Below are 55,072 nucleotides of genomic sequence, written 5' to 3' on the forward strand. Positions count from 1 at the left end.
TGCCTGGCAGGGCTTGACAGGGGACCTCAGGTCATGCCCCCCACCCAGTGGGGCTTGACGGGGGACCTCAAGGTGCACCCCCAGTGCTGGGTCAGGGGAACTTAGGCCATGCCCCTGTCCAGAGGGGCTTGACAGGGGACCTCAGGCCACACCCCCCACCCCAGCACCAGGCCAAGGGACCTGAGCCTGCGACCCCCCTGCCTGGCAGGGCTTTACAGGGACCTCAGGCCATGTCCCCCACCCAGCGGGGCTTGACAGGGGATCTCAGGCCGTGTTCCCCACCTGGTGGGGCTTGATGGAGGACCTCAAGGCACGCCCCCCACCCCCGTCTGGGCTGGGGGACCTCAGGCCATGCCCCCTGCCCGGCAGGGCTTGACAAGGGTGGGACTGGCCGGGTCTGGATCTAGCCCAATTGGGGGAGGGGGGCCTGGCCGGGTCTGGGTCTCACATGATTTTGAGGTGCATGTGGGTGGATGGGGACTTGACTCTGGGTCCCGTGGTGAACCCCAGACTCTGACAGGAGGAAGGTTTTCATATACATTTCACTAATTTTCTTTCATCTCTGACACTTCTATTATAAAGGGCAAATAGCAATATTAAATTATTTCCTCTAATTAATCCCCTTTTAATGTGCACGAATTTCAGGCACCGGGTCACTAGTGTCTCTATAAAATGCGTAATGATTCCAGCCCCGTTCCTTTTAGTCCCGGGGCTCGGCTTCCCTGACCATGCAGGAGGCCTTTGCACTCTGCTGGGAAGGGACAGGTGGACGGAGAGGTCAGGGTCTGGGCCTCAAGGAAGCGTTTTCTAAGCAGCCGGTCCCCACCAGGAGTCTGGGGAGAGCAGAGAGCATAGAGCACCCTTCTCCCTAGTTCAGCCCCCACTGCCTGGAGCCCCGGGGATGAAGCCCAGAGGGAAGGGGCCCAGGGAAGGGCACGCTTTCTTCTCTGCCATCCCGGGTGCTCCGTGCGCTCGCCCCGCAATCTTGGCGTCGCCCAGGCGGAGGAAGCGGTTCCCTCCGTGCCTCCCCCGCTTCGGACGCCCCTTCTCCGCCCCGAGGTCCAGTCCCAGCCGAGGTGCCCAGAGCTCCTGCTCCGCCCAGATCTTCCCAGCGGGGCTCGGAGATCTCGGCGGAGTCGCCGCCCTTCCCCTGGGGGTGGGGACGGCCTCCCTGGGCCTCTGCTGCCCTTGTAAGGAGGCGAGGCCCGGGGACACCCGAGCCGCCAGTTATAATTAACCCGGACACGTGGCGACCCCCCCACCACCTGCCCTGCGCCCCCCCCCCCTCCCCCGCCCCAGCGCCCCGAGGCGAGGCTGGGCCTTCGCGGAGGAGGCAGCGAAACGCGCTCTAAAAATAAATCCCCGTCGGGGCGGGCGAGTCCTTCCCGTCCCCTCCACAGCGGAAATCTCCCGCGTCACGGTCACCGGGCGGGCAGCGCGGGTGACCGCGGCCTCCACCCTGGCCTTGAGTTTGAATCTCAGCTCAGCCCAGCCTCAGTTTCCCCCGCCCACACCCCCGGGAGGAAAGGAACTGGCAGCGGCTGCCCAGTCCCGGCTCCAATTGGGCGGCTCCCTGCCCCGGGCCACAGTCACACAGCTGGCGGGCCTGGCTCCTCCTGTGAAACACTGGGTACCTGGCGCCCTGTGGCCGTGGCGAGGTTTCCCCAGGGCAGGGCTCAGGTCAAGGCCACTGGGGACTGAGGAGCGGCCTGCGCAGGGAGGGGGCCAGGGAGGGGGCCTCTACGTGCCTGGGACAGTTCCTGTGTCCCTGGCGGGGAGCCAGCTGCTCGCGCCAGCCCGACTCAGCACTTGGTCAGGGGATCAGCTGGATGCGCTGCCCCGGGAGGCCCATAGAAGGCCTGGGGCTGGGCGCAAGGCCTGCCTGGGTCCAGGGTGGGCACCGTGCCCGGGCAGCGAGGTGAGAGGCTCAGCTGCCCTCCAGCCCCTCCCAGCCAATGGCACAGCCCAGGCCCCACCTATATAAGGCCCCGGCTGCAGGCGCCTCCTCCGGGTCAGCGTTGCGTCCCGGACACAGACAGCCCTTTCAGCACAGCCCAGACAGGTACCGCCCGCGGTGGGAGCCGGGGTGGGTCCGGGGCGGCCCCGCTGTGGAGGGGCCTTGCACGGGCCTGTGCCCCTCACCCTCCTGCAAGTGGCCAGGCAGCGTGGGGGAAGGTCGACCTTGTGTCTGTGAGCCCCCAACCCCTCCTGGGACTTGTGGCCTCTGTGGCACAGGGTGCTGGGGAGGGACCCTGGAGAGGAAAGCAGACTTGACAGCTGCCAGCTGCCCCCCTGCGAGGGGCTGTGGGCCGCTCTGTGCTCCGATGGTTTGTCACCAGCACTGGGCTGGGCGCCACACGCTGTGGAGGGTCTGTGCATCACCTGTCAGGGTCTTTGCATGTGTGACCATGTGGGTCCCTGCTGTACCTCACAGCAGTGCAACATGTCTGCCTTTCTGTGGCTCCTGCTCGGTGCCTGTGTCCTGGGTGTGTCCCTGCGCTGGGAGGTGTGTGCGAGGGACTGTTTATGGTGATGTGTGTGTGTGTGTGTGGCTCTGGGGCTATTTTTGTTCGTGTCTCTCGGGCTCACCCGCCTTGCCTCAGCGCCTTCCTCTGGCACTTCCCTAGCAGGGATGGGGGTGGGTGCACCCTCTGAAGGGGGGGTTTCTGGGCTGGAAGCCCTTGAGCCCTGAGGCCTGGATGCGTGTCCTCCCGGCCACCCTGGCCCACCTGTCTCCAGCCTGCTGACTTGGTGCAAGCCGAGCCCCTGGAATGTGGGGAGTGTAGGGGGAGGAGGTGGCAGCTGGGGGCGGGGGGGGGGGGGAGAAGGAGTCTGCCAGACTCTAAAAATAATTTCCAACCCTGGACAGCAGCTCCTAAGGTCTTTCATGGGTCTCCCCACCCCCCGCCCTCAGCCTGATGCCTCAGCCTTCGGCTTACCCTGGTCCCAGTCTTCCCACCATCCTGTCTGCTTCCCATCCCTGGAATGGGGATGAGCATCCCGCACCTGCCACCACTGCTGAAGGGTCCTTCTTCTCTGGGTCTTGTGAACAAAAGTAATAATAACAATAATAGCAACCATCCCCGTAGGTACAACTGGACGCCAGGGCCTGTGCTCAGCTGGCCCATGCCTGAGCTCAAAGAATCCTCCCGGAAACCCCCTGGGGAAGGCTCCGTGTACAGGCGACAGAGGCTCAGAGAGGCTGAGCAACTGGCCTGGGGTCACACAGCAGGGAAATGGCATAGGTGGGATGTGAACCCAGTTCTGTGGGCCCCAGAGGCTGAGCTTTTCTTCCCAACTGAGCCCTGCAGGAGACTTGTCAGCAAGAGAGGTGGGGGCAGCCACTCAACCCTCCTGTCCTCCCTGCCCTCACCCCTTGACTGAACACCCAAGAAACTTCAGGGAGTGTCCGTTCTCTGCTCACACGCATTCCCAGCAGCACCCTCCACCTTTTCGCCAGCTCCTCACATAGACCTTTAAAAGAACAGCAGCAGCAGCTGCACAAAATAAAGGCTGACTGTGTGGCAGGCACTGTTCCGAGTGCTTTACATACATTAACTCCTTTAATCCTCCCAACTTCCCCAGAGTGAGTGCTATTCTGACCCCTATTTTACAGATGAGTAATTTGAGGCCCAGAGAGGTTAAGCAACTTGCCCAAGGCCACACAGCTTGCAAGTGGCAGAGCTGGGATTGAAACCCAGGCTACCTGATTCTAGGACCTACATTCTTAGCCATGCCACAATGACCACTCCAGCCCTAGGATTCCCCCTCCTGGAGAAACTGAGTCTCTTGCAAGGTTATTAGTCCAGCGTCACCTGCCGAAGTGTGGCAGAGCTGGGATTCTAACCCAAGACTCTCCATGTATCCTGTCAAAACGCAGCGGCTCAGAGGGGGGACCCCGCTTGCTGCAAGTCACACCGCACAGGAGTGAGGACGGGCTCTGCGGCAGGCGGTAACCTTCCCCTCCTCCTCTTCCCACCAGGCCCCCACGCCGCCGCCATGCCGTTCGGTAACACCCACAACAAGTACAAGCTGAACTACAAGCCGGAGGAGGAGTACCCGGACCTCAGCAAGCACAACAACCACATGGCCAAGGTGCTGACCCCTGACCTCTACAAGAAGCTGCGAGACAAGGAGACTCCATCAGGCTTCACTCTGGACGACGTCATCCAGACGGGTGTGGACAACCCCGGTGAGCCTCCTGGCGGCGCAGCAGGGGCGGGGCCAGAGGGGGCGGGGCCAGAGGGGCGGGGCCTGGGAGGCTGCCTGCCAGGCCTCCATCCTACCTTCTGGCCTCAGTTTTCCCATCTGTAAAGTGGGGACCGTATACTCCTGGGGCTGTTGTGGGAAACAAACGAGTCTGTGCGTGGGAAGGGCTGGGGACAGGACCTGGCCCCTAGCAAGCCACTCGCTAAATGCACAGGAGTTTCCTGTGAGACTCCCCGAAAGCCCTTGACCCTCCCTGGGCCCAGACATGCTAGAGCGGCGGGCACAGTGAGCGCCAGCATCTGGCGGGCGGTGCTGCTGCTGTGGTCCTTCTCCAAGGACACCCGCCAGGTGGGACCGGGTGGCGGGAGCGCAGGCCCCAGCCTTGGCCCCCAGCGCGTCCTGGGGTGCAGGAGAGAGGCCTGTTTCCCCCTCCGGGAAGTCAGAGGGCCTTGCAAGTGTCTCATGTGTGGAAGCTGAGGGCCTGGGTTCTGAAACATTCCAGGGGGAGGTCCCTGGCCTGGGACTCGGGAGCGGTGATATTTGCAGCACCTGTGCCTGGGCCCTGGGGCTCCTCCTTGTCCTTTGCCCTGTCCCAGCCTCCTCACCCACACGCCTCCTGACCTCTCCCAGCTTCCCTCAGATGTGACCTCTTCTCTCTCTCACACACACACACACACACACGTGCACATATATGCAGTCTACACCACACCCAGAAGCCCAGGCTGCTGGGGACGAGCACCCCTCACCTCATCCAACCCCCAGGTCACCCCTTCATCATGACCGTGGGCTGTGTGGCCGGCGATGAGGAGTCCTACGTGGTGTTCAAGGACCTCTTCGACCCCATCATCCAGGACCGGCACGGGGGCTACAAACCCACCGACAAGCACAAGACCGACCTCAACCATGAGAACCTCAAGGTGGGCTGCCCTGGGCGGGGGGGGGGGGGGAGGGAGGACAGAGTGCAGAGAGAGAGGGGGGAGGAGAGCCAGAGCCAGAGAAGATGCAGGCGGGAGGGCACTCAGAGAGACAGAGACACAGAGATTGACAGACAGAGAGACACAGGGAGAGGGACAGAGGAAGATAGACAAGGAGACAGAGGGACAGAAGGGAGTGGAGCAGGGGAGGGGGGAGAGAGAGAGAGGAGCCAGGCTCAACACAGGTCTGTAGAAAGGGAGAAACGGAGAGGATGGACAGAGTCAGAGACGAGGGAGAGAGATGAAGAGAAACAGAAGCAAGGGAAGAGCGGTATGGAGAACAAACAGGGACAGACAGATGGGAGAGACAGAGATGGACAGACAGAGATGGACAGACAGAGATGGAGAGACAGAGATGGAGAGACAGAGAGACAGAGGCAGGAGAGACAGAGATGGACAGACAGAGATGGACAGACAGAGATGGAGAGACAGAGATGGACAGACAGAGATGGACAGACAGAGATGGAGAGACAGAGATGGAGAGACAGAGAGACAGAGGCAGGAGAGACAGAGATGGACAGACAGAGATGGACAGACAGAGATGGAGAGACAGAGATGGACAGACAGACAGAGATTGAGAGACAGAGATGGAGAGACAGAGAGACAGAGGCAGGAGAGACAGAGCCAGGGCGAGAGGGGGGGAGAGAGGCTGGGGAAGGAGGAGTCACAGGAAGCAGTAGAGAGCCAGAGGGAACTGGGAGGACTTGGGGGCACTGCCAGGCCCTGACACCCCACCTGCCCTCCAGGGTGGAGACGACCTGGACCCCAACTACGTGCTCAGCAGCCGCGTGCGCACAGGCCGCAGCATCAAGGGCTACACGCTGCCCCCCCACTGCTCCCGCGGCGAGCGCCGGGCTGTGGAGAAACTCTCCGTGGAAGGTGAGCCCCCACACCGCACACTGCCGGGTCGCTCAGCTCTGGCCCTGCTCCTCCACGGGCAGATCTCTGGGCCCCCTGGGGTCCCCATTTCCTAAACGTGCAAGCTGCTGGGTAAACCCTGGGTGCCTGGTGAGTGCCAGGCCAGCAGACCTCCTGGCGGGAGTGTTGAGGGACCCTGAGCAGATCCATGTGGACACCCAGCTGCGCCAGGTCCTGAAATGCACCCAGTCACCCAGCAAATGTCTGTGGCGGGCCTGGTCCTGTGTGTGGAGCTGAGACTCCCAAGATGAATAAGACAAAGTCACTGTTGTCAGAGCTGCCAGCCTGGTGGGGAGATGAGAGGAACACAGAACCCAAGGAAAATGCAGCCAGGAAGCCAGGGGCGTGGCAGAGAGTGACCGGTGTACTGGGCGGGGGGGGGGGGGGGCCTCCCTTGTGAAGAAGCCGTGGGGACCTGATCGGTCAGGAGGAGCCCACCTGGGGAGGAGTTCCAGCAGGTAGGACAGCAAGTGCAAAGGCCCTGAGGTGGGGGAAGAGCAAGGAGGCCACCTTGGCTGGAGCGCGAGGGTGAGGAGATGAGGCAGAGCGGCCGGTGGTCAGGTCGGGCAGAGCGTGTGGGCTGTCAGGCGGGCTTTGGCGTTGACGCTGAGGGAGGCGGAAGCCGTGGGAGGGCGGTGAGCAGAGGAAGGACAGGTTCAGATTTATGGGGAGCCCTCTGGCTGCTCAGTGGGGGACAGACTGTGGGCAAAAGGAGGAGCAGAGAGACCCTGAGGGGCACCACAGTGGCCCAGGGGGAGGGTGCGGGGTGACTATGGAATGGGAAGAAAGCGTACGTTTTGGAGGCTGAACCATCAGAACGCATGTTGTTCTGATAAACGTTTAACAACTGGCTCTCAAAAAAAAAAAAAAAAAAAAGCTCTGATTTGCAGCAACTGACAATTTCTGTGGTGTAAATTCTGCTACGATGGCCAATTTTAAGTGATGGTGTCATACAGAGATGGGAAGAGATGAACGGCAGCACATCATCCTATAGTATTTCCACCACACAGCCATGGTAGACGAAGATAACTTCAAGAACATAGATAATAGTAAATATAGTAAAATAGTTAGGAAGTTATAGTGCTGAGTATTTATTACCTTTGTTTTATTTTAATTTTTTAAATATATTTTTATTGACTTCAGAGAGGAAGGGAGAAAGAGATAGAAACATCAATGATGAGAGAGAATCATTGATTGGCTGCCTCCTGCACGCCCCCCACCAGGAATCGAGCCCACAACCTGGGCATGTGCCCTGACTGGGAATCAAACCGTGACCTCCCGGTTCATAGGTCGACGCTCAACCACCAAGCTATGCCAGTCAGGCGACCTTTGTTTTAAATATAATTTATTTAGTTGTAAGATTTTTTTAAAAAAATATATTTTATTGATTTTTTACAGAAAGGAAGGGAGAGGGATAGAGAGTTAGAAACATCGATGAGAGAGAAACATCGATCAGCTGCCTCCTGCACACCTCCCACTGGGGACATGCCCGCAACCAAGGTACATGCCCTTGACCGGAATCGAACCTGGGACCTTTCAGTCCGCAGGCCGATGCTCTACCACTGAGCCAAACCGGTTTCGGCTGTAAGATTATTTTTAATTATATAGTATATGTTATATGATATATAACATATAGTGTAAGATACAAATAATGTATATTATGTATATAACTAATTATGAGTTATATAAATATGCATATGTTCAAATACACTTATATACATAATACATATTTATCATACATATTATAATAATTTTTACTGATGGCTCCCCAAATCCTGAGGCTGTCTGGCCAGCCAGGAGGAGTAGCACCCCCACACTAATGCCTGCAGGTGGATTGGACGTGAGGGTCCAGGGAAAGGGAGAATCATGGTTTCTGGCTTGAGCACATGATGTGGCCTGGCAGGCTGGGGAGAAGCATGTTTGGGGGGTCATGAATATGGGATTAGATGCGGTACTGAGGCACCTTTAGGACATACATGGGGTCAAGGCCCAAGCCCATTAGGGGCAGCAGTGTGGGGTCCCCGGGGCCTTCACACCCCACTTCAGGAGGGACAGGCTGCTGACCACTCCTCCGTGTGCCTCTCAGCCCTCAACAGCCTGACAGGCGAGTTCAAGGGGAAATACTACCCCCTGAAGAGCATGACAGAGCAGGAGCAGCAGCAGCTCATCGACGACCACTTCCTGTTTGACAAGCCTGTGTCCCCACTGCTGCTGGCTTCAGGCATGGCCCGCGACTGGCCCGACGCCCGTGGCATCTGGTGAGACCCCCTGTCTCAAGCCCTGCCCTCCCTCCAGCCTCCTCCAGTCCCCCCATGATCCTTCTCATTCCTCCACCAAAGTCAAGACCATAAGTAATTGTGTTTTCAAGAACCAGAAAATGACCTCACCCCCCACCCTTGCCAACCCTGTGCTCTGTGTCACATTTTGGGAAACGTGGGCCAGAGAAGGGGCAGTTAGGACCTTAGACTTGAATGAGACTCTGGGTTCAAATCCCAGCGCTGCCACTGACCGGCTGGGTGACCGTGGGCACATCACCGAACGTTTCTCTCCCCAGGCTCCCATCTATAGACTAGAGATCACAATACTTCATAGCTGTTGGTTCTTGTGAGGGTTAATGAGTTCATGTATGTAAAGTATAGAAAACAGTGCCTGCCACATAGTAAGTGCTCAGTACACCTTGGCTATTAGTATGATCTTTTTGTGTGTGTGTGTGTGAATCCTCACCGGAGGATAGTTTTCCATTGATTTTTAAAAAATATATATTTTTTATTGATTTTACAGAGAGGAAGGGAGAGGGATAGAGTTAGAAACAATGATCAGCTGCCTCCTGCATGCCCCCTACTGGGGATGTGCCCGCAACCAAGGTACATGCCCTTGACCAGAATCGAACCTGGGACCCTTCAGTCCACAGGCTGATGCTCTATCCACTGAGCCAAACCAGTTAGGGCTCCATTGATTTTTTAGGGAGAGTGGAAGAGAGAGGGAAAGACAGAGAGAAACATCGATGTGAGAGGAACGCATCAATTGGTTGCCTCCTGCACGAGCCCTAACCTGGGCTTGGCCGGGGAGGAGCCTGCAACCAAGGTACATGCCCTTGATGGGAATCGAACCTGGGACCTTTGGTCCCTGGGCCGACGTTATATCCACTGAGCCAAACCGGCCAGGGCTAGTATGATCTTTATTACTAACTGCTGTTGAGAGTAAGGCTTTTTATAAACCTCTGAATCCCTGATTCTGATAGTCAAAGGTTTAAAAAGGTTTTGAGAACCTAGGTTTCAAGTGAAAGGAGAGCGGAGAGCGGAGGGCCAAGATTTACATATAGGATGGTTCTAAGATTTCAAGATTTTCAAGATTTTTAGGTTCTAAGATTCCACTCATTTCAGATTCTGGGATTCCATGGTTTCAAACATTTTCAGACCCGGAAGTGTTATGGTTCCAACGGAGACTGTTGCCAGGATGTCATAATGTGATAGATTCTTTGGTCCCGAGACCAGATGTAGGATTTCCAATATTTATCAATCTTGACTCCGGGCTTCTGATGCTGAGATTCTAAGAGTCTGTACTTTAATGCTGTTCAAAGACTGAAAATCTTAAGAGTCCTTGTTCCCAGGATTTGAGCGTTCACAGGTCATGTGACGCTAGTCTGCAGGTGTAGGCTCTGATTCTGCCAAGCACATGCCAATCCTCCTGCCCCGCAGCCCGCTGCCCTCTAGCGGTGGGTATGTGTTTGGAGAGGGGGAAAACGGGGTCCCCGCGGAGCTGATTCCTTGGCCTCTCGCTGCACCCCACCCTAGGCACAATGACAACAAGAGCTTCCTGGTGTGGGTGAACGAGGAGGATCACCTCCGAGTCATCTCCATGGAGAAGGGGGGCAACATGAAGGAGGTTTTCCGCCGCTTCTGCGTGGGGCTGCAGAAGGTGGGTTCCTGCCCTGGCGACTAACTCTGACTCCACCCGGAACGCCCCACCCTCTTTGCGAGGCCCCGCCCCTCGGAACCCGCCCCACCCCAAACACCAGCCCCCAGCCCACACACTCGCAACCGCTTTCCAAGGTCACGCCCACTGGCAGCCGGCTCCTCCCTATACTGCCCAAACTCCGCCCCCTCAGACGCGTCCAATCCCATTTCGAAGGCCTCGCCTCCTGGAGAACCCCCAGGCCCTACCCCCCCCACTCAAGCTCCGCCCCCAAGAACCCAAAGCTCCGCCCTTCAGAATCCCGCTGTCATCTGTGCCGTCGGTCCTTTCCTCCCAGAGTTCCCCAGCTGCACCCCCTCAGAACCTGGCCCCCACGCACATCCTCAAATCCTGTCCCTTCCCATTCCGTCCGGGTTTGGGGGTATTTGGGGGCGCCCGCTGGCGCTGATCCCTGGTCCTCTCACCTGTCTCAGATTGAGGAGATCTTCAAGAAAGCCGGCCACCCCTTCATGTGGAACGAACACCTGGGCTACGTGCTCACCTGCCCCTCCAACCTGGGCACCGGGCTGCGCGGAGGCGTGCACGTGAAGCTGGCACACCTGAGCAAGCACCCCAAGTTCGAGGAGATCCTAAGCCGTCTGCGCCTGCAGAAGCGGGGCACAGGTCCGGCCCCGCCTCCCCGCGCCGCGCCGTCGGGGGCGGGCCTTTTTCGAGGGCGGATGGGGAGTTGGGTGTCCCCGCGAGTTCTGAGGGTCGGCAAGGGCTGCCCCTCTGAGCCTCAGTTTCTTCCCCTGTAAATGAGCATCAAAACAGCTTACCTCATAGGCGTCGGCATGCTATCACCATGGTTACATAGTACACACTGTGTATGTCCCCGCCCCCCAGGGGCTTCAGTTTCCCAACTAAAGGGGCAGACGGTGGGGTTGGATCCCAGTCGGCCCAGCTCCAGAGCGCACCCTTGCCTACCATGCTACATTTTCTTGCTGGATAGTTAGGGGGACGATGTAACTAAAGCCGGAGGTGTGGGCCCGCGATAGACAGCCATTTAGGAGGCTCTGCGAGTCTGTAACCCTCAATCCAGGCGGCTGTCGTGGCGCGGGGGCGGCGTCCCGGGCCCGCTCGGCACCTCCGCTCCCTCCTCAGGCCCCCGCTTTCTGCTCCCGCAGGTGGCGTGGACACAGCTGCCGTGGGCTCAGTGTTCGACGTGTCCAACGCCGATCGGCTGGGCTCGTCCGAGGTAGAACAGGTGCAGCTGGTGGTGGACGGTGTGAAGCTCATGGTGGAGATGGAGAAGAAGCTGGAAAAGGGCCAGTCCATCGACGACATGATCCCCGCCCAGAAGTAGGCGCCCAGCCCGCCCGCCGCCGCCGCTGCCGCTGGAACCCCAGGCGAAGGGAAGGCCCGGCCCACTGGAGACACGCCCTTCCCCCTGCCCCGCCCCTGGCCCCCCCGGAGGCCGCCCTATAATGGTTTGGTCCCCGAGGGGCCCTACCCAACCAGAGTTCCAACCAATGGGCTCCGTCCTCTGGGTTCTGGCCAATGAGAAACCTCTGCTTTCCCCAGAGCTCTGCAATGGAGAGCGTCTACACATGTGGCGCTCATGCTTTTTCTCCACTCAAAACAACGAATAAAAGCAATGGTGGCCTTAACCTTGTGTGCAAGTTACTGAGGAAGGAGGAGGGACTTTCCTAACTGGCTGCTATGTGACCTCGAAGTGATTTACGCCCTCTCTAGGCAAGTTCTATCCCAGATGAGGCAAAGTTAGGGTACAGAGTGTAATCCAAAAATTATAAGGCTCTGTAAGGGAATCTGAAAGGCAAAGAGGTGTGGCCCAGGGTCAGATAGCCACGCTTGGGCCCTTCCCAACCTCGGCTCCTGCTCACACTTGGCTCAGATCTCAAGCACAGGGTGCGTGAGGGAGAAACCCAGGCCACAGTGCCCGAGACTTGAAATAGGCGACAGGCTTCCAGCGGAGCCCGCCTATGCATATCCTCACGTGCACATGTCACGCTTCCGCTGGCCTTCTGTGAGGTCTGACTTCAGCCCTCTGCGTTGCTACCCGTCTTTTCAACTTCCCTTTGCCCAAGAACCTGCCATAGCTCCCGCGCCTCTCAAAAGGCATTCCTATGATTTGTCCAGCTGGCACGCACTGTTTGCTGAGGCTCATTTTTTCTGTTCTTTTCCCGCGGTTCCTCTATATACTCTTTGCTCCTTACACTTGCAAGTTCCACCTTCATGTCTTTGCGAAAGCCGTTTCCTCCTCCAGCAGGGACTTGGGGCAGAGTATCCCCGTGAAGTCTTCAGAGACTGGCCTTTTGGAGAGCTTGGTCCCGAGGAGTAGCAGGAAGGAGGAAATTGAGGCCCAGAGAGCCCCAAGAATTCCCAGAGATGACAGAAAGAGGAAGGTTAGGAGCGGCTCCAAAGGTCTAGCCATGCAGGCCCATCAGCTGCCAGGATCCTTTACAAGATTGTCCCCAACTGAGGACCCATCACTAAGCCCAGTGCCACCCGAGGCCACACAGGTCACGACACTGCAGCGGGACAGGCTGAGTCAGTCAGATCCGCAGACCAAGTGTCTGGCAGCTGCCATGCCCACCCTGACCATTTTGCCTCGTATGTCTTCCAGGGGTCCTCAAACTACGGCCCGCGGGCCACATGCGGCCCACTGAAGACATTTATCCAGCCCGCCAGGTGCCGCTGCCTGTCCTGCTTAGCAGCCGACTCGTCCCGGGCCCACAGTGCACATAAGAATTTGTTCATAGTTTTTTTTTAAAAACTATAGTCCGGCCCTCCAATGGTCTGAGGAACAGTGAACTGGCCCCCCCGTTTAAAAAGTTTGAGGACCCCTTAAACCCACTCTTTTTCTCCCCCGCTTCGGTCGGTTCTGCCCCCACCTCTTCCCTACTCTTTTTAAAATTCATGTCTTGATGAGAGAGATCTGTTGTTCCACTTATCTATGCATTCACTGGTTGCCTCTTGTATGTACCCTGACCGGGAATCAAACCCACAACCTTGGCATATGGGGACAACACTCTTATCAACTGAGCTACCTGGCCACGGCCCTCTCCCCCACTCTTCTGGTGTCTCCTTCCCGCCCTTCACAGCACAGACCTCCCCTTGCTCACAGCCAAGGGTTCCCCAGGCCCTCAGAATAGGGCCCAGGCCCCTCTCCACAATCTGCAAGGCCCTGTCCAGCCTCCCCTCACCCTGAATCATATGCCATTTGCCGAGGAACCTGCACTCCCTTGCTTCTCAGCCAGCCAGTCATGCAGGCTGTCCTTCTATGCACCTCACTGCCCCACCTCGCTGCTCCTTTCAGGAAGCCCTCAGTGGCTGAGGCTGGCTCCCCTTTGGACTCCCCCCCCCCTCCGCCCACCCCTCTGTACCAGCCCTGCCCAGTCTGGCTCAGCACCAAGGACACAGCTGCCTCCTTCACTGAACCGAGCCCTGAGGGCAGGGCTGGGGCTGTCACCACTGTGTCCCCAGCACAGGGCTGGTTCCCCCACCCCCCCCTTTCCTGGCCTCTCAACTATAAACGACTTTCAGCAGTTTGCTATTCTGGCCTCCGTAAAAGAGGGGTGCCTTTCTGCCCCAGCCCCTGAATTTTTCAACACTGATCACTCCATCTGTGCGACCCTTTATTCCTCATGACTTCCCTATCAGCCTCACGAGGAGCTAGGGTTGACCCTACCATGCCCCAAGTGGGCACCTGAGGCACAGTCAGGGCTCTTCCCTGCACACAGCCCTCATGGCTCCTCAGGGCCTGGGATACAAACCCAGCTTGCTCACTTTGGCCCACAAGGTGCTGGGCGAACAAGACCTGCCTTCCCATACTGGACAGTCCTCAAGTGCTTGTCTATTAAATATATATTTTTGTTATTCCTCATCTGAGGATTTTCCCATTGCTTTTCAGAGAGTGGAAGGGAGGGAGGGAGAGAAACATCCATGTGAGAGACACATCAATTGGTTCGCATGAGCCCTGACCCGGGGGCAGGGAGCAAATTCGAAACCCAGGTATGTGCCCTTGACCGGGAATCGAACCTGCGACCCTTCAGTACACAGGCAGATGCTCCAATCAGTGAGCAACCAGCCAGGACAACTGCTTGTCTATTGAACTTCCATTTCCCTGCTGTTCAGGACCCATTGACTTTCCTCTGGGAAATCCCTACATACAGCCCTTGCCACCCGAGTCTCAATAATTGGCTCAAGGATGGTCACATGACCACCTGAGCCAATTAGAATTGGTCTTGGAACTTTTGCTGGAAGTTGGAATAAGGAACTTTCTGCTGCAGGAACTAAACGGGAGCGATGGAAGTTGGAACTGCTGGGGTCAGTTCACCAACAGGGAGTGTCTACTGGATAAAACTACTAGAATGAAACTCACGCTGGGAAAAAACACAGCAGAGATGAGATGGCCTGCTGCCTGGACCCAGCCACACCTGAAGTCAGGCACCCCGACTATCAAATAACAAGCGAACAAATAGCTTTTGGCTTAAATGTAGATGGATTATTAGTCCTAATTCAGCATTGATCTTGCTAATTCTCCCCCTGCCACACACACAAATAGCAGCCCCACTAAATCACCCACAGTTCTCTGAAGATATACCACGCATCCCGGCTCTTGTCCAGGGCATTCCCAATACCTGGTTAACTCCAACTCATCCTTCAAAACCCAGCTCTGGCATCAGTTCTTCTGGAATGCCTTCTCAACCTCCTCTCTCTTCTGGGATCCCCCAAACAATGGTTTCTTTAGTGTTTGTCATAACCCATGGCCCCTGTGCACAGGGCTCCTTCTGTCTCCATGTCCAGCACTGGGCCTGGCACGGAGTAGGCACCGATCAATGACTGTTTATTGAATAAATGTACTACTGGAGTAGGAAGTGGCTTAGAGTCCAGTATAACATGTGGGTGGGCACGTGAGTGGATGAATGGGGGGTCCCACCTAGGAACTGGGGGCCTGTGGATGAGGCTGAGTTCTGTTCTATAAGCATCCTTGACCTTCACACCCCCACTGCTCCCATTCTGCAGATGAGAAGACTGAGGCTCAGAAAGGAGAAACCACTGGCCCAAAGTCACACCCCTCCTCTTCACCTCACTTGTAGATGAGGGCAGGGAAGGAAAACCCCAGGGACAGCGTGGAGGAGGGGGGACTTTCCTAAGTTTATTGGACAACAGGCTGCAGGTGAGGGGGCTGAGAGAGGAGGGGGGTGGGGGTGTAATAACTTAAAAACCGGAGGCGACAGCGGCAGCTCCTCAAGAGATCTCTGCAGAGGGAGGGCGTGGGGGTATTTACAAGGATTTATACAAAGTGCCCCGCACCAGCCTGGGGCGGGGAGGGGGGTTCGAGCACGAGGGGCAGGGAAAGGGAAGGAGTCTGCCTCTGACCCCCACTCCCAGCCCCCAAATTCGCCGGTCTACAGGCTCAGCAACTCTTCCTGCCCTGGCCCAAGGCCTAATTCTTGAACTGTTGGGAGGAACGGAAAAGTGTCCTCAGTTTTGCTCCTGCCCCTGCCCTGCCCCGAAGTCTCCTCAGGTGCCCGATGCAGGTGCGGGGGTCAGGACTGGCTGAAGGCGCCCCTGCTGAGCCCACTCACCCTCCTCTCATGCTGAGCATCCCCAGAGAACAGCAGAGGAGACAGTCTTTGCCCCCAAATCCAAGTCAGAGCAACCGGGGGGACGACAGGGAGAATCCCCTTCACGACCCCTTTCCTCCTGCAGAAGTGAAGGAGACGAGGAGGAGGACAGGACCCAGGGCCGTGGCTCAGAGCTCGAGGTCATTGGAGATGCGGGTGACGAGGGTGCGGAAGGCCAGGGCAGTGCCCGCCACGCGCCGGAAGAGAACTCCCCGCAGGCCCGGCCGGGGCAGCTGGCAGACCTCCACTTCGAAGTGGGACAGGGGCTCGGGCCCGCCCGCACCCCCGTGCAGGCAGGCCAGCAGGAACGGCTGTGGCTGGCGGCAACGGCAGCGGGCGGCCGCGGTGGCCTGGCGCAGAGCTGCCATCAGGGCCTCGGGTGGGCGCGAGCTGGTCAGCTTCACACTCCAGGGGAATCGGAGCAGCCGGGGGGCGGTTTCCGTTTGATCCCAAGGTAGATGGCAACTGAGGAGGGGAGACATTAGAGGTCACAGATGGGAGAGGAGGGGAAGGCAACGCGCTGTCCCCTCTTCAGGACAGACTCCTAGATGTCCCCTCGGAGCCTGTCGCCTTGTCATCCCCAGTGCAAAGTTTCATCTGGACACACGGCTGCCACCCAGCCGGGGACTACATTCCCAAGTCTCCCCTGCAGCTGGGCATGGCCTTGCCTCCAAATCCCAGGAGGCAAGTGGAAGTGACACGCGTGCACCTGCACATGCATCACCTCCTTCAGCGGACACTGCAGGCCTGGACCCTCGTGCCCATGTCCTGTGAGCTGTATCAGCAGCAGCACGAGGCAGCCTCTCTTGTGAAGGTGGCCAAAGGCTCTAAAGGATGGTGATGCAAGAACCTGGCTACCTGAATGAGCCTGGGGAACGGGGGGGCCCTGCCAGCCTGGCCTGGCCACATGGTTTGTGTAAAAGAGAAATTTATTCCTGTCTATTTTGGGGTCTCTTTGCTCCAGCAGCTGGGCTTTTTCTTAACTAATACATCCTTCTGATAAGAACAGTCCCTTTTCCCTTGGAGGACCAACCTTCTCCACTCTAGACCACGGGATCTCACCAAGAAGGGGTACTTGGAAATGTCTGGGGCTTTCTGATTGTCACAGTGTCTTGGGATGGGAGCACTGTGGGCATTTATTAGCTGTGTATGGGAGGGTCAGGGACGACACATGTTCTGCAATGGGAAGAGGGCCCTGCACAACCAAGAAATATCCTGCCTCGAGTACCAAGGGTGTTCCTTTTGAGAAGTACTGCAGATCTAGTCTTTCTGGTTTAGGTGGGGCTCACTGCCTCTCAGTGCCAAGGGTGATAACACGACTCAGTTCTGGTCAATGAGAGCATTCCATCTCCCTGGCCACTGTGATTGGCTCAAGGATGAGCACATGATTCCATCTGACCAATCAGAATACTCCATCCCTCCGGCCATAGGTATTGGTTGGACATGAGACCAAGCCCCAGCCAATGAGAGTCAGTCCTGGGACTTTGTTGGAACTACTGGGGCAGCTCTTTACTTCCACTGGGGGGGTCTCTAAACTGGTATCCTGTCAAACTAAAGTAGGGCTGGGCAAAGTATAGCACTGCTTGCTTTTTGTAAATAAAGTTTTATTGGAACGTAGCCAGACCCATTTGTTTGTATTGAATATAACCACTTTGGTGCTACAATCGCAGAGCTGAATAAGCATGACAGATGGACTAGCCCTCAAAGTCTAAGCTACTTTCTACTTGGGCTGTTAGATTCTGTCTGCCACCAGCTGGCCCAGAGCTGCTGGCCACCATTCTGCTCATTGGATGAGAGGAAAGGAGTGTGGTGTCAACAGGGGGAGGAGCTGGTTACAGAAGGGAGAGACTGAAGTTAGAGAATGTCAAGAGGAAGTGCTTAAGGATGGGGTGGAAATGAGGGGCCATCGGCAGAGCAGAGAGGAAGAGCTGCTGGTAGAGAAGGGAGGGTCACGGGGGGATTTAGGGAGTTGGCCTTAAAGGATGAGATTCAGTCCCATCTAAGGACCAGGGGGAAGCGGGGAAGTGCTGAGGTAGGTGGGGTCTGAGGCATGTGAGGGAGAGGGATAGTGTGGCATTTAGGGGTTAGGCCAGCCGTGGGCAAACTACGGCCCGCGGGCCGGATCCAGCTGTTCTATCCAGTTCTCTTGCTCTCCCCTCCGCTCCTTTACTTTGAATTTATATTAGTTCACACAAACACTCCATCCATGCTTTTGTTCCGGCCCTCCGGTCCAGTTTAAGAACCCATTGTAGCCCTCGAGTCAAAAAGTTTGCCCACCCCTGGGTTAGGCACATGCACTTACCTTGTGACCTCAGGTCCCCCGATTCTCTCAGGTTCGTCTGAGACCCTAGGGGAGGAGAGGGGGCCAGAGTGTTTGACCTGGACATAGGGAGCCTCCTCTCCCCCAGCCCACTGCCTCCAAGACTCTGGCAGCCCTGCCTTGGCCCCAGTGCCTCCCTGCTGGCTGGAGCTGGGCAGGGGAGGGCCTAGAGTCGGGATTTGCTCTCCTTTTCCACGCCCAGAATGGGAGCCCATTCTGAGATGGTTAGTGCAGGTCGCAGGAAAGACACTGAAGAATTTGGAAGACAAAAGAAACAGGCAGGTGGGCAGAGACCCACGTGTAGAAGGGGTGACACACACACACACCCCCCTTCCTCAGGCTTTGCTCCAATGACCCCTCCTCTGTGAGGCCTGCCCCGTGTAAAGCTGCACCTTCCCCTTCCCACACCCCTGACCCCCTTCCCTGCCCTAGTTTTCTCTTTCGTGCTTGTCACTACCTGACAGTCTATGTATTTTACTTATTTACTGCTCACTGTCTGGGTCCCTTAGTGGAATGTTGGCTCTGCCCGGGCAGGGCTTGGCAAAGTACATCTTGTTCACTCTACTCCAGGGCCCAGGATGGTGCCAAACACACAGCAGGTGCTCAATGAGTAATAATGGCAAACATTTATAAAGCATTTTTCAAGGCAACATTCTAAGCTCGGTCCATATATCACCTCATTCGGTCCACACAGCACCCTATGAGGGAGCTACTGTTATTATCACCCCCATTTCACAGAAGAGGAAAGCGAGGCCCAGGGAGGCCCTGCTCAGGTCACTCAGCAGAGCTGGGGTCTAAACCTCCTGAGTCTGGCCCCAGGGGCCAGACTATCGTTTATTAAATGAGTAAATGACCCCACATACAGACCCCCTCTCCCGCTCACAGCACCCCCTCCCCCCATGGCTGCACACACAGCTCGGACATGCAGACAAGGAGGCAGAGCCAGTGAGAGCAGAGGGTGGAAAGGACTTACTGATCTTGGATCCCTGGGGCAAAGAGGCGCCCGAAACGCAGCGGTTAGAGTTCTGCCGTTTAGAGGGATCGAGGGTAACCCTGCAGTGTGAGGAGGGAGTGAAGGGTGACAGAGGAGGAGGAAGATGAGGAGGAGGAAGTGGAGGAGATGATATCGAGGTAAAGGAGGCAGAGTTGAGTAGGAGACAGGTAAAGCCCCATCAGCCCCCAACCTCGACCCCTGTCCCCCATGTCCCGTGGGACTAACCTTCGGGTCAGTTTGGAGGTCAGCTTGGTAAAGAGGTTGGTGGTGGGGCGGGGCCGCCCGGTGGGCAGGGGTGTGGCCTCATGGGCCAGTGTGGGAGAGGCAGGGGGCCCGTTCTGCACGCCCCCGCCTCCCCCGCTCCCTGCCCGCCGGTCCCGGACCTGGCCACCATGGAAGGTGCTACGGATGGTGGAGCCCCGTGCCAGGCGGCTCCGCTCCCCTGATGGGGGAGCCAGGCTGTGACTGGAAGGGGAAGCGGGGGGCACCCGTGGGGTACCCGAGCTGTGGGCAGAGAGGAACAAGTCAGAGAGGGACCCCAAGGCAGGCCAAGTCCCCAGTCCCACAGATTTTTCCCTGTCCTGAGATCGGAAACGTCTCCCAACCACGAGCTCAGAGAAGGGCGAGTTGTGCAAGCTGTGTCCTGCACCGCCCCTCCAAAGGCACCCCTCCTTAACTGTCCCTTCTTCACACTCTGCCCGCTCCAAACCGGCCCTGTCCCAGCCCTCCTTTCTCCAAACTCAGCATTGAATAGATTCAGACACATTTTTGGATGAATCCTTTGCTATTTGGCATTCAAATCTCAGGAGCCAAATCAACTTTGCAAATACTCTGCTATCTCAACTTCCATTATCCAAACTTGGGAAACGAATAGATGTGTATGTCAAGGGTACCTATATTCATTGTGACAATTTCTCAACAGGTGAAAATAAAGAGGAGGGGACCTGCTTCTTAACTCTCTCAAGATGGTGTGTGAGCAGTGGTGGCCCCACTGTCCCAGAACCCTCCTCTAGCCCCTCCCACACTCCCAGTTCTGACAGCAGGGCCCCAAACTCCAATCTCCATCCTTCCAGGGGACCCAGCACCAGCCTGGATCTCAAAGAGGGAACCATGACTGTGGCAGATGCCACTATCTCTCCCCTAGAACCCATCCTTCTTGTTTTTCTATAGTAATCAAACCTTTAACTAAGAGCATGAGTACAGCCCAGGGCTACCCGGCCAGAGACTACATTTCCCAGCCTCCCTTGCAGCTAGGGGTGGTCATATGACCATGCTCTGGCCAACAGAATAAAAATAAAAGTGCTTGGTACTATTTCTGGGCCTAAAAAGAATGCTGTTTGCCCTCTACTTTCTTTCCGCCCCTCTGGCTGTTTGGGAAATGGTGGCAGCTGCTGCAGCAGCCTGAGACCCAGATCGGAGCCTCATGTTGAGATGGCGGAATCTGTCTGGGTTCTCAGAGGACGAAACCTCCACTTCATTTAAGCCATGACACCTTGGGGTCTCTTGGTTTCAGCAGCTGAGTCCATAACCTAACTATACACTGTCTCTTGACTAGAACTGGAAGGCCATGCATTACAATGGTTACAAACACAGACTCTAGAGTCAGTCTAGAACAGGCGTCCTCAAACTACAGCCCGCGGGCCACATGCAGCCCGCCGAGGACATTTATCTGGCCTGCCGGGTGCCGCTGCCTGTCCTGCTTAGCAGCTGACTTGTCCCAGGCCCGCAGTGCGCATAGGAATTTGTTCATAGTTTTTTTTTTAAACTATAGTCCGGCTCTCCAACGGTCTGAGGGACAGTGAACTGGCCCCCTGTTTAAAAAGTTTGAGGACCCCTGGTCTAGAATCTTTGCTTCTTGACTCACCAGCTATGTGGCCCTGGATAGTTTATTTAACTTTTCTGTATCTCATTTTCTCAGCTGTAAAATGGATACCAGCATCTACCTCGCAAGGTTAAGGGCATTCCACCAGCTAAGGTGCAGAGGCCTGGCACAGGGTTCCTGCTTGATGAATTATTATTTTTATGTCCCAGCAGTCCTGGTGGGCAGGAGTGTCACTATCCCCAAGTCCCCCCACCCCCACTCCTGGACTTGAACTCTGACATGAACAAATTCGTTCCCTTTCGTCTCCAGCCAGTCTGCACTGGTTCCCTCACTCGCCAGCTGAAAGAGACTGAACAGACACGAGCAAATAAGTTTGAAAACAAGCCAACCAGAGGATGTGGAAGCTGTGACATTCTGGGCTTCTAAGTTCTAAAAATGGATCATTCAAAAAACAAAACAAAACTCAGATTTCTAAGGCTCGTGGGCAGGGAACAGGGCAGACTGCTTCCCTGTGCTGACTAATTAAGGGAGGAGGACTTTCAGGGGAGTCTGGGAGGGGGATATTCTCCCAGGGGCAGGGCAGATACATACTCTCCTCAGTACCCACAGTACCCCTGTCCCCCAACATCTACCCACCTCAGATCCAGGGGGCCCTGCTCACCTCATCCCACTCCCCGCTCCCCCTTCTCCATTGCCGCCCCCTCCATACCTGTTTTCTTTGCCATTTGGCAACAGGGACGGGCGCTCAGCCCCTGGGCGTTCCGTGCAAACGTAGGTGTTTCTGCGGGTCATCATGCTGGGAGGGAGGTTGTTCTGTGAGAGACAAGGCCAGGAGGGGACTGAGGGCATGAAGGGACACTCCTTACCCTCACTTTTACCCTCTCTGGCCTCCCTCATTATGAACAAGGAGAGGCCTGTGTGTAAACTGATGGTTTCCTCTGGGCTAAAGAAACCAAAGACTCGAGGTTCATGGGCCATCCCAGCAATCCAGGCTGAGTCACAGGAGGCCCCAGGGCTGGGAGGAGGAGGGGTCAGGGAGGCTCCAGGGGCAGCCTTGTCCATCTCTCCCGCTCCACCACCCCTTGGTCAGACCAACAAACTTTTAAAACACATTCATGCTACACGGTGTCTCTCCACTTTGCCTTTGCACAGACGGTCTCATCTGCTTGGATATTCCTCCTACCTTCCCCCTGACTCACTCCTATGTACAACTGAGGTGTCACTTCATGATCTACCCCCACCCCCAGCTCCAGACTGAGTCAGGTGCCGCCTCGGGCCTCCCCAAAGCAGCCTTCATCACTCTGCACTGCAACATCTGTTCACATGTCCGTCCCTCCCTCACAGAACCGAGCTCTCCGAGGACAGAAATATCATTCTCGGGATTATGCCGCCTCATAAACGGCACTGGGAAGTGAGCCCTCTTCTCGAATCCAGGCTGTTTGTCTCAGACCGGTGTTCTTTATGTTTGGAAGCATTTAGAGCCATCTGTGTCTGGAATCTTCTTTATGGGAAAGTTTTAAATTATGGAGGCAATCTCTTTAATAGGAATATACGACTGTTCAGGTTTCCTGTTTCCTTTTTTGTCAGTTTGGTTCACTGTGTCTTTAAAGACATTTGTCCAGCCGAGGCCGGTTTGGCTCAGTGGACAGAGCGTCGGCCTGCGGACTGAAGGGTCCCGGGTTCGATTCCGGTCAGGGGCATGTACCTTGGTTGCGGGCACATCCCCAGTAGGAGGTGTGCAGGAGGCAGCTGATCGATGTTTCTCTCTCATCGATGTTTCTGGCTCTCTGTCCCTCTCCCTTCCTCTCTGTAAAATATCAATAAAATATATTAAAAAAATAAAAATAAAAAAAATAAAGACATTTGTCCATTTCATCTAAGTGGTCAAATCTATTGGCTTAAAGTAGTTCCTACTACCGTCTTACTGTCTCTTCATGTTACAACAGAGTCCCCTTTTCATTCTGATATTGGTAATCCGTGTTTGCTATCTTTTTTCTCAATCAGTCCTGCTGGGGGGCCAGTGCTTCCACCAACCTTTCTAAGAACCAGCTTGCGGCTCTGTTGGTTTTCTCCAGTGTACATTTGTTTTCCCTTTTATTGACTTCTCTTCTATTATTTCCTTCCTTCTCCTTCTTGGAGGGCTAATTTGCTGTTCCTTTTCTCCCTTCTTAAGCTGTGGGTTTATTTAACACTAACAGTAGCTCTCAATGAGTGCTTACTGAGCCAGACACTGTGTGAAGTACTTTATGTACAAGATTCTCTTCTCACAATGACCCAAGTTTCTTAATGAGCTCATTTCACAGGATGGAGCCCTAAAGCTCAGAGAGGTAAAGTCACTTGCTCAAGGACACACAGCTCATCAGTGTAATTCAAACTTCGGTCTCTATGGCTTCAGAGTCCGGAGCCCCTTCCTATGACCTGCCTGCACCTGGGTCTCCCACTGTTGAGGGCATTGTGGTTCCCTCAGCTGCACCATGCCACTCCAGGAAGCCACAGAAGCCAAGTCCTACACTCCTCAGACTCGTCGGCAGCTCAGGCTCTGGACAGGAACGGGTCCTGCCAATCTTCGCACTCATGAGGACCTGACTTCTGCTCTCACAGGCCCCACGCAGAGACTGCTCTAGTCTCTGCTTCCACAGGCCCCACGCCATCTTCCAGGTGCTGGACGTCACAGGGCCTCTGGTTGAGGGTGAAGTCCCGGAGTCTCGCACTGGAGCCATGACCGTGTGTTCTGGAATCCAAAAGTGCTGCAGGCAGCCTCAGAGGGGCAGCTCCTGGTGTGTCTGGCCCGCTGACAAGGCGTCATTCCCACAGGTCTAGTCCGTTGCTTGCTTCTCCAGCCCGTCCTACAATTTTGTAAGCACCGCACCCAGTTCCCTGTATTAAATCTTCCTGCCCAAAGCACACTGTATGCTTCCTTCGGACTCTGAATGCTAATTTACATATGAGCATCAAGCACAAGATCAGACAAAGGGAGAACGCTCAGCAAATGTTTGTTGAACGAATGAGTGCGTGAACGGTTGTAACAAGGAGTCCTGTGTGGTGGTCTGGGGCGCAGGATGGGAAACGCCAAGGTCTGAGAAAATGTGAGCCCAGTGGCATCTGTAGGCTGGGCCTCGGGTGGTCGCAGCCCCGACCCTGCCCCAGCCCCGGCCACTCACAGGGGTGCTCGTGCTGTCCTTCCGCCGCTCTGGGATCTCTGCTTTGTTGGGGTTGTGGGCACTGCTGACCATCGGGCTGGACGGGGGCAGCCCTCGGCTCCCGCTGCCCGCAGCACTGCAGCTCGCCTTCCGGCTGGGCAGGCGCTCCTCCTTCAGCTCCGCCTCCCCCGTGCTGGTTGGGCTGCGCTTGGGGTGCAGGGGTGCGGGGGATGGGCCGCCTGGTGGAGGGAGGGGACAGTTAGGGTGGCATCACCTGGAAAAGCCAGAACCTACACTGGGTGATCCTGGCAACCTCAGCATTCCTCGCCTGGGCCGTATCTCTGCGTAGGCCTCTGACAGCGGTTGTCAGAATGACCCAGGAGCTCCCGGGTGACACGATGCACATGGAGGCAGGCTATGCATGGCATCGTCCTTTTCTTCTAAGGCCCAGAAACTGGGAACAGCCTAAATACCACTTAATAGGCGAATAGGTAAGTAAAACAAGTTATTTCCACACAATGGAATACTATGCAGCCATTAAGAATGAGAAAGCTCCGCCCAACTGACGTGGCTCATTGGCTGAGCATCGACCTAGGAACCAGGAGGTCACCATTTGATTCAGGTCAGGGCACATGCCCGGGTTGCAGGCTCAATCCCCAGTGTGGGGCATACAGGAGGCAGCTGATCCATGAATCTCTCTCATCACTGATGTTGCTATTACTCTCTCCCTCTCCCTTCCTCTCTGAAATCAATAAAAATAAAAAAATAAAAAGAATGAGAAAGCTCTTTATGTAACAATAGAGTGATCTTCAAGACAGACTGCAAAGCAAGCCTACACTGTGCTGTTATTTGCATAAAAAAGAAAAGTGCCTATCTATACATATCTACTATACCTCCTTGTTTATATATGAATATCTATACCTATCTATTATATCTCCTTGTTTATATATAAATATCTATACATATCGCCAAAACCGGTTTGGCTCAGTGGATAGAGCGTCAGCCTGTGGACTTAAAGGTCCCAGGTTCGATTCCGGTCAAGGGCACGTAACTTGGTTGCGGGCACATCCCCAGTAGGAGGTGTGCAGGAGGCAGCTGATCGATGTTTCTAACTCTCTATCCCTCTTCTTTCCTCTCTGTAAAAAATCAATAAAATATATTTAAAATAAATAAATAAATAAATAAATATCTATACATATCTACTATATCTCCTTGTTTACATATGAATATCTATACATATCTACTGTATCTCCTTGTTTATATATGAATATCTATACATATCTACTGTATCTCCTTGTTTATATGTGAATATCTATATATATCTACTATATCTCCTTGTTTATATATGAATATCTATATATATCTACTATATCTCCTTGTTTATATATAAATATCTATACATATCTACTATATCTCCTTGTTTATATATGAATATCTATACATATCTACTATATCTCGTTGTTTATATAAGAATATCTCCAAAGAGCTATCGTCTGCATCAAAAGAGGACAATATTACCTTTACAGTAAATTGTTTACATAGTATTTGTATCTTTGTATGCCCCTTTTCTTTCTACTTTTCATCTTCTCCCCCCCCCCCCCTCTCTCTCTCTCTATATATATATATATATACACACACACACACACACACACACACTCACACACATTTATTCACCCAAGGATATTTTTCCCATTGATTTTTGGAGAGAGTGGAAGGGAGGGAGGGAGGGAGGGAGAGAGAGAGAAAGAGAGAGAGAGAGAGAGAAAGAAACACCACTGCAAGAGAGATACACTGATTGTCTCCCGCACGTGCCCTAACTGGGGCCAGGAATAGAACCTGCAACCCAAGTACGTGTCCTTGACCAGGAATCGAACCCAGACCCTTCAGTGCTTGGGTCGAGGCTCTAACCACTGAGAAACACTGGCCAGGGTTACCTCATTATCTCTCTATATAAAACCCTAATATGCAAATAGACCAAACGGTGGAACAACTGAACAACTTGTTGCTATGACATGCGCGGACCACCAGGGGGCGCGTGTAGAACATGGCGGGCGCCGCCAGCAGGTGGCAGAGCACAGAACATGGCAGGTGTCGGCCGCAGTGGGATGGTGGAGCAGGTGAGCAGGGGTGCCAGACCAAGGCAGGGTGCCGGTCGCTGTCCTTGGGGCGAGCCTCTGCTGGTTAGAGAAAACTCTTTGCTCCTGTGTGCCGTGTTCCCACTGGGCGCTCGCATCTGCTGCTGGCGCCGGCCCTGCTTGCACCCGCTGACGGTGCTGGCCCCAATTGCTCCGTGCCGTCAGTGGGTGCAAGCGGGGCTGGCGCCATCAGCGTGTGGGAGCGGGGCTGCCAGCAGACTGGGGACTGGGGGCCTCGCGGCCCAGAGTTCCTTTCAAGGTGCACAAATTCGTGCACTGGGCCCCTAGTATATTTATAAATAAAACCTCTTGAAAATAATGTATATAATCAATGTGTACTCTTTGAAAGTTTAAACTCTTTAAAGTTTTAAGACAAGAGGCCGAAACCGGTTTGGCTCAGTGGATGGAGCGTCGGCCTGCGGACTGAAGGGTCCCGGGTTCGATTCCGGTCAAGGGCATGTGCCTTGGTTGCGGGCACATCCCCAGTGGGGGGTGTGCAGGAGGCAGCTGATCGATGTTTCTCTCTCATCGATGTTTCTAGCTCTCTATCCCTCTCCCTTCCTCTCTGTAAAATATCAATAAAATATATTAAAAAAAAAAAAAAGTTTTAAGACAAGAGAATGTATATAAAACCAGTAACAGTGGCTGCTCCAAGAACGGACAGTGGTGGGCTCGCAGAAATGTGCTGCACGAAGACTATCTCGCTATTTACCCTTTGCGTACCACCAAGATTTTAAGCCGGTGATCGTTTTAATTTCAAAAACAAATCTGGCCCCTTAGAAGATCTGAGGAATTTATGGTTTTAGAACCCGGGGATTAAACATGTTCTAGAACTTCAGAGAGTCAGAACTGCTAAATCCTCAGGAACCTTAATGGTCACCGTCCAAGGACCGTAATCTCTATGACGAAAGAGGGGCACCGACAGACACGGGCACCGTCAACAATCCTTTGCCCTGAGAACCCTGGGAGCTCAGGTCTCCATGCGGGGTTTTAGGGGGAACAATGTTCCACCATAGGATGTTGGAGTCACAGCCTCTCTAGCACTTTCTAGCACTGAGTGACATCACCTGGAAAAGCCAGAACCTACACTGGGCGATCCTGGGAATCTCAGCATTCCTCGCCTGGGCCATGTCTCTGGGCCAGTCTTACTATTTAAAGGGGTGGGGGACCCCTAGCTGGTTTGGCTCAGTGGATAGAGCGTCGGCCTGCGGACTGAAGAGCCCCCAGCTCGATTCCAGTCAAGGGCACATGCCTGGGTTGCAGGCTCGATCCCTAGCGGGGGGCATGCAGGAGGCAACCGATCGATGATTCTCTCTCATCATTGATGTTTCTATCTCCCTCTCCCTTCCTCTCTGAAATCAATAAGAAATATATTTTTAAAAAATTTAAAAAATAGCCCTGACCGGTGTGGTTCAGTGGATAGAGCATCGGCATGCGGACTGAAGAGTCCCGGGTTTGATTCTGGTCAAGGGCATGTACCTTGGTTGCGGGCACATCCCCAGTAGGGGGCATGCAGGAGGCAGCTGATCAGTGTTTCTCCCTCTCTCCTCTCTCCCTTTCTCTCTCAAAAAATCAATAAAATACCTTTAAAATAAAATAAAAGGGGTGGGCAAAGGAGACCCAGAGGGGAGGAATGGCTTGACCACCCAGAACCACACACTTCCTGCTCAGGCTGGCTGAGCTCCTGACCCTCCTCTCCAGGTACAGCTTGAGAGAGACTGGGAAAAGGGTAAGGTAAGTCAAGTAAGAGAGGAAGGAAAAACCAAATGAGCAGAGAGGAAGCGAGACATAGACAGTGTCTGCTCTGGGTCTGGCCGCTTTTCCAGCTTCTGATCCTTCCCTGAGCCTGGCTGTGCATTCCTGCCTCCATGGTCTGTGCGTTGTGCCTGCATCTCTGTAAGGAAGCCCTCTCTTCGAGGCAATCGACTCGAGCGGGTTTCTGTTGCTTGCTACCAGAGAGCCTGACTGTGGGGTGTGCCATACTCACAGAAGTCGCTGTGCCGGCGCTGGCGGTGATAGGTGGAGGAGGAACTCCGTTGCCCTTTGCTGTGGCTGGTGCCTTTGCTGGCGCTTGTTCCATTGGTGGTGTCGCTGGGCGCCCGCACCCTTGCCAGGGCCAGTGCTGGAGCGCCCCGGTCCCCACCCTCCTGCAGGAGGACAGACAACGAGCCTCAGCCCCATGTTCTCTCTGCCCCAGAAGTCCCTCCAGCCCAGGCATCCCGAATCCCAAATGCCCCCGGCGCCTCCTGACCTCAGTCTTCCTGCCCAGCAGGAGGTAGGTGGCGGTCACTTCGTTGTACTTCTGGCTGGTCAAGGCCTCTTTGATTTCTTCCCGAGTGTAGCCCATACCCACCATCACCTCTGAGAGAGGGGGATGGAGAGGAGGCTCAGGCCCTCAGGCCCTTCCTTTCCACATTAGCGATGCCTACCCTTTGGCTGGTCCAGTGCCCACTCCCCCTTCCGCCAGGAGGACCCTGATTTTTCCTTGGCAGTACATCCTTTCCCACGCAGATCACTCAGCTGAGGCCTGCCTGCTCCAAGCCCCAAGGGCAGGAAGATGACCAGGTCTGGCCCATCAGAGCATGCCACCCCCAGGGCCAAACTGCCTGGTTCAGGGGCAGCCAGTGGGCACCAGCCTGGTGCTTTCAGTGGAACTGTAGGAAGTGTCTCTCCTCCTGACGAGGTGCCCAGACCACTAGGCTCTGCTGCTGGCAGCTTGCTCCTGGGGGAGGGCTGCCTGGAAATAGAGCCACCACTCAGCCGACTCCCCCGGCCTCGGAGCCCCTGGTCCAGGTGTCTGCAGGCCGACATACCTGGCCTGTTTAGTTATGTGAATAACATCACTATTAGGTTAAACCATATTAAACTGCTGGTACTGACCATTTTTAAGCATACGGCGATTTCGTATGCTTCAACCTCTTATCATCATCATCATCATCATCTGGTTTAAGCCAGAATGGCTTGGGTTTCTGTTACTTACAACCAGGGAAGTCCTGATTAAGGACCTTCTGACGGTGGCCTCAGTTTCCTCAGCTGTAGAATGGAGGGTTACTGGATGGTCCCTAAGGGGCTCTTCCAGGGCTAATGCTTTAGGGGTCAAGTGTTCGAAGGTTCTGGGCTGGAGGGGTGGGGACCAAAGGAGTGGAGGGTGAGGCACGTGCCAAGGTAGGGACTTTCCCCAAACATGCAGATTACCGATGACTGTGCCCCAGCTCTCCAGAAGTGATCTGTGACATCCCTTTGTCTGTGTGTGTGTGTGTATTTAATATACTTTTACTGATTTCAGAGAGGAAGGGAGAGGGAGAGAGAGATAGAAACGTCAATGATGAGAGAGAATCATGGATCAGCTGCCTCCTGTATGCCACCCACCGGGGATTAAGCGTGCAACCCGGGCATGTGCCCTTGACTGGAATTGAACCCGGGACCCTTCAGTCTGCAGGCTGGTGCTCTATCCGCTAAGCCAAACCAGCTAGGGCCATCCTTTTGTGTTTTAATAGTCAAAGCTAACATACATCAGCACGTAGTACATGCCTAATATAAAGTGCAGTATGTAGATTAACTCAATTAATATTCATAACAACCCAGTAAGGCAGTTCTATGAATATGCCATTTTACAGACGAGGAAACAGACGCACTGAGAAGGGAAGCCACTTGCCCAGGGCCTCACAGCCAGGAAGCAGCAGCACAGGGACTGCAGCCAGACCCTCGCTCTCCCCACTGCCTTGCAAAGTCGCTGATGCACCTTCAGAGGGTGGGGCTGGGAGGCTCCTCCCTGGCCCTGCGGCCCGAGGCTGAGGAGCTGGGCCCGCGCTCGCTGACCCTCGCCAACCCTCACCGATTCGCTTGGTGTCCCCGAAGTCCTCCTCCGGCTCCGTGTATGGCTTCAACTCCTCACCCTCATAGCCGATGTTGATCCATTTGTCTTTCATGATTTGCTGCAGGAATCGGAGCAGGGCCGGGAAGGGGGAAGACGTGTCAGGAGAAGCCAGGAAAAAATAAAGGTTCCCACCCCCAAGGTCTAGCATCCCAGAACTGAGGGCTTCCTGAAAGTGAGCACCTCCTCACCCCATTTCCCGCCCCCCCTCCCCCCCTTGGAGCCTCCAGATGCCACCTCCCGCCCCCAGCACGCTATAATCATCCTAGAAGCTCATTAGCTAATTACTGGCATGGCAGGGAGTGGGCGAGGCTGCTGGGTTGGGGGGTGCATCAGGATGGGTCCGGGAGCCTTTTCCTGGGCTGCCCGGCTCCCCCCACCCTCCAGCCGAGGACCTTAGCAGGTGGGTGGGGGAGAGGACAGTGCAGGACAAGCAGGCAACTGGAGGGGCGTGGGGCCGGGCTTACCTCCAGAGTACAGCGTTTAGCTGGGTTCAGCACCAAAAATCTCCGCAGGATGCTCTCACAGTCTGTTGACATGTAGAAAGGGACCCGGTACTTCCCTCTGAGGACTCGCTCCCGCAGCTCCTGAGGGGACGGGGTTACTGGGGGAGGGGTCCACCCCTCCTCCCCACCCATCACACACACACTCATCCCTCAGTTCTGTCCCAGTCCCCGGACAGAAGTGACAGGAGCCCCGAGTCCCAGCCCTGAACAAGGTGGGTGAAACCCCACCACTCTCTCCTGACCTCAGTTCCCCATCTGTAAAATGGGAGTATTGTGCCAAATGCAGCAATTTTCAAAGAAATATTACCAATTTAAAGCTACATAACTCTCATTCAGAGGAAACCTGACAGAGAAAGTGAATTCTCTAAGCCAGGGAAGAGGGGAGGCGGCAGGTGGGTTAGCCTCTGGGCTCAGTCTCTGTCTGTACAAGGGATCCCAGCACCCACTTCAGGGGCCGGTGTGAGTTTATAGCAGGAAGTGCTTAGCACGTGCTAGGCCCAGAGCAGCACTATGTAAATATTAGGCTTATACAAGGGAAGGGGGAGGGGACTCCTGGCCACGCCCTCCAGCCCTGTACCTTCCCTAAGACAGACGTGCCTGCCTGTCCTTCTTAAGAGCTCTGAAGCCCTGGAGGTCTCCAAGGATGAGCTCTCATCTGCTGACCTTTAAAAATAATTTTGTTTTGTTAATCCTCACCTGAGGATATTTTTTTCCACTGCTTTTCAGAGTGGAAGGGAGGGAAGAGGGGGGAGAAAGAGAGAGAAACAGATGTGAGAGAGACACACCGACTGGTTGCCTCCTACACACTCCCCAACTGGGGGGTGGGGGGGTGGGGACAGGGAGGAAACCCACGACCCAGGTATGTGCCCTTGACTGGGAAGTTGGCCCGAGACCCTTTGGTGCACGGGCCGGGGTAACCAGTGAGCAACACTAGCCAGGGCTAAAATTTGTTTCAATTTATTGATTGATTTTAAAGAGAGAGGAAGGGAAAGAGAAACAATTTGTTGTTCCACTTAGTTATGCATTCATTGGTTGATTCTTGTATGCACCTTGACTGGGGATCGAACCCACAACTCTGCATACAGGGACGATGCTCTAACCAGTGGTCGGCAAACTGTGGCTCGTGAGCCACATGCGGCTCGTGAGTCGCGGTTTGCCGCTCTGTTGACTAATGAGTTTGCTGACCACTGGACTAGACTAAATGTTACCGTGTAGTTGGAAGCTGTGAGGATTAGGCAATTGTGGCATACTGTGTGCAAAGAGGTAAAGAGTAGTATATGACAGTGGTTGGCAAACTCATTAGTCAACAGAGCGGCAAACCGCGACTCGCGAGCCGCATGTGGCTCACGAGCCGCGGTTTGCCGACCACTGCTCTAACCAGCTGAGCTACCCGGCCAGGGCCATGCTGCCCTTGTTTTTAAGGGCGTGGTGTGAGGAGCCCTAAGGCTGCGCACGAGAAAATAAATCCCACGCTCCATGGCATGGCGGACCAGGGAGAGCCCCTGCCATCCTGATAAAGACCTGAGGGGGAGACATGGAGCGGGGGGTGGGGGGGAAGCCATCTGCCGGGGACTGGGCTGGAAGGGACGTGCGCCTGGGCAGCCTCCTGGGTCTGCAGATCGTTCCAGCCCGAAGGGTCGTGAATATTTCATAATCACGAGGATCGCTTTCAGGGCACTCGCCCGCAACGCAGTCCTCTAAGTGCTTTCCGAATATTACATCTGTGCTCACGGTAACGCTGTGGGACAGGGTCATGCGGCCATTTTCCAGACGAGGAGCCTGAGGCCCAGTGATTGGAGTCCCTTGCCCTGGGATTGTACAACCAGAACATGTCAGGGCCCCGGTTCCAGCGCAGGCAGGTGGGCTCCGGAGCCTGCGCCGTGTGACCACTGCACCACACTGTCCGTCACACGGTGAGAGCAGCCCTCGGGCCACTGCCACCACCACCAGAGCTGCCCGAGCGCGGGGCCCTGGCCAGATGCCAGGTCCCAGTGAAGGGCTCTACACCCAGTGTGGCTGTAAGTGGATATTCTTTATGTCCCCACCTCTAGGTGGGGAAACCGAGGTTCAGAAAGGGATGTGTCTCAGGTCATTCAGCAAGGAAATGACAAAGCCGGGACTTGTCCCCAGCTGTGTGCCTCCTCTGCCCAGCAAGGAGGTGGCAAGGGCCTGGGGCAGGTGAGCCACTGGCCTGGTCCCTTGACAAGGTCTTTGGCCCTGGCCGGTGGCCCAGTGGTTGGAGCGTTGTGGGTTAGATTCCCGGTCAAGGGCATGTGCCTGGGCTGCAGGTCACTCCCTCCCCATGGGCTGTGGCTCACTCCCCGCGTGGTCAACGTGAGAGACACACCCATGTTTCTCTCTCCCCGCCTCCTCCTTCCCTCCCTTCCACTGTCTCTGAAAAAGCAATGGAAAAAATATCCTCTGGTGAGGATGAACCAAAGAGAGAAGAAAAGGAAAGGTCTCCTGGCTTCATGCGCGGGGCGAGAAAGCTTATTCTGTGACAGTGAACACTTTCCTGCCTCGTCTCAGCGCGTGCTCGGGTCGCTGCTACAAGCTGCTACCGCAGTCCTCCCCGAACAGAGCGGGAGACTGAAGCTCAGAGGGGCCGCTGCTCAGCCGAGACCACAGTGAAGGGTCTCCTCCTCCTCGCCATGCGGCCTCTGCTCCGATGGCCTGTCCTCAGCCAGGACTTCCTGGCCTCCTGGCCGCACCTCCGGGGCCACTCTGAGCAGGGCTGGCCGTTTCACCCGGGTCCAATCGAAAGAACACACGGAGCACCCACTGAGGCAGGTTCCGCAAGATAACCGGCCGGAACTGGACAGCAACGCCACATGAGGAAGGACAGAAGAAGGCGGAGGAATGGATCCCGACGGAAGGAGACTAAAGAGACAGGACCAGTGAGTGGCACACGGGAGCCGGGGGGGGATGCTGGAGCAGAACGGGGCTACCAAGGATGTTCCTGGGACGACCGGTGAACTCTGAGCACAGGCCCTGGGTTAGAGGCTGGATTTGCTGAGTGAAGGTAGACGGGAAAAGGCCTGGTCTCAGGAGATACCTGCTGTATGTCGCCTTTTAGGGATAAAGGGCATTGTGTCTGCAACTAACTCCCAAATGTTCCAATGTTAAGGAGGGTGACAATGACGTGCCATGAGCACATACAGATACGACAAATGCGGCCAAATGCTAGCGACAGGCGCATCGCCTGAAATTTGTTCTCGCCCTGCCACCTTTCTGTAGATGGGCAACATTTCAGGATAAAAAGTTCAAAGAGGAGAGAAAACCACCGCACTAAAGCTCACCCACACTCCCCCTCCGTCCACGGCCCCCCCGCACTGGCCAGCATCTGAAATAACATGTCGCGCGTATTTCTTTGGTTTTGGCCTGGCTGAGCTGCTGGAATGTCGGTCCATGAGGGCAGCTTTTTTTGTGTTTTAAGTGCACAATTCAGTGGTTTTTAGTGCATTCTGAGTTGAGCAATCATCACCACAATCTATTTTAGACCATCTGATCGCCCCAAAAGAAACCCTGTTCTCCAACTTCCCCATCCTCCCCTAGACTCAGGCAAACAGTAACCTGCTTTCTGTTCTGATGGACATTTCGTTAAGAGTGGAATCATGCAACGCGTGGACTTTTGTGACTGGCTCGTCCCACTCAGCGTATTTGCAAGGACGGCCCATGGTGTGGCACGTGTGACGGCAGCAGCTTCTGCCTCTCTTGTTCACACAGCATCTGCAACACCCAAACAGCCTGACCCAGGGACGGTGGGCAAGGAAAATGGACTGAGTGAGCCAGGATCTGAACCCCAGCCCGCCAGCTGCCAAGGCCCTGCCTTGAACCCCGACACAGCATGGTCCATCGGGGATGGCCCCGTGGGTCCTGCCTGACCCTGTACAGTCACATGACCTCAGGCCACCCGCCCCTCTGCACGGGAGCCGTGCTGGGACGAGGCCCAGAGAGCTCCTCCCGGGAGAGGAAGACCCCGCCAGCCCCGCCCAGCACCTTGAGGTTGTGCCCGTCGAAGGGCAGGGAGCCGCTGACGAGGGTGTACAGGATGACGCCCAGGCTCCAGATGTCCACCTCCGGCCCGTCGTACTTCTTGCCCTGGAACAGCTCCGGGGCGGCGTACGGGGGGCTCCCGCAGAACGTGTCCAGCTTCGAGCCCAGCGTGAACTCGTTGCTGAAGCCAAAGTCGGCGATCTTGATGTTGGCCTCGGCGTCCAGCAGAAGGTTCTCAGCCTGGGAGGGAAGGAGAGGGCCAAGCGTGGAGGTGTGCGGTGGACAGGAGCACGGGCACCGGAGCTGACCCGCCCAGACTGCCTGCGGCCTGGCCCTGACTCCTGTAGACCCTGGGCAGCGACGTGACCGCTCTGGGCCTTGGTTTCCTCATCCTTAGAATGGGGACAATCAGTCCCTTCTTCAGAGAAGTGAGTTAATCTGTACAAAAGGCCTAGAACCATATTTTGTGCCCGTTAAGCACTATGTAAGATTAGCTATTATTGCCCACGGGGTCTGCAGAGCTGGGGGTCCTCAGGCCAGCGCCTGTCCTTTTGAGCCTCAGTTTACCCAGCAGAAAAAAAGATGAGGACTGACTGTTCAAGACCCATAAAAACGAAAACAACCATTTTATCTAGTACTCATTGCACACCCACTGCACACCAAGCGTTGTGGACTATCATTTACTTTATGAGTGGCTGCATGACACCGGGTTAGAGAGTACAGATTCTGGGAGGACCTCGGCATCAAATGCCATCTCCGCCCTCACGCTGTGTTCCTTTGGGTGGGGTGCCAGACTTCTCTGTGCCTCAGTTTCCCTGTGTAAGCTGAGGGTAACCACAGCACCTGCCTCCCAGGCGGCTGCGGGGTTAAGCACACAGCACCTACCACAGTGTATGGGACACAGTCAGCACTCGCACATTTCTCGTACAGTTAAGAGGTTTCGCCTGTCTTTGGTGGCATATGCTCTTGTAATCGCCACTTCACAGTCGAGGAAACTGAGGCTCAGGGAGACCACCTCACGTCCACAGCAAGACAGCGGCGGAGCTGGCATCGGAAAGAGGCCTGGCCTCCCGCAGCCGAGCGTGGAAGGAGCCTCAGCACCCTGCCTCTCCCGGCTTTGTGACTAAACTCAACGCACAACACCCACCTTCAAAAGGTGGCCCAGTGTGGCCCGTCCCAACCACGGCCCTGCCCTGGCCCAGGCCTCCCTACCTCCTGCTGTAGTTTGGTGGCCCCTTCCCCACCTCTGACCCAACAGGGGGATAAAGCCACAAGCCCACATCTCAGAGAGACTCCCCCAACCTCAGCCCAGCTCTGAGGTGGCATTGCCCCCGGTGGCGTTGGAAGCTCCGCAGTCCAGCCCCTGGCCTGGGCTGCGCTGGGTGGTCCCTCTGGTGCACTAATCAGGTCCTGAAATCCCCTTTGTTAGCAACTTCCAGGACCCTCCACCAGGGGGCGCGCCTCCTCCAGGTTGATCTTCACAGGCACCTTAAAGGTGCTTCCTCTGAGGGGAGGGGGGACTTCAGGGCAGCAGAGAGAAGGGGCTTTTAGAAACTTCTCCAGCCATTCGACAGTGGAATTTTATGTTTTTTGAATCTAATAATAATTTTTAAAATTGGGCTTGTATTTTGTACATCTTTTTTCATTTTTATTGTACTTTACAAAAAGTACTTGTCCGCACCGGATAGGGAAACAAAGCTGGACCCTTACTAAAGAACCTTCCAAAGCACTCCCTTAAAGCACAGGGCCTGGCACATAGTAGGTGCTCAAGAAATCAGGCAAGCCGGCTCTATTCGAGCCAGACAAACGTTTATCTCTCTGGTCTAAGACGAGAAGTCCTGACATGTGAGGTTCTCTCGGGTGGGAGGTGTGGAATGGGGACCCTGGGACCCAGAGCTACGAGGGGCTGCCCCTGCTCAACCGCTGAGTCCCTTCCCTGCCGGGCCCTAGCCGTGAGGGTTCTCGTACGAGGTCCTTCTCGAGCCCAAAGATGCCTGGGAGATGAGACCTGGAGGCAGGGTGACTGTAGGGCTTTGAAATCTCAATTCTCAAGGATTCCCGAATGTTCTGAAGTCTGAGAATAAGGCCCTGCGAGTGGCGGACTCTCTCTCGCCAGTGTCCTTGTCCAGGACACACGTAACCGCGGCGTCTAGGACACTTTGTTTCTTCCTCTTTGTTTGTTCCTTCTGGCCCCACCCCTGACTCGCTCCCCCATCTGCTGGCCTTGCTTTTGCCACAAAAGGCTCGGGACAAAGGCCAGGGGCCCTGGTGCTGAGGGAGGAGCCTGTGGAGAAAAGGGGGGGCTGTGGTAGAGGGTACAGGTGAAGCCTGGGGGACCGGAGGTGGGCTGAGCTGGGAGCTCATGGGGGGTGGGGGGCTCACCTTCAGGTCCCTATGTACAATGTTTTTCTGGTGACAGTAGTGCACAGCCGATACAATCTGGGGGAAGAGGAGGGAAGGTCAGTTACTTGAGGCCCCCAAGCCCCCCAGCTTCCCTTAGAGACCCTGTGAGCCCACTCACAACCAAGACCCTGGACCCCAGGCCTTCCCTAGGCCCAGGCCAAGATGCTGTGGCCTCACACCCCAACTTAGTCACAGTCACAGTGGGAAACACGGGGGACCTGCAGGCTCACACCTCCACTCGGGCACCCAGACCCTCACAAGCAGATGTCAGGACGCCCTCCCGGCAGGGACATCGAGCCAGCCCATGGGGACCAGCCCCGCCTGACTTTCACATCTGGACACGTGCATGAGAAAGCCGCATACCTGCAGCTGGACCCGGGGCCCCACACACCAGGGCTGACGCCCCCCACGTCCCAGGCAGCTGTGTCAGGACTGCTGGACAGTCACGGGCTGACACCCTCACTCAGATCCCTTTACCCATCAAACCTACACCTGCTAAGCACTTAACTACCGGGCACCCTCACATCTGTATTCCCTCTTACCCACACACTTGGGCATCCTCACACCTGCATGTCTTTTTCCCAGCACCCTGACATCCTCACACCTGCACGCCCTCTTGCATACACCCCATTGCCACATACACCCCATTGCCACATACCCGGACAGCAACACCTTCTTATCCACCTGGACATCCCTACACCATACACGCTTGTTCACCAACCCATATACCCACACCTGGGCCCTCCCTCACCCATACACTCAGGCTGCCATACACACTTGTCCCAACACATTGACACACTTACAAACCTGGCCACCCACATACCGAGTTCTCACACATCTTCAAATCCACACTCCTCCACTCACACCTTGGCACCCTGGCACCTCCCGCACACTGGGCACACCCTTGCACCCACATACATGACACCTGCACACCCACATCTGGGTATCTTCACACCTGGGCATCGGCCTTCACCCCCACCCAGACTTCAGCCAATCCCTCCCGCCCCCCCCCCCCCCCGTCATAGGACAACCCAAACCCACACGCAACAATCAGACTCTCATCCCCAGGGACCCCACCCAGCCCCGCCCAGAGCCGTAACCCCAACCTGTCGGAACTTGGCTCGAGCTTCCTTCTCCTTCATGCGGCCGTGTGACACGAGGTAGTCGAATACTTCTCCTGCAGGGCAGAGGCCGAGGGGGTGAGGGTGGGGTGTGGAGGGGGCATAGCGAGCAGGGCGGGGAGGGGAGGGGCCTCACCAGCACTTGCATATTCCATCACCAGGTACAGTGTCTTCTCGGTCTCAATCACCTCGAAGAGCTTCACTGCAACGGCCCGGGGGGGGGGAGGGGTGTGTTATGCAGGAAGGGACCCCCACCATCCACCCACACTCGTAACTGTGGATGTGCTGAGCCACGACACCCCTCACTCAAGAACACTCAATGGCTCCCTACTGATGGCAAGATTTTCCACTCCTCAGCCCCACGTTAAACCTTTTACATATTCTCTCTCACAAGAATGTCAGCTCAGCTCCATGTGGCCAGGGATTTGTGCCTGTTTTCTCTACCGCTGTATCCCCAGCATCTGGCACATAGCGGCCACCCAATAAATATTTACTGAGTGAGAAAACAAAGGATGAATAAGTGGTGTGGCCACATCCAGGCCAGGCCAAATCCCACTTCTCTCGGTAACGAGCCCTCTTTCTCTCCTTTGCCTGATGACAATGACAATGACAATGGTTGCTACGGATGACAATAAACAGGCCAGCTCCCACAGCTTAACTCTGAACTAAGTGTTTTGCATGCACAATCTTATCCAATCCTCACAATGACCTTGACGAAGGCCCCGTATCACCCCTACTGCAGAGGAGGACACTGATGCTCGGAGAGGTTAAGTGACTCGGCCAAGGTCACAGAGCCAGTGAGCAGAGATACTGCTGTGAGAAAACAGGTCTTTCTAATATTATAACTGCCAATCCCGCCACGCCCGACTCTCCTTTCCCTGGTGCCCTGCTGGGTGGCCTCTGAGCCTACTCCCTTCCCCTCCTCACCGATGTTGGGGTGGTTTAGGCCCTTCATGATACGAACTTCTCGGAATAGCTGGAAGAAAGGGAGAAAGAGGAGGGTGGGTGGTCTTGAGGACCCTCTTCCCAACCTTACCCCCACACTGCTCCCTCTCGCTGGGCCTCACCTTCTGCAGGCTGCTGGGGTTCAGCTGGGTTTTGTCGATGATTTTGATGGCAACCTGGAGGTGAAAGAAGGGGGAGAAGGTCAAGGTACCCCAACTCAGATCACGGGATGTCCTTCCTTTACCCGCCTCACAGAAAAACCTCAACCTGGGCCATTCCTGGTGGATAGGGATCTGGGTCTCAGGACCTTTGCACATGCTGTTCCCACCGTGCCCAATGCTACCCTTACTTTTATAAGGAATACTTGTATTCTGCAGTGAGGCCGGATGTGGCTGCTCCAGGGGCCTGTGTGAGTGTGTGACAGAGACCTTAAGGGGGACCTTTGCGAGGGCATCTCAGAACATCCATCTATCCCATCTTCGTTTTAAATGCACAAACCGGGGAACAATAAACAATAACTGAAGCTAACTTTACCAACCAGTCACATGTGCGTTACAAATGGTAACTCTTCTAGTCCTCACAGAACCCCTGAGTGCTAGGATGACCCCCACTTTACAAATGGGGAAACTGAGCACAGAGCTGTTCAGTTACTTGGCCAAGGTTATGCGGCTAGTAAGTTTGTAGGCTGGGATCTGAACTACATAGCTTGACGGAGTCTACCTCTTAAACATTTAAAACTATATACTGTATGCACATTTATAGTTTTAAAAGAACTGTGAGGTGGTCATCATGTGGGGGGATCAGAACGTTATTGAGCTCTCCTTATATTTATCTTGTAGCTGAGATTTTATTTTGAATCACACCTGGGATAGAGCACCGTAAGTTCTTCCATAGCGAGGGCCCTTTAAGTCTTTTTTTAAAATATATTTTATTGATTTTTTACAGAGAGGAAGGGAGAGGGATAGAGAGTTAGAAACATCGATGAGAGAGAGACATCCATCAGCTGCCTCCTACACACCTACTGGGGATGTGCCCACAACCAAGGTACATGCCCTTGACCGGAATCGAACCTGGGACCTTTCAGTCCGCAGGCTGACGCTCTATCCGCTGAGCCAAACTGGTTAGGGCAAGTCTATAGTTTTTACCAAGGGTTTTGGGGCCACCCCAGGCCCCCTGGATTACAAGTCTTCCCCTGGGAGGCCCTGTTCCCTTAGATGCCGGTCCTCTCAGAAACCCCCGGAATCATGTTCAAGATCCACATAAGGGAACGGCGTGTTCTTTGTGGGGGAGAGGGTCCCTGGCTTCCCTCATATTCTCACGAATGGGTTTTTAGTTTGTCAAACATTTTGTACGCCAATACTGAGACGATCATATGGCTTCTCGCCTTGAATCTGTGGATGTGGCGAAATACATGAATAAATTGTGAATCTGCAAAGAACTGTGCATTCCTGGGCTAAACCCAGCTTTGTCATCACACGGCCTTCTGATTTCTGTGCCCTCTGTTCACATTGAGGCCAGCCGACACTGACTCCGCAGCTGCTTTTGCGATGGTTGCTGAACGTGCACTGAACATCCGCTGGGCAGTGGAACCTTGCTTTCGCCTCCGGAAGGATCGGCATAAAACGGGCATGTTTGGTACAATTTGCCCATAAAACCATTGGGGCCTGTTGTCTTCCGTGTGTGCAGCATGGACAGCGAAAGGGCAGGAGAGGGTTTGTCCGAGGCGGGAGAAATCACGCCCATCATTTGCTTAAAATTGAAGGCGGTGCGGAGGAGTCATGAACCCACCCACCACCCTTTCTCCTGTTGAGTGTGAGTTAGAGGCCTCCTATCTAGGTTCCCCCGTCTGCCCCGGCCCTTTCTGCAATAATGTTGCCACACTCAGGGCATAAGGGGAGGAAGGGAGAGTGTGTACTTGAGAACTCCAATGAACCTTGTGTTCTCAAGATCACTGGAAGATTTGCTGGGATCCAAGTCCACTATTAAAACGGGGAGATGGCCCTGAAATTCCTGACAGTTTCAGGGATGCCTGACATGGGTTCTCTTCTCCTGACTTGGGTTGTTCTGGAAAAATCTGAGATGTTCTGATCTGTCCGAAGGAGAGGCAGAGACTTACCTGAGGTCACAAAGGAAAACAAGGGCCCAGCCCCGTGCGCCCCACCCCCCACAAAGCACAGGCGCTGCAGGCCTGGGGCCCAGCCGCACCGTCCCCTCACTCACCTCCCGGCCCGTGAGGATGTGCCGGGCCAGCTTGACTTTGGCAAAGTTGCCCTTCCCGATGGTCCTTAGCAGGCGGTAGTTGCCCACGTGGGGCTGCTCCTCGGGACAGGAGGCGATGGAGTTCCGGCAGCGGGCACCCAGGGATCGGCTGGACCAGGACGGCCCCTTGTCCGAGGAGCGGCCACTGCCCAAGGTGCCATGCTGGGTGGGGGAGACGGAGCGTGAGCGCTGGGCGGCGCCTGTCCAGTCCGCCTTCAGCGGAACCAGTGCTGGCGTGGTTCGCTCCAGCCACGGCCACTTTGCGAGCCCAGGCCAGGGAGAAGCAAGGTGCCTGTGGGCCTCCCCTCTCTCTCTACGAAAGGACACCTCCCAGAACAAAGACGCCGGGCACCCGCCAACCCTGCAGCATCCAGGTTCCCAGACACCAGGCCTCTTCTTCAGCCCTCCCTGTGGTCAGTCTACCCACGACTTCCCTTGTTCCTGGGACCTCACCAGCTCCCAGGAACAATATTTTATTCCTAATGCTGCAGCCCTCAACCCCAACCAACGCTGACCTCAACCTGGTCTCAACACTCCACCCTGACCCTCACTGCCTCCAACATTCTGTTTTCTCTATCACTGTCCCCATGCCAGCCCCCAAATTCTATCCCAAACCCAAGTGTCAATACTATATTTTGTTCCCAGTTTAGTTCCCTTAACAATTTCTTCTGATCTCAAATTCAACTCCAAACACAGTCACCAAGTGTCTTTCATTCTGCCCTGACATCATTCTAGCCCCACTGTTACATTCCTTAAAAATATTCTTGTTCCCTCCCTCACCACCACCCCCCCCCCCCGCCAACCCTGTGGCTCCCTTCGAGCCCTGACCCGCTGCCTCCCCCACCATCGCTCCTATCTGTCCCCGACACTCTGTTCCTGCCGTCCTGTCTCTCTCCCCTGCAGGTCACCTGCGTGCCCAGGCAGCCCTGTCCTGATTGTGAGCCCCAGGGACAGTGCCTCCCTTTCAGGGCTGGGGCCCAGGGTGCAGGCGACAGAGGCAGCCACAGGCCCCAGCCAAGCCGACTCTGCTCAGACCCTGTGCCCTGCTCAGAAAGCTGAGGAAGAGAGAAGGACAGGTGGGTGACGAGATGAGGGCCCGGGGCTGCTCCTTGAAGGACATCTGCCAGGCCACTTAACAGTGATGATGACCAATATTTAATGAATGCTGGCCATTAATGCACCATCACCCCCATTTTACACATGGGAAACTGAGGTGCAGAGCCTGGATCTGAGCCCAGACAGTTCCCCCAGAATTGATGTTCTTCCCCATCACCAAAACCATACGTCTCACACAGCCACACTATTTTTATTAAGCAGCTTTCCTAGGGGCCAAGGCCTGAGCCAGTACACACCTCATCTACATTTAATTCCCAGAGCCCAGGAGGGCGGCGCCTGCATCCTCTTATTCCAGAGGAGAAACTGAGGCTTGGGGAGAGACGGTGCCTTGTCAAGGTCACACAAGAAGCAGAAATCTAATGTTCCCCACACAGGGCAGAACGAACCACCCCTGCTGAAGCCCTGGCCTCCGATGTGGGTCCCATAAGATCAGCATTCTGCAGAAAGGGACCCCAAGGCTGAGACAGGGTCAGTACCTTGCCCAAGGTCACAGGGCAGGTGGAGCAGAGCACCTGGGATTCAAACCTGGGCCTGCAGTCTCCTGGGTGCTGAGCTCTTTCCCACATCCCACTGGGCTGTTCACAACCCCAGGCCTCCTCTGGGGGGAGGTAGGAAGGAAAGTGGAGATCCCGGCTGATAAGGCCCCTGATCCCCACCGAGATAACAGCTTGGAGAAGAATCCCCATCAGGTGGCACCAGGGGAGCCAACCGGGTGTGGGCTGGCACCCCATTGCAGGCAGTGCAGCTGAGGGACCCCTGCAAGGGGCAGCTGGGGCAGGGGGTGACAAAGCCCCCAGGGGCCGGGGGCGGGAGCTAAAATTGGCTGGCACCACCAGCTGGCCCAGCTCCCTCCCGCCGGCTGGCGCCCCAACACTGGGGCCTGTTGCTAGGGAACCTCCAGAGAGGCTGGGGGGTGGAGGGCCTGGAACTTGGGGTGGGGTAGCATGACCCCACATGGCTATCAACATGGTAAACCCGTGGCAGGAGAGGGCACTGCAACCTCAGATTCCAGAGGGAGAGACGTGACCCTGGCCAGGACTGACAAGGAGGCCTTACACACTACAGATGGGAAGAGAGGGGAGAAGGGGATTGGATTGCCCCAAATCCCCACTATGCACAAATCTGAACAGAAAAAGGAGGAAGTACTCAGATGAGCCCCATTTTACAGATGAATAAACTGAGGTTCAGAGAGGTGAGGTCACTTGCCTGAAGTCACACAGGGAGGGATAGAAACTGGATTTGAACCCATGCTTATCTGAATATTCAAAGTAATAATAATAATAATTAATAAGAGCAGCTATAATCTTGACCCTGTCCGTTTTACTCACATAATCTCCTTGGCTCCTTAAAACATCTCTAACAGGGAGGTGCTATCATCAACCCCATATAGAGATAAAGCAACTAAGACTTGCCCTGGCTGGTTTGGGTCAATGGATAGAGTGTCGGCCTGAGGACTAAAAGGTCCTGAGTTCAATACCGATCAAGGGCACATGCCCAGGTTGTGGGCTCGATCCCCCTAGGGAGCATGCAGGAGGCAGCCGATCAATGATTCTATCACTGATGTTTCTATCTCTTTCCCTCTCCCTTCCTCTCTGAAAATCAATAATAAAAAAAAAAAGTAACTAAGGCTCAGCCCTTGCCAGGTAGTTCAGTTGGTTAGAGTGTTGTCCTGATATGCCAAGGTTGTAGGTTCGATCCCCGGTCAGGGTGCATTCATTTGCAACCAATGAATGCAAAAATAAGTGGGACAACAAATAGATGTTTCTCTCTTTCTCTTTCAAATCAATAAATAAAAATTTAAAAATATGTCAATAACAGAAGCGGAGGCTCTGAGCAGGGAGTGGATCCGTAAGCTCACGCACGATGACAGCCCAGGGCTGGGAACCCACGGCCATCTGACTCATACCCACAGTCACAATAGTGTGAACACGTGCGGAGCGGGTCCTGTGTGCCGGGCTTTACCCATGTCATCCCAAGTAATCCTCTGACTCAAGTGATCACCCCCACTTCCCAGGGCAGGCAACTGAGTCTCCGGAAGGGAGAAGCAGGAGTCTGAGAGCACAGGCACACCAGCAGGAAGGGCCAGCATTTGAACCCAGGCCTGTGGGCTCCCTGGCACTTTTTGTAGTGACTGGGGGTGGGCTGAGGCGGGTAGGGGTATCTCATGGGAGACTCCAAATCAGAGTCTGGCCTATGGGATGATGGGTGGCAGTGGTGGTGGCGATCTCGGTGAGGGAGGGTCCTGCACGGTGAAGGAGCAGAGAAAACCTCTCTGGTGGGGATCAGGAATGAGAGGGGCTGGGGGAGCAGGGACCTGTCAGAAGGCTTGAAGGAAAGGGACAAAAACCCCAGCTGGCAGAGTCTGGCACTGGTTGGTGGGAGGGTCTTTAGAAGGGCAATCAGAAGCCAGAGAAAAGGGGAGGAGGGTCTCTCCAGGATTGCTCTGGGCTGTGGTATAGGGACAGGGGGCCTGGGGATGATAGGAAGGGTGCAAGCCATGGGGCAGTGGCAGTGAGGGACCACGAGGGGCCAAGGACCCCTGGGCCAGGGGCCTGCGTCTTGAGGAAACTCCTAGAAGCCAACGGAGGGGTTTTGTAGGAGCAGCCTTGGAACCAGAGCAAGGTCTGGGGTCTGCAAGTTCTGGGCAAGGGGAGCCCAGGGGGGGAAAGGCTGAGCCTGTGGGGGCCAAGGGGCCTAGAAACTTGAGGAGAAAGGCTTCCCGAAGACAAGACAAGAGAGCTGAGAGCCAGGGCAAGGCCAGAGGCTTGGAGTCCAGGAGTCTTCTGGAAGGAGGACCTGGGGTCAGGCCGTGTGAGCTGGGGAAGACCTCCACAGCTGGGGAGAGGGTTTTCCTTCTAGGCCAGACCCCCCGAGGAAGAGGCCCTGAGGCAGGAGAAGGTTAGAGGCCTGGAGATCTAGGGAAGAGATGGTGTCCTGTAGGAAGGGTCTGGAATAAGGGGGGACCCAGGGGTTGGGGGCCTGCCTGAAGCGGAGGAGTTGGCATAGGTAGGGTGAGGCCTGGAGTCGGACTGGTCCGGGGCCTAGAAATCCGGGGCTGGGCTGGGGGCCTGGAAGTTGGAAGCCAAGGCTTCCCGGGAGAGGAAGAGACCAGAGGGTCCGGGAGCTCTGTGGGGGGCCCTGGGGTGCTGGGAACCCAGGGGCAGGGCTGCCTGGAAGATGGGCCCAGGCCTGGGAGTGGAGAGACCTTGAACAAGCTGGGAAGGGCCCTGGGCCCAGGAAAGGTGGAAACCGGCTTCCTGTGAGGGGGTGCCCACAGGAGCCAGGAAAGGCGGAGGGCAGGGAATGAGAGGAGGGGGGCTCCTGGGGAGTCCGGGACGCAGATCCGGCCGGAAAGGCCGGAGCCAGAGGCAGGACCGGGCCCGGCCTTCCTGCGACAGGACCAGGCAGGGCTGGGCCTGGGGTCAGGAGCCTGCAAATCCGGGAGGGGGGTCGGGGGTCGGAGGAGGGCGGCCCGGAGGGGAAGGGGCTCAGGACGCGCCGGGAAGGGAGGGGCTCCTGCAGCAGGGGAGGGGGTTCCCGGAGGAGAGAGACCCGGCGGAAGCGGTCTGCAGAGGGACGAGGGGTCCCGGGAGAGGGGCGCTCCAGGGGTCGGGCAGGGCTGAGGAGTGGGGGAGGGTCCAAAGTCCTGGAAGTGCGGTGGGGGTCGGAGGCGGCGAGCGGGCAGGGCTCGGAAAGAGGGTGAGGCTCGCGGAGCGAGGGGCTCAGCGGGCGAGGGGCCGGCGGCCAGACCCGCCGGGCACCCCCAGGGGCCGGCCCTACTCACCGTGTCCGAGTTCCGATCGTTGCCCGGGGCCAGCGCCGTCCGCGAAGACATTTTCTCCGGGTCCCGGGGGACTGGGCGGCCGGGTGGGGGGGGCAGGGGTGCCGGGGTCCCCTCTTCCCCTCCCCCCCCGCCGGCCTGAGGGCGCGAGCTCAAAAGCTGGGTGCCGCGAACACCCGGGTTCACGCCGCGGAGAGGGGGCAGGGCGGGGGGAAGTGGACACCGAGGGTCCTAGTGGCCCCGCGCAGAGGGGGCCCAGGGCGCCATCGGGGCGGCGGGCAGGCGGCAGGCGGGCGGGGGCCGGGGAGGGGGCGCGGAGCCGGCCCGGGCGGCGGCGGAGGGGCCGGGAGGAAGGGACGTCAGGGGGAGGGGGGCAGGGCGTGGCCGCCGAGGCCCCGCCCCCGCCGCCGGCCCTTAAAGGCGCAGGTCGGGGCCGGCCGCGGGCTCCGGGGGCGGAGGCAGGTCTGAGCGCGTCGGTAGAGAGCGTGTTCTCACAGGAGAGGAGCGACTCACCGGAAGAGAAGGGGAGAGAAACGCCGGGGCAGAGCGCCAGAGACGCAGAGGAAGACACTGGGAGACGCAGAGGGAGACACAGAAGAGACAAAAAGAGAAAGAAAGAGGGAGACACGTAGGGAAAGAGAGGCACACACAAAGAGAGATACAACGAGACACAGAGACAAAGACTGAGACCCACACACGGAGGCAGGGAGAGACAGAAGGAGACAAAGAGATGCACAGAGACGCGAAGCCTTGTGCAGAGAATGGAGGTAAAGAGAAGAGACAGAAGCCCCCAGAGGCAAGACCCGGGCAGATGGCACGGTCCGCCTTCTCCCTCCCGCCGGGTCATGGGCCCCAGGAAGCTCTTGGGGACTTCGGGCTACCGGGGCTGGGGAGACGATGTTCTGGGCGGAGCCACTGCCAGGAGTGACCTCCCACCTCCCAGAAAACTCCAGGCCACCACATTGTGGGAGCAGTCTCCTCTCCTCCGCACGCCAGCCGGGCCTGGGGACTCTGTCTGTCATTGAGGGCAGGCATTGGCCTTTTCCGGCCTGGGTTTCCCGTCTATAAAGTGAGCGGGAGGGTCCGACCCCATGTTGCCTTCCTGGCAGGGCTGAGGCAGGAGCAAGGGACCCGCAAGCTCAGACGCTCTCCTGAAGGATGAACTGAACCCACAGAGGGCAAGGGCTTCACTGAGGTCACCCGGTGAGGACCAGCCATGACCTCTAGACCAGAATGGGATGAAAGAAAGAGGGGCAGCGCACAGCCCTAGCTCCAGAATCACACAGCCTTTGGGTGGAGTGCCTGCCCTGCCCCTATCTAACCTTCTTGAACCTCAGTTTTCCTTTCTAAAGAATGGGTGTGATGATAACCGCGATATGACGGAGCTGGCTCAAGCGAGCTGATTGTTAAAGTCTCAGGAATTTGGGGACTGGTTGTTAAATAGTCATTATTAAAAACTACATTGTGCAAACATACAATTAAATAACGTATATTTAAAACAAAGGTAATGAATATTCATCACACCCTAATTATTTTACTAGTACTATCATCTGTGATCCTGAGGTCATTTACATCTATTGCATCTGCTAGTGAAAGTGCTTTATAATGAACTACTGAGCATCTCTTTCCCACCAACAAATACACACTTTCAGTTATGGCACCTTGAAATCAGCCATGGTGGGAACATTTATACCATGGAAATTGGCAAATGCTACAAATTAAGACTCCCTACCACCACCCTCTAGAGCTGCTTGTTAAACATTTACCAGCATATCCCTGGTGGATACTATCCACTCCATAGACTCATAGAGGCTTCCTCTGTGCCAGGCTCTGCGGCCTTTATCCTTCTGCACCCCATGAGGTTGAACCATCATTATGAACCCCATTTACAGATGACGAAATGAAGGCCCAAAGGAGAAAAATCAGATGTTCATCACACAGCCGGTCAGTTGCAGGGCTGGGACTGAACCCAAGCGCCTCCAAACTCCAGAATTTGGCCTCTTAACCACTATGGTTACTGTCCTCGAATAACAATATTGCAGCCTCCGTCTGCAATAAATTGATGAGACTATATAAGTAAAGTGCTTCACCTGGGAACCGAATAGACCTTCATAAGTGGGCGACATTAATATTATTATTCAGCAAATGGGGCCCGAGGAGTCTCAGGGATGGTGGGAGGCGGAGAGGGAAGAGTTCAGGATTGTTTAGAAGATTTGAGATCACAAGGGCTCTGCTCAGTGAGAAGTGGGGACTTGGGAATGGGTTGGGGGAGCTGAGTCACCCCTAATCCCTTCCCAAACCTGGCACAGAGAACTGCAGTCCTTCCATGCACCACACGGGGGCAGAAGATCACCTTCTTACACATGGAAGGTCCCACCCTGGCTCCTCACCCTAGGATATTTTCCCATTGATTTTTAGAGAGATTGGGAGAGGGGAAAAAATGTGTCTGGAATTAGATTGTGGTGATAGTTGTCATAACTTTGAGAATATACTAAAAACAACTGAATTGTACACTTTAAAAGTTGGATTTATGGCATGTGAATTATATCAGTAAAAATTAAATTTGAAAAAGTGCGAGGGAGGTCTCACAGTGATCACAGCCCCTAACAGGCCATTTGGTCCCAGCCTGGGCCTCCCTCCTCTGATCACCACAGGTCCAAGCCTCCTTCCCCTCCTGACCACCCAAAGAGCTCCTAACCGCCCCCCTCCCACCCCCTCATGGGCATGGCTCAGTGGTTGAGCATCCACGGATGAACCAGGAGGTCAAGGTTTGATTCCTGGTCAGGGCACGCGTCGGGGTTATGGGCTCAACTCCCAGTAGGGGGTGTGCAGGAGGCAGCCGATCAATGATTCTCTCTCATCATTGATTTTTCTATCTCTCTCCCCCTCTCCTTTCCTCTCTGAAATAATATATATATATATATATATATATATATATATATATATATATATATATATATATATATATTGAGTGGCCAGATTATTATGATCTCTGAACGCATAATAATCTGGCTACTCAGTGTATATCCTATATAATAAAAGGCTAATATGCAAATTGTCCCCTCTACCAGGAGTTTGGCCAGCAGGCAGGCCGGCCAACTGCCCATGTCCCCTCCCTCTGGCCAGGCTGGCCGGACCCCACCCATGCACAAATTCATGCACTGGGCCTCTAACATATATAGATGAGTTCGGAGATCATCATAATCTGGCCACTCAGTGTATATGAACATACTCCATACTCAATGTGGAAAAGATAGAAACAATAAAGGACAAAGAAGAATTGAAGAAAAAAAAGAGCTCCTACCCCAATGCCCACTGTCTGGCAACCCAGTTGGACAGAGGCCTGCAGACTTTGGAATCTGAACGCCTGGCCTGCTTCTCCCAGCAGCTTGTCCCTCACAGCTCCTGACCTTAATGCTGATCCCAACCCCAATTTTGCCTCCACAAGTGCTCACCCATCCCTACCCAATACCTGGGACGCTGTGCCTGGGCCCCCAAAAGGCCACCTAAGCCTAAAGCCCAGCCTTAAAAGTACCCCTAATCCTGCATCTAACCTCACCCAACACCCAACTCATCCCCAACCCCCACTGCACCTGCCACCTCCATCCTCAGCTTCCACTCTGACTTATTCCCAGCTGTATGCTCGGTTAACAAATATGGACTGAGCACCTACTCTGTGCCAGGCACACATTTGGGGGCATAGAGATGAACACCAGACCATCTGCTTTGAATTTACATTCCAGTAGGAGAGTCAGAGAATCTACAGGGGAGACAGAGGAGTCTGATTGGCTCCGACCTCCACCTCGGAAGGCACAATGAAGAAATCGGCCAATCCGAGCCATGTCCCTGATTTGGGGGAGAGGGGGTAGTGCAGCACAACAGAAGTGCTTTGGCTGTTGGGGGCATGTCTCCTTTGAGGAAGGGACACTGGAGCCGAGAGCAGGATGACAACAACGGAGGGGCCACGCAGAGGCTGAGGACAGGGGCTTTTAGGAAAACAGCCCCATTTCTAAAGCTATGCCAGCGCCAACATTCAGGCCTCCAATCCTGGCGTCTGGGCCCAGCAGAACCTTCCTCCTTGTCTTCTCCCCACAGCAGGAAACCAGGAGAGAGCTTTGGGCCCACATCCAGCAGGGGGTGTCTCCCCAGGCACCCAGGACGGTGTTGTCACCTTGGGAGGCGTGAAGAGCAGGCAGTGGGGGGGTCCCATTCCGGTTGGGCCGGGGGAGGGTGGGGGCCAAACCGCAGCCTGGCCTAACAGGGCAGACAGATAACGAGTCCTTCCCACCCCTGGCCCCAGAGAGGGAGGGGTTTCCTGACAGGAAATTGACCTCCTCTAACCCCCCCTCCTCAGATCCAGGCTCTTAGCAGTCCTGGCTGAAGTAGCTCAGGACAGGACAGGACAACAGCAGGGACAGAGGGACAAGGCTCCGAGGACAGAGGTGAGCGTGCTGGGGTGCTGGGGCAGCCCTCCAGGAAGGTGGCGCGGCCCAGAGTTGGGCTAGACCAGGGTTCGAGAAAACGTGTGTCCTGAAGCCAGGAGAAGCTGGGCAAAGGGAGAATCTGGGGGCTGGTCTCCGCAGGGTGCCAGCGAGAGGGCAGGGGAAGATGGGAGCAGGAGGGTGCAGGGGAGCCTGGAGGTGCAGAGTTTGCAAGGCAGTGGAGAGCTTAGAACCAAGAGAGAAGAGGTGAGATGTGGTTGGGTCTGCCGTCCCCGGGTTCAGGTGGGAAGGCCGAGGCCAGGGAGGGATGGGTGTTTCGCTCTATCCCTAAGGGACGGGTCTTGGAGATGGGAGAGGGGCCAAGGGTTGGGATGGAGATGGAGCAGGAGAGGTGATGGGAGGGTTGGGTGTGAAGATGTGGGTGACCTTGATACAGGCTGGGCTGGTGGGGGTGTTTGGGGGCAAGGCTGCCCGGGGCGCTGTTGGTTAAGGTCTGGCTTGAAAGTCAACCTGTAAGGGCATTTCTCTGGCGCAGGCCCCGGGGAGGGGGCGAGGCCTTCTGCAAACAGCCAGGCGGCCAGGGCTGGTGGAGGGTTTGGGTCTTTGGGGGAAAGGCTGGCAGCGAGGAAGAGGAGGAGGAGCCCAAAGAGGGAAGCTCTGGTGGCCAAGACATCCTGCGGGCGCCGGGGGCTGGGGGCTTGGGGATGCCTCGGAAGTGAGTCAGGGGCCTGGCACCGGGAGGCAGACAGGGGTTGGAGGGCAGGATGTGGGAGCCAGCTTGCAGAGGGGGCTGGAGCCAGGAAGGGGAAAGACGTCGGGCGAGTTTTGGGAAAATGTTGCAGCCAGGTCTGAGGATGTGGGTTTGGGGGTACTGGATCCGGCTTGGGGTGGACGTGGGAGCCAGTGGGGGAATGTCCAGTCTAGCTTGGACGGTGCTGACTTCAACTGAAGGGACACTGGAGCCCCCCATTTTGAGGGGGTGGTGGAATTGGGGGGATGTTGGAGCCATTTTGGGGGTGAGGGTGAGGTGCATAGAAGAAGCCTGTTTGGAAGACGAAAGACAGAGAAATCAGGGTGTGAAGAGTGTGTGCGTGTGTGGGAGGGGTGGTATCGATTGCCCTCAGCCATGGGGGCTCGGGCAAGGGGTTGCCATGGCGACTGCCTCCCTGGGGGATAGGGGACAATGAAGACTGGAGAGAGGCTGGGAGGGTGTTTCTAGGAACAGGAGGCTTGAGGAAGGACAGCTGAGATCTGGAGACTAAAGTCGGGAGGAAAGAAGGGAGCGCCCCACGAGGGAAGGGCCCCGGCCCTGCCCACTCAGGGCTCCTTCAGCCTCGGACTGCCCAGTCCTGACCCTGCCCCTCGCCTGCTCAGACCCGGTTCAAAATAATGTGTCCCGCAGTAGGAGAACATGTGAACATCTGGCAACTTGACACAATTTTCCATCGTCACACAGTGGAATAGTATGCATCTCTTAAAATAAACCCGCTCTAGCTCACGCCGGTGTGGCTCAGTGGTTGGGTGTTGACCTATGAACCAGGAGGTCACCGTTTGATTCAGGATCAAGGGCACATACCCGGGTTGCAGGCTCGATCCCCAGTGGGGGGTGTGCAGGAGGCAGTGGATCAAGGATTCTCTCTCATCATTGATGTTTCTATCTCTCTCTCCCTTCCTTTCTGAAATCAATTTTTAAAAAAGTATTATTTTAAAATATATTTTATTGGTTTTTTACAGAGAGGAAGGGAGAGGGATAGAGAGCCAGAAACATTGATGAGAGAGAAACATCAATCAGCTGCCTCCTGCACACCCCCCACGGGGGATGTGCCCGCAACCAAGGTACATGCCGTTGACCGGAATCGAACCCGGGACCCCTGAGTCCGCAGGCCGACGCTCTATCCACTGAGCCAAACCAGCCAGGGCAAAAAATGCATTTTTTAATAAACCCGCTACAGCCACAGAGACAGGCATGGGTAAGTGAGCACACACACACACACACACACACACACACTCATATACACACACACACTCATACACACACTCATATACACACTCACACAGACACACACTCACACAGACACACACTCATACACACACACACACTCATACACACACACTCATATACACACTCATACAAACACACACTCATACACACACACACACACACACACACACACAAAGCAAGTTGCAGGATCCACATAGAATGACAGCGTTTACAGAGTTTGCGACCGCGTAGAACGATCATTACTATTTCTGGACACAGGTCTGTGTGGGCACGGGAGCAAGGTCGCCTGGACACTCGGAAGCTGCTTCCCTCGGGAGAGGGCTGGGCGCGCAGGCCCGGGCGGGCGCCGGGGTCATGCATTTGCAATGGCTGATCCTTAAAAAGCCTGAACAAACGTAGCCCATGTTTGCTTCAGATGCAGCTGGGACTGCAGGCAGAGCTGCTCGTTCCGTGTGTCCTCTGCACTTCTCTGGGTGTTCGGACTCTTTCATCATCCTAGAAAGCACCCTCGCGTGGCTCCCCAGGGCCCGGGACAAGGCCGAGTCCCTCGCCAGGGCATGGGGTCCTGTGTGGCTGCTCCCCCCTGACCTCTCCCGTTGACCCATCATTCCTCTTCCCCACAAGGAATGAAGTCTTTGCCTCTGTCCTTCATTTCCTGTTTATTAGCCATTCATTCCCCAAATGCCTGTCCTGGGAGCTGGGGGACACAGTGGGGACAGAGAGAGCCCTGACCTGCCCTTGTGGGGCTCACTGTCCAGTGGGGGACACAGGACCATCCCCAGACAGTGACGGCCCAGAGTGGGCTGGGCTGAGGTAGGCGGAGTCTGGGGGAGGGGGGGCATGTGACCCAGCCCGGGCATCGGGTAGGGATTCCTGGAGGAGGGAAGAGTTGGGGCTGAGTCTTAAAATATGAGTAAAGCGTGGAGAACAGGCTCCCAAGTAAAAAGATCAACAGATGCTGAGACCCAGAGGAGTTCGGAGTAAGGAGGAGAAGGTAGGATAGCACTGGTGAGGCGACAGCTGGCAAGGCAGGGGCCTGAATTTTGTCCCATTCGCACTGGGAGCCATGGAAGGCTAAGAGAAGGGGAGGGGCAGGCTTATGCTTTAGCAAGATCCTCAAGGGTGGATGGGGGGGGGGGGCAAGATTGGAGTCTGGAGACCAGGGAGGAGGCAGGGAAGCAGAAAGGGGCTTGGACCAGATTGGGGACCATGGAAAGGGAGGGAGACGAGGGACGAAGGAGGTGAAATGGCAGGAAGCTTCGAGCTCGGTGCGGGCAGAGACTGGGTCTTCCTTGGCCACGCCTGCATCCTCAAAGCCTGCACAGGGCCGGGCCCAGGGTAGATACCTAGGAAGGGTTTCCTTATTGTGGTAAAACGAGCAACAAAATTCATCATATTCACCTTGTTTTGTTGTGTTGTGTTAACCCTCACATGAGGATATGTTTCCATTGATCTCTTAGGGAGAGGGGAAGAGAGAGGGAAAGACAGAGAAACATCGATGTGAGAGAAACACATCGATTGGTTGCCTCCTACATGCCCCGACCAGGGCCCGGGCTGGGGAGGAGCCTGCAACCCAGGTACGTGCCCTTGAGCGGAATTGAACCCAGGACCCTTTGGTCCACAGGCCGACGCTCTATCCACTGAGCCAAACTGGCTAGGGCCGTTTTATTTTTTTAAGCCTAATCTTTTTTTTTTTTAAATATATTTTATTGATATTTCACAGAGAGGAAGGGAGAGGGATAGAGAGCTAGAAACATCGATGAGAGAGAAACATCGATCAGCTGCCTCCTGCACACCTCCCACTGGGGATGTGCCCGCAACCAAGGTACATGCCCTTGACCGGAATCGAACTGGGGACCTTTCAGTCCGCAGGCCGACGCTCTATCCACTGAGCCAAACTGGCTAGGGCCGTTTTATTTTTTTAAGCCTAATCTTTTTTTTTTAATTCATTTAAGAAAGAGAGGAAAGGGGAGAGAGAGAAACACCCACGTGTTGTTCCACTTATGGATTCATTGGTGGTTCTTGCATGCGCCCTGACCAGGGATGGAACCCACAGCCTTGGCATATGGGACCGGGCTCTAACCAACTGAGCGGCCTGGCCAAGGCCGTGTTAACCATGTTCAGGTCTCCTATTCACTGGCATCTAGCACATTCGAAGTGTTGCCAACCACCCCTCTATCTAGTTCCAGATGGAAACTTTTCATGGCCCTCCATGGAAACTCTGTATCCATTCAACAGCGACTCCCAGCCCCTGGCAACCACTTCACAGAGCGTGGGGGTGAACTGGGGCCGAGTAAGGTAGCGGGAGGGCCTGCGTGCCCACACTCTGGGAGAGCCCAGGCCCCGGGGTCAGGCAGGCCTGCGCCCGTCCTGCCTTTGCCCCTGAGTCAGGGTGGGACATTAGGCGAGGGCCTTCGCCCTTCTGAGCTGTGTCCTCACCTGCAAAGTGGGCCCAGTGCTCACCTCATGGGATGGGGAGGGTGCAAGGCATCAGTGGTGCTCAGTCGGTGCCTGGGGACTCGCCCCGAAGCGCTGGGGACTCGGAAGGACCGTCATGGACACCACCA

General features: G+C 55.5%; 2 protein-coding genes across 3 annotated transcripts; one reads left to right on the forward strand and one right to left on the reverse strand.

Annotated features, from left to right (window-relative positions):
* Positions 1-1,430: 1,430 nt before the first annotated feature.
* On the forward strand, positions 1,431-11,670 carry CKM (creatine kinase, M-type). Its single transcript, XM_080644532.1, has 8 exons — positions 1,431-2,062; positions 3,983-4,192; positions 4,972-5,126; positions 5,930-6,062; positions 8,188-8,359; positions 9,896-10,019; positions 10,490-10,679; positions 11,183-11,670. The coding sequence occupies exons 2-8, from the start codon at positions 4,000-4,002 to the stop codon at positions 11,359-11,361; spliced, it is 1,146 nt and encodes a 381-aa protein (XP_080500658.1). The 5' UTR covers positions 1,431-2,062; positions 3,983-3,999; the 3' UTR covers positions 11,362-11,670.
* A 3,178-nt stretch (positions 11,671-14,848) lies between these two features.
* MARK4 (microtubule affinity regulating kinase 4) lies at positions 14,849-46,258 on the reverse strand. Of its 2 annotated transcripts, XM_080645618.1 has the most exons (18): positions 46,065-46,257; positions 41,126-41,326; positions 39,028-39,081; positions 38,888-38,936; positions 38,097-38,162; positions 37,946-38,016; positions 36,819-36,875; positions 34,440-34,676; positions 30,402-30,521; positions 29,896-29,995; positions 28,312-28,421; positions 28,048-28,207; positions 23,947-24,164; positions 21,495-21,598; positions 19,189-19,467; positions 18,943-19,022; positions 17,952-17,996; positions 14,849-16,114 (listed from the first exon to the last, which is right to left on the reverse strand). In XM_080645618.1, the coding sequence occupies exons 1-18, from the start codon at positions 46,113-46,115 to the stop codon at positions 16,050-16,052; spliced, it is 2,067 nt and encodes a 688-aa protein (XP_080501744.1). In that variant the 5' UTR covers positions 46,116-46,257; the 3' UTR covers positions 14,849-16,049. The 2 variants fall into 2 exon arrangements, with proteins under 2 accessions (XP_080501744.1, XP_080501743.1); XM_080645617.1 differs by lacking the exon at positions 18,943-19,022 and having other exon boundaries at positions 46,065-46,258.
* Between the last annotated feature and the right edge of the window lie 8,814 nt (positions 46,259-55,072).

This window comes from Plecotus auritus, assembly GCF_963455305.1.
Source record: "Plecotus auritus genome assembly, chromosome: 10".
Classification (NCBI taxonomy): Eukaryota; Metazoa; Chordata; class Mammalia; order Chiroptera; family Vespertilionidae; genus Plecotus; species Plecotus auritus.

What these genes read in the sequence shown, in the direction of transcription:
- MARK4 (XM_080645617.1), bottom strand. Translation starts at nt 46,115, where the DNA reads ATGTCTTCGCGGACGGCGCTGGCCCCGGGCAACGATCGGAACTCGGAC. An exon ending in TCGACGGGCACAACCTCAAG is followed by an intron (nt 30,522 to 34,439) that starts GTGCTGGGCGGG and finishes CCGTCCCCTCAG; the next exon opens with GAGCTGCGGGAGCGAGTCCT. An exon ending in CCAAATGGCAAAGAAAACAG is followed by an intron (nt 19,468 to 21,494) that starts GTATGGAGGGGG and finishes CTCTGCCCACAG; the next exon opens with CTCGGGTACCCCACGGGTGC.
- CKM (XM_080644532.1), top strand. Translation starts at nt 4,000, where the DNA reads ATGCCGTTCGGTAACACCCACAACAAGTACAAGCTGAACTACAAGCCG. An exon ending in GGAGAAACTCTCCGTGGAAG is followed by an intron (nt 6,063 to 8,187) that starts GTGAGCCCCCAC and finishes TGTGCCTCTCAG; the next exon opens with CCCTCAACAGCCTGACAGGC. An exon ending in CCTGCAGAAGCGGGGCACAG is followed by an intron (nt 10,680 to 11,182) that starts GTCCGGCCCCGC and finishes CTGCTCCCGCAG; the next exon opens with GTGGCGTGGACACAGCTGCC.